This window comes from Meleagris gallopavo, chromosome 10 (assembly GCF_000146605.3).
Source record: "Meleagris gallopavo isolate NT-WF06-2002-E0010 breed Aviagen turkey brand Nicholas breeding stock chromosome 10, Turkey_5.1, whole genome shotgun sequence".
Taxonomy (NCBI): Eukaryota; Metazoa; Chordata; class Aves; order Galliformes; family Phasianidae; genus Meleagris; species Meleagris gallopavo.
The window spans coordinates 9,478,919-9,539,976 of NC_015020.2; the positions used below are offsets into that span (position 1 = coordinate 9,478,919).

Below are 61,058 nucleotides of genomic sequence, written 5' to 3' on the forward strand. Positions count from 1 at the left end.
AAACAAATATTTGATTAAATTGCCTAGCCAGACAGCAGCAAAACATTTCTAGGCGTTGCTATTCTTAAGAAGAAAAACAATCCGTCTTCAAAATCATCCCTTAGGCTAACACTGCCTCTCTCACACTCAGATTTACTAATCTTCATCATTGTTACTAGAAAATATTCTTTTGTTGAGAATGAAACAGGCACAGAAAGCTCTATATCTGTGCATAGGTCACATGCTACATGATCACTTGATGCTGCTACAATCACCTGGTGGAACATAAAGATAAAAGGAAAGAGGACCCACGTTGACATTTGTGTCATAACTTTAACATTTTTCATATTTGCACCCCAAGTTTAGTGCAGCAAAGCCCATTTACAGTCACTGAAAATCTGAACATTTGTCTCCACTTTCAGAAATGAATTGAGGTGAACTGCAAGGAATGCTTTTATGTCTTGTGCTTTGTAGAAAGCAAATCACTGATTAGCAAATTGCTGATACAGCTGTGTCATGGGACTGTTCTCTGTACCACAGCTTGTTGGCAGTCTGCAGGGTTTTTTTTTACTGTAGCCCAGTAGTCTCAGTATTCTCCTTACCATGATATCCCCATTTGCTAATTTGTTAAAGAGACTTTTCAAGAGGTCACCTCATGTAATATTCCATGCTTCCTTTCTTGAACATTGCATGCAATAAGTCCTTTTTGGCTTCCTAATATCACTTAAATAATTCCATCACATACTAAAGTAAAGATCAGCATCTTCTCTTAGGGATGGTAACAGCAATTATGATAACTTGTTGTTGTTGTGACAGTAAAGTTAAACAATTTTTTTCCAATTTTCCATCTTTTGTTTACAAATGATATACTTTCTAATGATGTACAGGAGACTTGTGGATAATTTAAACCTTTTGGAGCTGTAGCATTGCTGACTGCCACTTAGTGCATAGCTGAGATTCCCTAAGCTCTACTTGCTTCAAATTCACTAAATGTTGATGTCTTTGAAATCTATGATCAAAATCTGTCTTGCCTAGCAATTTCTGTCTTGTTATACCAAAATGATACAGGAATACCTATGGTAACAAATCATTTAGTGCAGGCTGTTTCTATTTCACATTGAATAGCTGCCTTTAGTTATCTACATCAAAATGGCTGATAGACATCATCATTAGAATAGACTCAAACTAAAGCCTTTTTTACTCTTGGTTGTTTTTTTTTTTTCTCCTCTCTAATAATATATGAACTGAAGTTGAATGTATCAGGCACATGAAAGTTTTTCCTTCTTGATCATCAGTTTTATCTTTTTCATAAATTAATTTTAAACTCTGAGACTCTAGTTTCAAAAGGATATTTCAAGAGCAAAAACTACTTCACATAAAACTATCAGGGTAGAATCTTCACACCTGTGGCCTCGTCCTCTTAAATTTTTTCTTAATCATTTTCCTCCTCCAACAAGCAGTGAAATGTGTATGAATCTGTTTTGTACATTTCATCAATACATCATTTTCCCAAGTGATTGCTGGCTTTCAGAATAGGTGGACAAATACTAAAAGCTGAATACTTGGAGAGAAACACTGCTTATTCTTTGCAACATCCTTTTTTGAGAACAGTGTAGATTTGCTCTTTATGTGACCTCGGTCCTGGGAATTTTACCACATCTAACACTTATTGATGTTAGAAAATTTTGTTTGCAGGGCTGTACTTGTTGATGAGCTTTTTAATTTTAATTTCTGGTTTTGTTGCCATTTGTTTTCTGGAAAAAATATGTAGTAGGTGTAATTTCTTTTCATTCTGAGAGCAGAAATAGATTTTTTTTTTAATGAAAGTTTCTATTTAATTATTGTGGGGTCCTTGAAAAGAAAATCTGTACATACAGCAGACCTGACCTTGTCTTTGTACTCTGATAATTAGGAAACCTTATTTAAAACTGGTCGTGATCTTTGTTCTCCAGAGATTAGAATCTTTCAGATGCATGAAGTTTATTTCAGAGTAATTAAATTCAAAAGGATTTTGGTCCAATTGCACTTGTTAATTTTTATTTTGTTCTTGTATGCGAACCTTTTCTGCTTCCTGCTTTAAAACTATTATCAAAGAAGGAGGGGAATGTTATCACTGCTTGTGGTAAAGCACCTGTTTCTGTTGTAATTTGGTTATTCACAGCTGTGTAAGTGATCAGTGTGTGAGATGAGGTTTGATTTAACAGGCAGAGAGAGAAGGGGAGAAATAAGGGAAGGGATGTGCTTAAGAATTATGCTGTATTCATGTTCAGGACTCCAATTAAGTTTTTACCTACAGAATATCAAGTTCAGAGCACACTGTTTTTCCTGGGGGTTTGGACCAGTTTCAGTCTGGAAGAGCAAGGTGTATTTGAGAATCCTCACCAGAGACCCACCCCTTCTTCACCCAGGAGATATTTTTAAGTTCTGATTCTTGCCTTTGGTCTCTGCTCGGGCTATGCTGGGATGTGTCTGTGCTCAGTCTTGTACCTTCCTGATGCTGATCCAATCCAGACCTGCCTGACACTGCAGACATCTCTGACAATCTGGATGGTTGGCAGAACTTGGTAACAATCTCTGGACCTGCCTTGCATGCTCCCACGAGGCTGAGCCTTTGGCACAGCGCACAGCTCTGCCTGTCTTCCTGTGGCTTTGGGCTCCTGGCTCACTTTTCCTTACAAAACAACCTGCCCATGATGCTTCTAAAATTGTCTTTCTCTTTGTAGATGATGTACGTAAGGTGCGAAAATGAAACAACAAAAATATCCTCCTGAATGTAACTTCAAATATATGTACTGCAACATATATTTTTTCTTAGCTTAGGTAGTAGCTTATATTGTGGCGTAAAGAAATTCAAAGTCTATGTCTTGTTTATTGGCTTCTTGCATTATTTTACTTCTCATGCTGCTGCTTCAAGGTAGATGTTGCCTTTTCACTATGCTTGTCATTATTGCCTCTTGCTAGACAATGTTTGATCCCAATCTAAGAACAATATGAGGTTTTAAAGGAAAATTGAAGGTTTGCCTTAATTTTCCTAATGCATAGACCACTTCTTGGTACTGCTATTTTAACAGCATTGTACAAGGTAACAACGATCAAATCAGATTGGATTTTGTTCACATTTTATTTTGCATGCCCATGCTGCCTAGAGATTACATGGTGACTACTGTCATTATGTAACTTGCAGAACTGGAAGTCGAAAGAAACTACATAATTCAGTATCGGATTAATATCAGAGTAGTATCAGATGCACAAAGTATCTTTATATTTAGCTGCCAAACTAAATCCTTTAAAATTCTTGTTTGCATTTATGTTTTTGTGCTGGTGAGAAAAGCAGTATCTAATTTGGAAAACAAAAGGTGGTTAAAGAGAACATTCTCTGTAAAGAAACTAGGCCACTCTAATTTGCATGCACTGTTTTTTCTACATGAAAATGTAGAAAGGATTTTCCACTCTGAACTGACAGTCAGTCCACGTTGAAGCTTTTTGGCAGTCGCTTCCTGTATGGTTTGTCATATATTTCCTTGATGATTTCTCATTGTTTGGAGGAAGGGGTGAGGGAGGAGGACCTAACAAATGTTAATTAAAAAAAAAAATCTTAGAGTTTGTCTTAGTTTGACTTAGAAATGTCACGCACACCCAGCAAAAGACTGTGTTATCTTTTAAGTATGGATCCTGCAAGGCAGTGTGGGTGGCAATGGAGATACTGCCACACAGGTGCATTTGAAAAGATGCATTTGAAAGGCAGAATCCACATTGAGTGTAATCATCCTCATGTTTTAAAAAAAAAAAAAAAAGGTTTTTCAGGCTGAGTTTTTATTATCAGGAATGCCAGTTTCTTCAGAGCAGATTGCCCTGGAGGCAAAAACTCAGTGGAAAGCTGTCTGGAAAGGACATCACTAAACGTGCTTAAGTTGGTAAAGCTCTTATGCCGTCTACATCCTCTTCTTATGCCACCTACTTCCCTCATTGGGGAAGAACTGCAGTGTGTTTGCATAGGGACTCAGTGTAAACTTACACTTTATGCTCTTGGGTAACAATTCAGTTTCTGAAAGACCAGCGGGTATCAAGTAGAAGAAACTGAAGTTTTCTACAGCATTTCATTTTTATTTCCACTTGATTAAAATCATTCCTATTTTTAGTAGAGTAATGCAGTTACCTACCAAGAAATGCTTGTGGGTTCGTCTAGAACCAGTTAAAACTTCTGGCTTCTGTTTTGTGCTTTGTTAGGATCTAGAAGAGTCCCAGATCCGTTTGAAAGGTAATATATTATTATAAGGTTTATATAAAATGATTCTCACTTGTGGTAGTTTTAAGAATTGCTGCTTTTGGGGTAGATCTTTGTCTCACTGATAATGCTTATAAATACAGCTAGTTGAAAAAACAATTCAAAAAATACTGTTATATGCAAAGCTTAATCACTTAGTTATCTCACCAGGCAAGCAGGAATAGACTAGAGTTGATTTCCCTGGGTTTCATACAGTCAGAAAGCTCAGGTTCTGATATTTATATAGCACTCTGATGACGGATTTTGACATCTGAATTCATGTTTCTAAAATTGATAACTCCTTACGTAAGAAACAATAGCAACAAAATGTTTTGAAGCAGTGAAGCCTGGAATATTGCAGTCCTTAAAAGCCTGAGACTTCTTCAAAAGTACAGTTCCTTATCATTCAAGTTAAATGAGTGTCTTTGTGGAACCATCAGGATTTGAGACATTGAGTTCCTCTGCGATAGTGTAATATTAGAAGTTTTTGTTTTATCCAAAAGGCAGTAATGCTTTTGGTTTGCTCATATTAAACTGCTTTTCAGAGATGTGCAAAATTTAACTTTATTTCCAATTAAGAGAGAGCCAAAAAGATAAACAGAAACAAAAGTCTGAGTTCAATCACAGACTTTCTCAGAACATATGTCATGTTACATAAAAGCACTGTGTGTGTTGCACCTTCTGCGCTGGCTGATCTTGTGCTGTTTTGTAAAAGGACTGTGTCTGTCCTTTTGAGGGGCTCTACAATGCCTGCGGACCAGCATTACAGTAGATTTCCAGAATATCTGTTCTTACCTCATACTGGTATTCAGCTCCATTTAACTCCAAGGAGGTTGTATAGCGTGGGAACCTTCCCACATTTTTACTGTAAAATGGCATTGACTTGCTAATCTGTGAAGAAATTTGTTTTGAGGTAACTCCACTATTGCAGGAAAAAACGCCTCATTTTCCTAGAAGTGCCTGTACTTCGTTCCCTCTCTTTAACAGTGACCGTGGGAGCTATTTATTGGAAGTGCTGTTTTTACTCTAATGAACATGTTTATATTGGAGGTAAGCAGAAAGAGTGGAAAGCCAGAATTCAATAGTAGGTTAAGACTGTAAGTAAGAGAGGTAAGAGCATCTTTAGTCTTGCTTTTGTTTAAGCAGTGGTTGGACAAAATCATAAATCTGAGCTGGAGTCTTACAATATGTCATCAGTTTAACAAATACCTCCCTTCGTCATGCATCCTGTCAAGGTAATAAAGATTTAAGCTTCAAAAATGTTCGTGCTGCGTATGAGAAACAAATTTAACAGGATTTCTATTTCCATTCTTTCAAGATATTCTGCCTAGCACTTCTGTATGGATCTTTAGGGATCATATTATTTTGAGTGTAGTTTTACTCAGCACCTCTGAGACCAACTGCTGTGAAATCAAGTACCTGCACAAGGAAATCTGTCTGCTAATCACATTTCTCTTGCCTCTGTTAACTCTGCAGTTCTTGCATTGGAGAAAAACCTTCATCCACTGTGGAACCGCAACATGCAGCTCACGTAGACTTGCCCAGCCTGTGGAGCTGTGCTATTTTAGCAATGCCAGAGTATCTCCAGAGGCCCATATCTACCCATTAAACTCTGTAATTTGGGAAGACTACAAATTTACAAGTGGAGTGGGCTTTGAAGGCTACATGAGATTGTGAGGAGCATATTCTTTCTTTCTATGCAAGCAGGTGTGCTAGACTCATTTAGAAGAGAGCAGAGTGCAATAACTTCAGACGAATTTGTGTGCAGCAGGATGTGAAGGATGACCTTTGTACAGTGTGTTTTAAAGAATGCGTTTCTCTGAAATGTAAATACAAGAGAATTCAGATATTTGCTCTCCAGCTGCAGATGTTTTGTAAGGATAAGGAAACCAACTTATGATATGGTTGCAAGTGGTAATCCTTATTATTCCCTGGAATAGTTTTTAAAGAAGGAAGCTACCAAATATGTATTGCAAGACATATTGCAACAATATCTGCTGTTAATTCTAAATTGTGTATTGCATAATACACTTAGTTATCTTTTCAAGAGTATAAGTTTTGCAGTTTCAGGGTACTTAGTCAAGGAAGTATGACAACATAAATGAAAGAGAAAATAAGGTAACGTGAAGAAATGAGCTTGCTGCTCAGTCTTTTTGAAGCATATTTCATGTTCTTGTCTTGAGAAGAATTTCATTGTTACTCAGAGAAAGTTCAGCAATGAAAAAAGAGCAGATGGTCTCTAGGAAACATCTACATGGAAGGTAAGAATTTTCAACCCGTATGTGAAGTTTTGTTTTTTTTGTTGGTCTCACTGGGATCCTGATTGCAAAATTAGCAAAATGGTTTGAAGCATGTCCTGTCATTATCATTGCTGGTGCTGTTTGTTAAGAGCACCAGATGCCAGCGGTCACAATAATTAAAGGCAGAATTAATCTTTCAACAGACACTTTGAGTTTATCTAAATGTACTAGCATGTTTTCTAAAATAAGCTGTTCTTCTACCATCAAAGAAAAGTAATCTTATTCATGCTTTGCAAATTGGGATAATTTCATTGATTTTTCTGGTGAGAACCTAGGGACCTTTTGAACCGGATTTTAAGGGACTCCAAACATTCCATTTCTTAGAAGAGTGTCTTAAAACTAATTCTTGCTTCAGCGTTATTATCTCTCTTCTTAAACAGATGTTGCAGACATGTCCATTTTGAGGCAAATTTTGGAGTAGATTTTCTTATTATGAAAATTTCATTCTGACTTTCTTGGAATTTGCACAACTTCATTGTATTTCATGGAAAAGGAGAATCTGGTTTGTTACTTGCCACGTTAATCACACTTTTTTTTCAATCCATACAGTATTATACCATCTTCATAGATGTTTAAGAATAAGGTCTATTAAAATACTTTAAAGAGTCTCCAGTCTCCCAGTGCAGTAAACAAAAAAAAATCAGTTCTAGGTGTTTATGAAATCTGTACTTCAGTGTTCATCCGTGGGCATGTTTATGAAATCTGTACCTAGCACTTTACCTGTATATTTCTACCTTACTGTTGAAGTATTGCTGTTTAAGCACTATGTAGACTCTTCTAACTCTCTTGATTCTAAATAAAATAAAATTTATAATGATGTACTGTAGTGGAAATGTTGAGTAATGGTGTGAAGCACTGATTGAGCACCTGGTGGGAAGGCAGGGCCAAGCCAGGGAAGCTCAGGTGCGTGCAATGACCCTGAGTGATGGAAGGGCTGGAGCCAGGATCCACCCATTCCCAGACCTCATTTAAGGGTTGGCAGTGGAGGTGAGGTCGTCTCTTGCTCAAGATCCCTGTGTACCTGAAGCTTTGCGAAGGTAAGTAGCTCTTTTCCTTCATTTCTGTATCTGCGGGTGCTGCTTTTGGGCTCATTCTCATTTGTTGTAGCCAGTGATTTTGCCACTGTGTTGTTATCATCCCATTATAGCATTGTATGTACCTAATGCTAATACAACAGTATGTCCTGAATATTACACATGCAACAAGCATACGGCTTGTTATAACCCTGCGAAATTTGAATAGTGGCGAGCTAGAACTTGCATGTGTTTTATTAGCAAGGTCACTTTGTGAGTAAGAAACAGTAATGGGCATGAACTTTTTAGTGTCACTTTGTCATATATGTGGAAATGTTGATTTTCCTGCTTATGTGAATTGAGGTATCGCTGGCTGAGCACTCCAGATGGTAGGAAGCAAGCTTAGGGAGCAGCTACTCGCACAGGCTGTCTGCAAGGTTGGAAGGAGCTGCTCCAACTTCCCTGGGGAGCACACAGCAATAGCAGAGCAGCACAGAGATGGGGCCTGCTCGGATGAAGGTAGTCACAGAGAACTTCTAACTATGCCTAGGAACAGGCTGTAATGCTGGCACAAGCAAAGCATATGGAAAAGCATGAAAAATTCTGTTGTTTTTATTAGAGGCACAGTTTAATGCTTCAATCTTTGATATATACAAATAGCTTTCATGTACCAGAAGAGGTTTAGATTAGACATAAGGAAAAACTTTTTCTCTCAGAGAGTGGTCAGGTGCTGGAATGGCCTGCCCAGGGCCATTCCTTTGTATACTTAATTCCTTACAAAATCAGAATATTCTTGATGTACGTTAAAGAAGCTTTTTAAGTTTGTAAAGGTCTTTTGTTGGTAGCTGATGTCTTTGGGGGAACTCAATTGCTGATGAACCAGTAGTTAAATCTATTGTGTTAATTTGAACACATGTGGCAACTAATTGGCACTAGTTGAAGCTCATGTGCCTTACGGCTTCCCAGCTGCTCCACAGAGGCTTAGGTCAGAAAACAGAACCTTGTCTTCTAAAGTTGAAACAAGTGCATCTGCCCAAGCAAGCTGCTGAGTTAAAGACAAGAGCAATGTGTTTTAGTGAAAATATTTAAAGACAGTTAAAGTAATACTGTTGCAACCCAAGCTATCAGGTGTTCTTTTGTGTTGTTATTCTGTCTTCATATTTATTTATTTTTATTAAAATTCACATTTGTTCTGTCATCTTAGTCCGGGAACTAAAGCAATGTACTTGTTATACATACATAGTCTTCAGGCTGTATATAATGCTCAGATTTCATAAAGGAACAATGTGATGTTACAGAAATGGATGGTGCTTGACAATTGGACAATGATTTTATAGGCATACTGTGGGTTTTATTTCCAAAATGGACTATTTCAATGGCTTTAATTTGGCCTAAGTGTCTTATTTTTGCTAATTTACTGTGCTGTTATTGTGGTGGCGGAAAGGAAGGCAGGTAAATCTTATTGACCTTCCCAAACTGCATTAGAATTTTACCATGTTGAATGGTAAAAAAATTGGGTGAAAAATTGAGATTCATATTGAACAAACACTTAATTTCTGGTGATAACTGCTGGAGTAATATTGTACTGCTATCAGTACAATAAGCACCTGGTCTGATATTCGCAAGACAGGTTGATTTGTTCATGCTAGTGATGAACGTAGTTGTACAGCACCTTTTTGGTAAGAATTTAATATATAAAAATGCTTGAGAGTTTCTAAAATTATAATCTGAGTGCAGCTGTCCTTACTCTTGAAAAAGAATGCTAGTGTATTGTCAAGAAAATATTTGCTCTTGTCATTACTTAACTTCTACTTATTATTTCATAATTACAATCCAGTTTACTTGTGCTATATATGTCAGGGCTTTTATTCTCTCATTTTTTAGATAGAGCTAGTATGTCTTTGAAAAGCTCCAACAGTTAAAAAGATTTATACGTTGAAATTCGCTTTGCAAGTTTGAATAAGCTTTAATAAATGCTTTAAACAAAGCAGAAGGCTTTTAAAAGACTTATGAGTTATACAAATATTTTCCCTTCCTCAGAAGGGATTGTCAGAAAGACTTAAATCAGCGAGAGTATACAGAGCGATTACAATTCGTGCTTTGTTACCCAGTTGTTCAGTGACACATTCAACTCTTGGTGTGTGCTGATGTTATTTAAATAATTGCAAGTAGGGGAAAAAAAAAAAAGAATCATTAAGAATACAAACTGGATATACAAGCAATATTAAAGACCTCATTTAAATAATAATTTTTAAACAAATTTGATCAGGACTAATTAGAGATTACTCATTACGTTCTAATTTGTCCCATTTTGAATCCTGCACTTCCTTGTGCCACCTGTTTCTGTCTGGTGATTTTTCAATTCTTGATTTTTTAGTGTTCTTGAATGTAGTAAGAAAATGCTGCTGATGCACGCGTTAGTGGAGCCAGTGTGGACTCAAAATCTTAATTTTAGTTTTCAGCCTGAGTATAACTTCACCCCTGAGCACTGAACTGTTGGCTTTCCAGGATAAATTCTATAAGCACCATGCCTATGTATAATGCACGGGTGTATTCTGTAAACTGTATGTGTATACGTTTGTGTTCTGATTTCAAACCAATGCAGAATTACATTTAATACAGCAAATCTACTTTGCGATTTTGGAAGGACTCTTCCAAGATCAGCAAGGTTGAATTAAAAGCATTTGAAGCGTAGTGTAAGGTTGTAATCTAAACTTACTAGGCAAATTAGAAGTAGATTGTGAAAGCTGGCCACTGTCCAAGACAGAAGTTATTGATTTGGTAGGAAGATAATTATTAATTTGCTCAGACATATAAGTCTAAATATTACATTAGCAATTAAAGGAACCAGAAGATGTTTTTCAACTTATATGGACTTCTACTGAGTTTATTTCTCCCCTGAAGAGGGAGAGAAAACATTTAGTATTTAAGATGCATGGTTCTTTGCAGTTGATGATGTACTAATTAGTGTGTTTAATACTTCTTATTTATGAACTCTTAATGATTTTCTATTAGTCATCTTTAGAATGTTACATTTGGTTTTTAATTATGTTGTGGAGTTTGATTTATCCCAGTTGCATACTTCGTGCCATATCATAAAAGGCATGAAATACATTAGCATATTTTTTTAATTTGTCTCTCTTTCATGTGTTGCTATTCAGTATATTCCTAACTTCCAAAGGCAGCTAATAAAAGTTTTCTCTTTGATTTTTTTTTTTAAACTTGTTGCTGTTTTTGTCACCTGGCTGGAACTGATTTGCCTTCTTTTCAAGTCTGAGGAAATCTCTTAAGTTTAAATTAAAATGTAAACGATTCCTTTAAAGAAAATACTGTGGAAAGAAATAAGGCTGCAGTGAGTTTGTTCAAATTTTCACAATCTCAGATTAGGTGACATACCAGGAACAATTCCACAAAAGCCTTACGTTTAAGTGTTTTAACCAAATCTAACACTATCCACTTTGAAACACAATCCAGAAGGAGCCTGATCAACAGTACGTATGTTTTTGATAAATTCCAAGCACTGTTTTCCATCTCTTGCCAAGTCTGCAAGTGCAGTTGTTCTTCTGTTTCCTTCGTCTGTTCTGTTTTTTTCTCCTACCCCAAAGTAGTCTGATTGCATTTTTCTCACATGGGAAGACCAAGGAAATTCTTGCTTACTTGGCTATGTAGGGCTTAACGCCTTTTTCAATTTTTGCATATAGAACTCTTGTAAAGAGTCTAAGTGGCATCAAAATCCTCTACAGATTTCTCCTTCCCAGTAGTGTGTGTGTATATATGCATGCATGGATATATTTAAATAATCTTATCAGGAAACACTTTGAGAAAATATCATTCTGGAATGTATTTGGGAGAAATACTCAAACTTTTCAGAGGTTCTGTTAATATTACCAGCCTCCTTCATAAAATTTAATAAATACCTTGCCCATGGTGATTGCATTTGTAGAATTGTTTTGCGCATTAAAAAGAATAATGGGGCCTGAAATCTCTCATGTACCATGTAAATTGATTTTGCATGAAGGAAAAAGTGTAGTACAACTTCAGTGTCACTGTGTTTTACTTGCCAAATGGCACAAGTGCATCTAATGTGTAGAACATGTGGATTTCAATTAGACTGCATGTCTGGTGCGCATGAGAGCAGAAGTTAGCAGTGCGTTATGCCTTCCCATCTGCAGTATTCCATTGTTGCTTATGCAGGTCATGCTCAAGGTACATGCAATTGACTCATGACAAACACTGCTAAAAATCACATAATGACATTAAATTTTTTGCAATTTGTGGGGCTGCATTACTGGCTGTCCAGGATTGTATGCATCCTATGAGCCAGGAGCTGGACAAGACCCACACAGTTGTTGCTCAACTTTCTTTGTCTCTGCCTAAAAGCAGCAGGAAACCCTCAGTTTTCTCAAGAGGGCTGCCAAGCATTCTCCAAGGCTTTCAAGCCTTGTCTCTAGAAGGTTCTGGAGTTCGGAGAGGAAAAAACAAATGACAAAAAAAGAAAAACAGAGTGCTGCACAAGTTGCTCTACATGTTGGCTACTTCTGTTAGCTGCATTCTGAACGTGAGAGAGAAGAGATTGGTAAAGTAGAGGTTGGAGGAGACCGAAGAGGAGAAAAGGAGGGGAAGAGAAGGTCAGAGAAAAGGTCGTCAGAGAACGTGGGTAAAAAAACAGAAGAGCAGAGGGGAGAAGACCAGTGAAGGACAGAACACAAAAGGTCAGAGAGGAGAAAAAGGTTAGGAAAAAAAGACCACGTTTGTATTTGAGAAGTAAGACCTCTGCTTCTGTTTGGGCTTTTGGTTGTTTATATATCAGTTTTCACCTTAATGGAGCTTGGGAGTGAACTGCTGGTTAGCAAGGAGTTTTTATCCATTATGTTTTAACGGATTGTTTACTCTTTATCTTGATAGAAATGGTGGGAAATAAATGATAGCAAACTTTTCAACTTAAATCAGTAACCGTAATTTTATTTGTAATCTGGTGCTATATCTTTGTGCAATAATAGTTAAGTAATGAGGATTGTGTTTTCAATAGTAATTATCAACCTTGTTTTCTAGAAATTCTGCTGTCGCTACGAGTCTTTATGTTGAGATAGTTTCTATTATTTCATATGATAAGTATTTGATAACAATTTTCAATAATATTCAAATTCAATAAAAAAATTCAATAATAAAGTATGTGAATATTGGAAGAAATTTAACTGCTTGAAATTCTGTGCATGAGCAGAGGAAATTAGACACATTGCATTTAACGTTTAGTTCTTAAGGTATCATTGATAAAACTCCATGTACCTTAAAATTACTTAGCTCTCTCCAGGGAAATAGCTCCTTTGAAGGAAAGCCTATGGGAATTTGATCATTAAGTTAGTATGACAGAGGTCAGAAAGATGTTGAATAAAATAGTTGAGTTGTACATCACTTGTCAACAGAAACTAACTTTTTAGGCAGTGACTTTTATTTTGCAGAAGTGTGAGAGTCTCCCTTGCATAGCAAAGGTAAAAGTACTCTTCATTTGATACTCATTTCCCTTTAAATAGCACTAAAAACAATTCAGAAGGAAGATACATTTAGCAAATGACTAGGGAATAGGGTAGCCAGTGCTGTGGATGCATTTTGTGGAAAGCCCCGAAGTACCCAAACAACTAGCAAATTCAGGTTGGCCTTTCTTCTTAAAAATGGTCTGAATGGCATGAAGCAATGTTTTAGCTTTTTCTATGTGATATTTATATTAATTTTAAAGGCAACTTGATTTTTTTTATAGCTGTTAACCAAAATGAAAACACTTACAAACAAAATTTTGAAGAAAATGTCTAGGGATCCCATTTATTGAGCTAGGTATTTTAACTATTATTTATTCCAAAAGTTCAACTATGCCTGTTAGCAGTGGTCAAGAAAAGAGCAAAAGCCTACCATTCACACACAATAAAACCTTAAAGATGTTTGAGGCCTGTGTGCATAGCTGGGGCTGTAGAGTAACAGACTGGACAAAACTCAAAGCACCCATCCAAATCCAGCAAGAATCGTAAATTGTCGAACTTCAAATAATGAATATTAAATGTTGGCTGTCATGGGTTTAAAAAAAACAAAAAAACAAAAAAACCCATCAATTATTTGAGGCATTTTCTTTCTTTTTATGTGTCCCTAAATGCTAGAGTTATGCTGTATGCTTGAAGTGAACATACAGAGAGGAGGTATTTATTGTATTTATTAATTTCCCAGTAGTGATTTTTCAAGAATAATTCTACTTGCCGAAAGTTTGAAATACCTAAGCTGGTTTTCAAGTATAGGAGATAATTGTTGCTTCTCTCCATCATCCTATGTATTGACTGTGATGACAGCTTCTTCAAACAAAATACAAGAATAAAATAGTGAAGCATTCCCAAGCTGTAGGAAATTCCTGTTTCCGTTAGCCATTCTTTCAAGGACCACTACTCTCAAATTAATTTTGTATTAAAGACATGAGCTCTGAAATTAGGCAAGGTCTTTCTTGTGACCATGGTGACTGCTTCTGAATCACAGCAGCTGTGTCTGCCTGAGGACTCAAGCAGTTTTCTGCTAAAATTCCCTAATCTCCTTTGAAAAGGGTAACAAATGTGGTAATAACCCTAAATTCACTTTCAGATATGAGGTTTTTATCTGTTAGTAAAGGAATGATTGATTTCTCTTGAATACTTTGTGAAGGCCAGATGGGCTAACAGACCATGCTAAACTACCTTCTCATATTCATACATCTGTTTGTTCAGGTAAGAGACGCGTATTCTTCTGGATGAACTAGAATTGTTTGCCCACTTCAAAAGTCACAGTTTTTCCTTTAACAGCTTAGTGGAAGTTCAAAAGCCATATCATCACCTCTTAGAGTAAATAATATAAGCTACTGAAGGTTCACAGATGGTTAGGAATGCTCCTTTTCTTCGAAAAATCTCTCACCTAATTTGAAATGATGTTGTCTGGGATGCTGTAGTTTTATTTGATATCGTGATGTCTCCCACTGGCACTAATTGAAAATTGCTGTTTTACCAGCACACCGTGCTTGTACAACTGCTAATGCTCCCTGTGCTGCACAACTGATTGATGTAAAATAGCAGAGAAAGGTCATTTAAACACACAGATATTTTAAAAGCCACTGGAAATTATTTAGTTACAGGAGTAAAATGGTGTGATGGATGAATAAGAGAAGACAACTGCGTAAAATATATCCTATGAAATTTAACTTGCTTAGGAAGTATTTTTTTTTTTTTGCTTAGGATTCAGTGAAACTAAGCCTTTGTAAGTGTTGTAAATCTAACACTATTTCTGAGAAAATTTTGAAATCATCTTCTGCTTTTTGTAGTCACTGATTAGCTTCAGCTTTTCATTATATTGGAGAGAATTAAGGTGGGTGGGGGAGAATTAAGGTTCTTAATGGTCAATTGTTTATAATTTATTCAAAAAAAAAAAAAAAGCTTTGCATGTTTACTAAACACAGACAAAAAAAGGACATGCCTATAGAAAGAGATAAATAATTCTGGGCACAGACTGGTCTCTGAACTGTGCTAACCCCAGGAGACTTCCAGTGGCTTCCTTTTATGAGATACTCGCTGCTCCTTTTTATCTTGTTTTTGCAAATGGTACTTTAAAGTAAGAATGAGACACGAGGTCCTCCTCGTTTCTTGTCCAGGTTCTCTCACAGGAGATAATTTAAGCACTTCTGGGGATGCAAGAAAGCAGTTCATGTCATCTATATTTAAACATCTAACTGGTATCTAAATCAGAACTGTAGTCTCGCAGGCTACACCTCACATAGTCGATGAAGAGAGAGAGCAGCACTCTGAATTACCCTCTGGAGGACATGAGGCTGAACAAGCTTGCCCTGAAGGAGCTACTTTATCACTGCAACCATAGGAGGAGGTGAAGCAGTTTCAGCTAAGGCTACCAGAACTTAGAAACTCCAAATACTTGTCTTGGTACTGGTTATACCAGTAAACATAAAGGAAGTGAGATAGCTTACAGTAACAAAAGAAACATTTGCAATTTAGTTTGTATTCTAGTTATAAAACCAGAACCCTTATAAATTATTAGAGATATCCTTTTGATAAAATTCTGGCAATTTAGTCACTAATATTTCTCGTTTGCTGTCTGTCTTTCTCACTAACCTTCCACCCCCTCCAAAAAAAAAATAAAATTCCCCTGTATAGAACATATTTGGGTTTCTTTTTCTTTTTGTTTATTATTATTTTTGACCAGGTTTTCTTGAATGCCAACTGATTTTATCTGAGACTGTCCTTTAATGAGAGCCTGGACAATAACTGATCCCTGAGAATTTTATTCCTGGTAATTTTTCTAACCAAGTAGTTGCAGTACATAATGCTTTGTTTAGTACAAGTCTAACAGGTAAACAGAATGCTGGGTTTGCTTTATACTTTAAAAAAATATATCAGAGATATTCAACATGCCAATGTTTTGTCTGAAGATAGAACAGAAAATTCTTTTACAAAAAAGAAATCTGAAATTTTCTCCAAATGCGAAGTGAGAAACCCAAGAATCTTGCCATTTCTTTTTTCCCCCAGAGGTTAATGAAAACAACTTGTAGGATACTAACTCACAAGAAAGAGAGGATGTTGTTAAACAGTTTCTAAAATTATATCAACAAAAGCATGACATGCAGGAGGCTTTCATAATGATTAATTTTGTTGGCAACAAAATTGGAGTGAAAAACAAAGAAATGCGGTTTGTATAGGAAGAACTTCCTCTTACTGTGAAAAATAACTGTTACATTGATGGTTTGTTTACATACCTCCTACTTAATTGCACTAATGTTTTCAGTCATTCTGAACAATACTCTTTAAAATTAACAGTGTTGTGGTTTCTCCCTGGTAGGCAGCAAAATATCACGCAGCCACTAACTCACTCCTCCCCAGTGGGAGGGAGAAGAGAACAGAGGGGTAAAAGTGAGAAAACTTGTGGGTTGACTGACAGATGAAGCAAAAGCTGCACATTAAGCAACGCAAAATAAAGAATTAATAAAGAATTCATTCACTACGTTCTGTCACCAGGCAAACGTTTAGCTATTTCAGGGAATGAAGGGCTTCCTGAGATGTAGCGTTTACCTGGGTAAAAAATATTCCTCATGCTCCTTCACCCCTCCTTTCCCCCAGCTTCTCATGCTGAGAATGACATACAAGGTGTGAAACATCCCTTTGTCAGTTGAAGTCAGCTATTTTCTCTCCTTAGAAATGTATATTGATACTTTATTTCTCTTATATTGCTCTTATTTTTAGTGTTAGTGCCTTTAACAGCTCTTTCAGTGTATCCTATCTGTTGTTGCTCCCAAAACATGCACCCAGTCTTATTATCCAAAAATAATTTTAAGTCTAAAGGGAGACTACACGTCATATAACCAGTGACTTCACAATGTATAGACCTTCGAGTGGTTGTTGTGTTTGATGGTGCTTTGTTAGTTGCAGTGCATATACTGTGGGTCACAGCTTGTTTTTTGTTTTAGTTCAGATTCTATTTTTAACTCCTTATTAAGTACTTGAGTGCTGCTTTTACTGTTGCCTTTTTGCCTGAAAATATGGAGATGGTATGACTAATTGATATCTGAAGAGGATGCACAGTAAACCTGGCCATTCTGTGATTCTATAAACCATTGTAGTCTGTTGAGTCATTACCTTATTTTGCTTTCAAGATGGCAACCTTTTTAAATTAGACTCCCTGTTTGAGGGCACTTATGAATCCAAGCCAGTGACAGCAGTTGAATTCAGTTTGAAGAAACCAAAAAATTAGTCTGAAAATCTGTGTTGTTTTGTTTTCCCAAATAAACACAGCAGTTATACTATTTTTTTAATGCATCCATAAATGTGAAAATCTCTGAACTCTTTTAAAGAAATAGTTTTCCCATAGTCTTCAAATAACATTGAAGATATTTTTTTAATTAAAGTAATAAATTTTCAGAAGTGAAGAGCTAACTGAAGCAATTTCCTCAAAATGAGCAATTGAAATGGTGATATTAATATCAGTTAAAAGCATATTATTCCTAACATCATTATGACTATTGATTATTTGACATACTGGTTATGGTTTTATTTTGGGGAGGGGTTGCTGATCTAAAAGCTGGCATATGTGCTTATGGTAACTAATATAATCCTACAAAAATTATGTAAAATTTATGCTTCAGCAATCCTTTATTAACATGGTTTCAAAGGAAGTTTTTCTGATGTCAGTTCAATCAGCTCAGTAATACGTGAATGGATAGCATTTGCTATTGTATTACCATTTTAGCCCAAGCAACCAAAATCCATATGCTGTATGTGGATAAGAAGTGACTCATCTTTTTATTGCAGAAAACACTAAACTTTGTTTTTCTTTTATATTTTATCTACCTATGTCCATCTTTAAAAGTAGTTGGATATTCTAAATTTAAAGCAGAAAAGTCATGGCTGAACTACAGGTTAGATTTTTCTCTCATTTCACTACTACATCTGCACATGGGTATAGAAGGCGATCTTTCCTGAAAACTTAATTGCCATTTCTGGATTTACATTAGCAACAGAATGATGAAATGGTGATTGTTTTGGTAGTTGTTTAGCTTGGTATTCCTCAGGTTATAGTGTATCTATAAAATGAAATAGTCACTGCTGTGTTTCTACACTGGAATCTCATTGTTAGTTTATTGTGGTATCCTTAGGGGTACCAGCACTTTAACAAAAAGTGACAGGTACATTTTGGTGTTTGTGATAATTTATTGATGTAGCTCAGTGAGATATGCAAATAAAGCATTCACTCGAATAATGGGAAGAGTTCTGACCTGTGACCCAACATATGGCTAGGGATTGTGCAGTTAGGCATTGTGAGGGAAAAGGGATTGGAAGTTCCTGTCAAAACGTTTCCTTCTGTTTAGAGATCTTCCAACCAACACAGAGAAAGTTGGAGTCTTTCTTTCTAGGTTGCATTGAAACAATTCCATAACTTGTCTTCATTAAGCTTCCTGTGGCCAATACCAGCCAAAGAACTGGAGAAAGGACAGTAAACAAGTTAGAGATTTCTAATTGACAGGAGTCAAAGTTATAACTTAGAGTCACCTGGTAGAAGAATGAGATTTAGGTTTTATTTGGAGCAACAATTCCACGCAAAAATATTTTGATCTCCACAGTGTCCTCTTGTGCTCATAGTATGTAAACTGTATGTGGGTGAAATGTAGGAAGCAGTGTGTGCAACAGTAAGGCTCTTACTAAGGCAAATAAAACATTTTTTCTCTAGCTATATATTAAGAGTATTTTAATTTCGTTTTGTATTACCTTAAAAGGCTTTCTGTGAACTTCAGTCTTTCCAAATCAATCCTTCTCCAGCTATTGATCAGTGTGGGAGTGCAAGATGTGCTCTTTGAATGATCTTATACTTCTGCAAATGGCCCCTCCTGAAGTGACATCTAAGAGAGCCCAGATAAAGAGAATTAGGTGTGATTCTTAAAGCATAGTCCCAGTAAGTAAATTTATTTTCTCTATAGATAATATTTCTAAAGATCTTTTGAGAATTATTTATTTATCCATAAGATTTGCTGTAGAATTTGTAACACCAAATTAAAAACAAAAGTATTTCTGAATTTTTCTGAGTACATTGAGAATCAGTCACCTGGATCCTTTGTGTCAAAATCGTGATCTCGTATGGCACCTGCTCTCAGCAAAGATTTCTAAAACCCCTGAGAATGTTTTCAATTTTAGAACGAATATGTTACTTAAAGAAGTTGAAAGTGTTTATGGCCGTGTCTAATCATGCTGTTCAAGTTAGCTACGTATAATATTTTGTAAAAGAGTGGTTTATGCTCAGGCATCTGCCTAGTTTAGGGCCTCAAAGTATCTTAAGTACTCAAGAACCGTGCTATATTTGCATGTATCTCCAGCTTTTTTCTAAATGAAACGCTTTCATTCTTTGTTGAATGCATTTAATATGAAAAGAGATAAAAATATGAATTAAAACATTTATTCATGTATTTTGAATTGATTTGCCAACCTTTCTCTTCTATCTGTTTAAAGAGTTAGATATTTCTTAGATCATCACTATTCACCTAGTGAATTTGCCCATCCTTATAAATGATGAAGTATAAATCTGTGACTATACGTGGTTTACAGTAAGAGGCTTAGAAGACTAAGAAGCCATTTCTTGTTATTTTAAAATTTCTGTGGGTCTATTTTTACTTACACAGACTAGGAGAAAATTCTTACAACTGTGAAGTGCATGTGTTGAATGAGATCAGATTACAGATAACTTTTGTTCTGAAATGTTGGACATAAGCATCTTTGAGAAACTGATGTCTTTAAATAGTAGAGGAACTCATTTTCCACCTTTATGTATTTATTGTATTTGATTATATGTTAGAATTGTGTTATTGTGCTTTTGTTGCACTTTGAACAGATATGATTTGTGTTTTAAGATACTTGAATGTACTTTAGAGTGCATTAAAAAGGGAAAGATTGTTTGGAAGGTATTGAATTTGCTGAAAATAACATGGATGGTAACTAAAATAGTGTATTCAGTGCACATACAAAGAATAAATTAGAGTTCTGTGTATGCCATTTACCCAGAGCCAAATATACTTGAAATTGACATTAGCAAAGGTCCTAAGCTATGAATACAAACATGATTTTTTTCAATCTGTGTTAATTTAACAGAAAAATTAACCATTTCTAAATTTTCAAGCAGAGAAAGCCAGAGTTTTTACACAGTTCTTCTATTTTTTTCTTTTTCATTATCATACTTAAATATGTCAAATATACATTTTTATGTATGTTCATGCTTATATTTATGACACAGATATGATAAGAGTTCATGAATCTGGTTAATATAGTATTCCAATGACACTGATGATATGCATTCAGCAAATCACCAGATGTTGAGCAGAAAATAAGAATTAATTTCTGTGTTTTTCATCTTCTTCACCTGGACAGGTCCTTGTTGCTCCAGTAGAGTTGAAAATAGCTGCATGCTTTCCCCAAAGTGGGGAAACTGAAGCTAGCTCAGAACATGCTTCTTTTTTTTTTTTGTCAATACCTTGCGTGAAGAGCGATGATGTGCTTCTCAGTTAGCCTTACTTTCATTCACCAGGCATTTTTATAGTATATAGAATATAGTTTCACTTAAAGTCATCGGTAGTCTTAGAACATATTTCTTCAGATGATTTGCATCAAGGATTTCCATACCGTTTCTACCTCTTTTGTTTTTGGAGCTCTAGTAAGTTTCCTTAAGATGCCCATAATTATTTCTCTAACTATTAATCAAGAACATCTGTATTCAGTTATTTAGGTAGATAATTTTGGTTGATGAGATCCATTCATTAAATACTATGAGAATTTTAAGAGAAATTACGCTCTTGATGTTAAAGTACTGTTCTCCAAGTAAAAATTGAACATTCATGTTGGTAGATGTTTAAATAATTTCATTATTAAGAAAAATAATAGGATTGGCATTGACAACTTCCCTAATTGCAGTGCTTGACAGAAAGCCAATGCTAATTGGAATTACATATATTTAAAAATATTGCAGTTTGTAATCAGTATAACATGCTTTAGTTGAAACAATTTGAATAACTACTAGGTTGCACTTCAAATTTTGTGTTTATAATGAAAGGGGACTTATCTGTCACTTGTAAAATTTGAGTTTGATATTGTAAATATATCATTCTGACACAGCATTTTCAGATAGGTACTCTTCTATATGAAGGAATTGTATGAGAAGAGAATTCTGTTGATAAATATTTTAATTGCTTTTTTAAGGAATTCACTATTGCTTTTACTATCTATTTCTAAATTAAAGCTAAGCAAGTGTAGCACAGACTTATAGCTGTATCTTCCCAAAATTACTTCCTAAAACTTTGGCATTATATACTTAAAGAGCTTCTTCAACATCTCTCCCAGCTATATTATTTAGTTGAATATAGAGAAGATACCACTAATCTTTAGCATGTGCTATCTAGGGAGCTATTGGAAACATTCATTATCTCTCCCTTAATGCCTCTAGTTTTAAAAAGAAATGAGAGAGGCTGAGAGTCTGAAACTTCCTCTCCTATCTCTCTACTCCTCTCTCATGAGAACCCCCACGCTGAGCTGCATCCAGCTCTGGCACCTGGACAAGGGTCTGTTGGAGTGGGTCCAGAGGAGGCCACAAGATGAACAAGGAGCTGGAGCATTGCTCCTGTGAAGTAAGGCTGAGAGAGATGGGGTTGTTCAGCTTGGAGAAGAGCATGTTCTGAGGGCAGCTTGTAGCAGCCTTCTGGTTCCTATAGTTACTATAAGAGGGGCGTATAAGAAAGATGGGGAGACATGGGGAGATCAGGGAGCGCATGGATAGTACAAGAGATAATGGTTTTAAAACAAATGAGATTAGATATTAGTAAGAAATTCTTTACTTGGAGGGTAGTGAGGAACTAGAACGAGCTGCCCATAAAAGTTGTGGATGTGGATTCCTGGGAGTGTTCAAGACTATGTTGGATGGAGCTTTGGGCAGCCTGGACTAGTGGGGTGTGTCCCCGTTCATGGTATGATGTTGGAAATTAGATGAACTCTAAGATCCCTTCCAACCCCAAATCATTTTTCAATTCTATGCTCTGAAGAGAACACCAGAAAATTCAATATCTGACAAAAAAAAAAAAAAAAGACAGTTAAGCATTCTTCCCTATAAAATGGCTGTACAATTGTACTGATTTCAGAGTGACTACTTTGATATATAAGTATTTAGAAGGTAAATCAATTTAGAAGGTAAATCAAAAACGATTGATTCCTAACAACTTCTAAAATTTGCCTGCTTATGGAGGAAGTGATAGAAAAGCCAAGAAATCCAGACTGGTTCACATATTACTATTTAAGTCAGAGTAATGGTAGCAGCATTTATTCAAGTTATACTGTTGATGTTCAAAAAACTTTGCAACTCTTGAGAAAGTTCACATCCAGATTTTGAATTTTTCATGAGCACACTTTTGCATCCAAAAACATAATTCTTCACTCTAGAGATACAGATTTAGATTCACTTCTGCTGTAAATGACTCTGGGAAGTATTTTGTGTGGCCAGATGAATGTACAGCATCTAGCAGTACAAGTCCCTGAGTTGCAAATTAGTAAACATTGATAAGTGCTATAATGTGCTCTCAGTGTTCTTGTAGACAAGTCTATTGACAGTGTCCAGATGTCAGGCTAGCTAATAGTTCAGTTTAGTTCAAAATTGTAGTGCTACTTTTACAGTAATTGTCACAGAAACAAAACACATCTTTCCAGCTACAAGTGAATTCTTTGTGTTCTTCTGCATTGAGTGGAATGACCTATGTTGACTTCCTACTTTGCATAGCTGGAAGACATGTATTATATTTTCCTTGTCTTCATTTCCTCTGCATTGCTGCTGTTATAAACAATGCAGAGATTTAGAACTCCTGCAGGGAGTTACAGAGTAGCTTTGCATCGTGTATTCACCATTCATAGTAGTAATAATGGTAGAGAACTGATTTCCTTAGCATCAGCGTGTATGTGACATACCCAGCATCATTTTAAAATTGGATTGTTATTTTGAAATGTCTTTTCTTTTTTAAATTGGTATTTAGAACTCCAAATGCAGAAAAAGAGACAATAAGAAGGGAGAAACAAATGCAAAAAGAACCACAGGGAGAGTATGGCTTGATCAAAGACTTCTGAATAGGCGTAAAAGATTTCATTATTTAGAGTAAAAAATGTGAATTCCATGCTTCACATGTGACATAAGATTTATTTTCAAAACTATACCAATGACTTTTATAGAAAGAAGAGATCTAAGATACCTGCAACATTTTCATTATTTACCCAGTGCATAATTTGAAGCGACTGCTAAGCATATATATTTTGCCTAAATCTATTGTTAATAGAGAAATTTGTTTTAGTGCTGAGTTGATGTTACCTCCTATAAGAATGTGGGCAGTAATGATATTAATTTGCTTGAAATGTCACTTAGTCACTTTAGGATCTCTTCATGTTCCACTGGGATGGTCTTTTTCAACTGGTAATTTTCTCAGAAATCCCGAACAATTTCTGCAGAGAATTTAAATCTATAGCCTAAATCTTCTAAAATGACATCATCTGAAGGGAATGTTCTAGCAGCATTTATATGCAGAATGAACTTAGTTTTATATTTCCAGCTCTTCGGATAACCTCAGGAAAAAAAATCTGCTTCTGCTGCATTTCTATAAGCCTGATACGGTTAAATTTTACCATTAGACCTTTTTACCAAATACTAACATTCTTCTATCCTTTTACAAAACAAGTGATTTATTCTTTCCTCAGCTCCATAACCTTCAGTGAAGCTGAAAATTGGTTCAGCTCCATTTATCTCAATAATATTACACCTACTTAGCCTAGCAGACTTTAATGAGCGTGTCTATGAGATACACTTTTACCCAGCATAGATTCTTCCTCTTTCTCTGTGTCAGTGATTTATTTAAAAGAAAGTAAATACATGGTCAGGAAAGGGATTTCAGTCATATGAAATAGTTAAGCTGTCTGCTTAATACTGTTTATTCACGCACTTGCACTGAAAGCACTGACAGGGGAAAAGTTTGTCAGAAGAAATAATCAGTGTACAGCAAAAGAAGTGACTTAACAACAGTGAAACCACTTTGGTAGGAAGTTCTGCATTTAGCTCCTAGAATATTTATTCACGTCAAAGGTGAGCCATCACTTTTCATTGTGTGTCTGTTTAATATAATACAGATGTTCTATAGAGTGCACCTACTGTTACATGTGTGTTTCAGACAACTATACATATGACTGCTGTACTGTCTTCTCATGTTTCTCCTTCTCAAAATGTAGGCTTTTTCCAGTTCTAAATGATTGATCTGCATTTTGCAAATTGGTAGTTCAAAAGAGCTGTTTGTAGTGATAGACAAAAGAACTGTCCATAGTGATAGACAAGTAGCCATTTTTCAAACAGGAAAAATAGTTCAAAGAGGTTTCCTAGTGATTTTTAATAATTTATTATGTTCTTACTTGCAAGTATTTTTAAAATGCAGCTAAATACTCAGAATAGGGTTTTATCTTTCATTGATAAGTAGTTTATTGTATTACAGAAAATAAGAAAGGTCTATTCTGCTATTTTGTAGATTTCCTGCTGTTAAAAGACAGCTGCACAACTGCAGAAATTGCTAGAAATGTCACTTGGAATTTTGGAACGCTAGAAAACATGGATAAATGAGCTGAAATGGTGAAAAATGTCAGTTAGAAGTCTTTGCTTTTATTATTCTATCTGATCAGATCTCTTAAAAATGCAATTATCAATGGTAGTAGATTTAAAAATTTAGATTAGGAAAATGAATTTTATTAGAGGTATAGAGTATTCAGTTAATCACAGTGAACGTGATTTACAAGCTTAAGAAGAAAATGAAGAAAGTATATACTTGAATCTGGTAAGACAGCCATTATTATTATCTTAGGTAATAACTGTTTAAAGAATATACTAGCAGAGACGATTTCAGTTTTTACAATATGTTTTTCTCTATGAGCAACAAATGAGTAATGTATAGAGAAAGGTCTAGCTCACGGGTGTGCAAAGGACTATGAGTACAGAGAAATGTCATATGACAGTATTTGAAGTTTGAACCAAATGTGCAAACCCACTAAGGACTTAATAGATCATCATTCTGTACTTGCATGCAACAGGGGGAAGGTTGGTACATGACAGGCAGCTTATATTGAAGGCAGTCGGGGAGGAGAGATTGAGATTGAGAAGAGCAGTGCTCTGAAACACATTATTCTGGATGATACTTGTGGTGTAAATACAGCCCTTTCTTTCTTGTTACTTTTAGTCATACTTTGACTCATTCGTTCATTAAATAATTTTTAATTATATGTGTTCTATCACTTCATTCGTGAGCTTTAGATATCTGCCATAGTGTGTTCCCATCTCAAGGGAAATTAACTTCTATACACTAACAAATTTCATTTTATAGACCATCAGAAATCATTTGCAAGACCTACTGCACAGAAAGAATAAATAAGAATAAAGATGCATAGATGTACAATATGTTTGACAAAAAATGAATTTGTTCTTCCAGTGCCAAGCCTCCAAAATCCTCTTTGACTTAACAGCCAGTTTTTATGGATTGCAGACAAAATTCTTATGCAAAATATAAGTAGATTTTATATTCTGTGATTTGCAATTGGTATTTGCAGGGAAAAACAGGGGAAATGATTTACACGCTTCAGCTTCTTAACTGGGAAGATTAGTTTTCTTTTTCCAACAAAAAGAATTAAGAAGTAAAAACATTTCTTCCTGTTTGTTACTATGGGGAAAAATAGTCATTTAATTCTGTTTGGAAGGAATAGGATCAAGTCTGTTGTGGGGTGAAGCACATTTACCCACTCTGAGTAAAGAGGAGACCAAATGTTCTAGTACTGATAGTCTTCAGTTATACAGATGAGGAACAGTACAAGGGGAAATAGTTTCAAACTTATAGGCCAGATTTATCTTGGACATAAGGAAAAAAAATCAAATCAAGTGAGGGTACTGAGGCTCTGACACAGACTGGCCAGAGAGGCAGTGGGTGCCCCATTCCTGGATACACTCAAGGTGAGGCTGGACTGGGTTCTGAGCAACCTGGTAAAGCTGTGGGTGTCCCTGTTTATTGCAAGGCATGGGACAAGATGATCTCTGAAGGTCCGTTCCAACTCAAAGGCTTGTGATTCCGTGGTTCTATGAGAAATAATATCTCTTGCTTAAGGAAAGCTTGTGTCTTACTTCATTGAAGGACTGATTATATTAGTATGTTTAGTTTGCACCAGAGTATGGAATAAAGTTAGCTGTTTCATGAAAGAACTTCGATCTACCCAGTGGAAGATTCGGATGACTTTCATGTGGCTGTTTTTGATGGGTTATTGGAGAATACTTAAAAATCTGTTTTGTACTGATAACAGTGCAGATCAATAAATAATACTGTAAGATGTAATTTGGGTAGGTAGTAGGAAAGAAGGAGCAGCTCTGAATGTATTTTGCAGCAGAATTATATGCTTCTATAAAATACATATTTATGTGATTTTGCTACAGCCTAGGGGCATGCACTCAAACTGTGGTTTAGTAAGTGTACGATAACCAGGTTTAGCCTTGGTCCTGGAGCGATGTACGTTTTGCAGTTGTTCATGGGCTGATGGAATCAGATAGTGTTGTAAGTGCTACAGAATTGCTCTTGGTTTGTACAGCTAGATTCAAATTAATTGTCCAAGTTCGTATTTATATTATTACCCATGTCTTCTCTTAACCAATGATTTACTTAAAATTCTGCTTGAAATCGGTGGAATTCAGAACAGCTTTGTGAATGTTTTTAATCCATGTGAGTTATTATTTAAGTGATTTTTAATCCTTGTACTGACAAGCTGAGTTAGGTTTAGGGATATTTTTCTACATTATCTAAGTGTTCTAAAAATAATACCATTAATTAGACTGAGTCAACTTGAAGTATACATGTTTCCTTGTGATGTTATATAAGTATTGAGCAGCAGAAACCAATGCTAACATTTAAGCCTGAACTTCTGAGAAGCATTCTTGAAAGCTCCACTCTTTATGGATCTGTCTTAAACACATTTAAGACTGATCTCAAGCAGCAGTGGATTAATATTTACTTTGTAAAGATAGCGCAGAAGTCTGTTTCATACTGTCTATTTTGAGAAGTGATTTTATTAAGGAGAGATTTTTGACTATCGTGGTATTTTAATTTAAAAACTAATTGTTTTTGCCCAAGGAAAATAGATAAACAATTGAACATGCTGGTTCTGCCCTTGTCACTTTGCACAAGAAATTCCTGTAATACAGTCTAGTCAAATAACAAAAAGCAGAAGATGGAAGTAGGACTGATAAGTCATTGAACTTAATCATTGAGATTAAAGAATTAATGAATTAATTTTAGGTTAAAAAAAAAAAAAAACATTGGGTACGTAAAGTCTGACCTAGATTCTGTTCAAATACTGATAGTCATATTCCTGATTTTCTGGGGGTATTACTACTTAACTGCTGAGCTTATAAAATTTTTTTCTATGTTGTTAAACACAGCTGTTCTTGATATATTCAGAATCTTGCTACTATTTGTTTCTTTTAAAATCTTGTTTCAATCAAAAAAAAAACCCCACATATAATGACAAAAGTATGTCTAGATTTTTTCTAAAATTATCTACTCTACCAACTTATTGCAAAGATGTACCTTAATTTTAATGAGGATGATTTATCTGTTCAGGAACATACGGCATGAGCAGTGCATCACAATATAGGTTACTATAGTAACACTTCTGTAGTTTTAGGCTCATATTCCACTATATCTTATTTTATTTTTCAAGGGCTCTTTGTGAACATTTTTAAATTAGCTTATCACTTGAAAACACTTGTGGGGGACTTTTTACCACAATATTATTTAATATCGTTGTTATGGCAACAATATATTTCACTTGAAATTTTACCTATGAAAAGAAAGTGGCTCTGTCTCAAGCAAATAAGAAATGAAAAAAGTTAATTTCTATTTCTACAAGCATGGAACCATGTAAAAATAATGATTTAGCATGAAGTATAAAAATCACCTACTGATGGGTTTGAGCTATTTTCCTTTTAGACTTTGTTAACTAACACAAGGAAAATCTTTGGATCAGTAACATTGATGACATGATGTTGCTCTTGGAAGATTCATGGTGAGGTGATCAGTTGATGTGAGTTACATTGAGACAAAATAGCATAATGAAGAGTAAGGTACGTTGCAAAGAATGTGTAGAAGTCTATTAGCAAATGGAGCCATGAGAAAGACTGAAGTTAGAATGAAGTAACGTCCCCATACAAAAGAATTACTAGCTTGGCTGGCACTTGGTCAAACTATAACAGGAAAAAGTCTTCCTGCGAGAGTTTTATATTCTAACTATGTAATGTGAACAAGTACACAGTGCAAGGAACTAGGAAGTATCTTAATTTTGCATACAGAAGATTCCTTATTTTGATCCTGTCTTAATAGGAAGAAGATCAAGAAAACAAGAGTCTACGAAGTATGTGGAAATCACAGTAGGGATTCGGTCTGATACTTTTTCACAGGTTGTTGGGAGCTTGTAGAAGTTCATATCAAAAGCCCTTCTGGGGGGAAATAAGAGAAATGATCCTGTCAAGACCAACTCTCATGTCCTTGTTTTATTCTATCTATCTACCTATCTATCTATCTATCTATATATATATACACTACAACAGTGTCTATACACAATCCTCCATTCAGTTGACTTAAATATAATTACAGCCTGAGATTAAGGTGAGTTTTTGTATTTGTCAACGGAAAGGTAACTATGTACAGATATATTCATGCAAATCAGGTTGGTATGGAAATTTAGCTTGTACTTTTTCAGATAACAGATGTTTTAAATAATTTCATTATTTAAAACTGTTATTTCTGTTGGTCAACTTGAAATGTATATTTCACGTTAAAGTTACCGTTACAATACAAGTATCAGTCAGTGCCCTGTCGTGGTTTAAGAAACAGTGTTACAGCCTACAGTCATATTAAGCATTATTTATATTATTTCTTTTGAGTAATGAATAAACATCCATATCCAAAAGTGGAAACATACTTTTAATTAAAATGAGCAGAACTGCAATATTAAGCACAATGTAGTATTTCTTAGTGTGAGAAATATAATAAAATAATTGTGTAATTACTCCTAGTGTATATCAGAGTATTACAAACTAACTACTCTGCGAATTAATCATTACTTGTAAATTGGATCTGTGGTCTGAAAAAATACTGTCTTCACCATTAAATGACTTCTAAACAGATACTGAAATTTTGCTAAAACTTAACTTCTTGTACAAGTAAGTGGCACAAGAGTCTACTGCTTCTACATCTGCTGAGCAAAGTGCTTATTGAAACCTGCAATAATTCAAGTTTTATAAGATTGTACAGCTAATCTTTTTATTAAAGACATGCATATAGCTGAGAGAGGACATCTTATAAAAGGTTTATAGTAGAAAGAAGCAGTAATAGAGAGCAGTGTGTAAGATCAAGAGTTAATTACTACAAAAGCTATGTTACTAGTTCATATTTTAAGGAGAGTTAAAGTTATGTATTTACATCATGAAAATAAATTCAACACTGAAGAACACAGTAAACATAACGGATAAATCATTCATGGGTAGACCTAGAGTCAGTATGCATTTGAGCAGTGCTGTGATGTCACCCGAGGAGCAGCTCCACAAATTTTTGATAGTTGGATGCGCTTGCAGGTGTTACTGAATGTATTGCTTTGGGTCTCCATAAATAGATAATTTTGTGTAAACCCTCTCCTAGTTTTGATGCTGCAAATGTAAATACTCCAATAATGGGATTAGTTTTGAAAATAAAGTAGGCTGTTGTTAGACACTTATTTTAACAATACTGTGTACTGAAAGATACGAGTCCAGTTTATAATCTTTCAAGGTTATGCTACCGTTTTTTGATAATGAGATAAATTGAAAATATTCCTGAAACATACCCAGTAGGCAAGAGAGGGGCTTTAATGCATAAAACATCCGAGGCTTAGTTCTGCATGATACCGATTTGTTTATCTATAAAACTGTGCCTTCAGTTAGTCAGGTCAAATGTGTACTAGCCTCTAGGATCAAGCAAGAAGATCTTGGAGAATTCCTGGTGTTAATTCCTGCACAACTGCTTTTTCAGGGTATGTTATCAGGATGTGAATACCTGTTCAGTTTTAATGCTAATCAACAAAGCAGATAAACACTTCATCTGTATCCGGTTAATTAGTTAATTTTATTTTGAAAGAATAAGAATAAGCAATGAAATAACTGCTTGCAATTTTTGCTGAGCAGATAGTTTTTTAGCATCACAGAGATTACATATTTTATTATTTTGTTATCTTAAGACTTCTCTTGAACTATGAATCCTACATTGGCCCTGCATCCAGCAGAATTTATTTTAGTTAGTGTTAATAAGTTAGAACCAAGAGATAATTTGTAGATCTACCTGGGGTACGCAGATGAAGAATAGTGGGGAGACACTGTGCCCATGTTGGAACTAGATGATAATTAAGGTCCCATCAAATCTAACACATTTTATCATTCTACAATCTCTGATAAATGCAAATAATTCATCTTCCCTCCTCTTTGCAGGCAAAGAAGTTAGCAGATTTTACTATGAACATTTGTTTTCTTGCAGAACTAGAGGATGTGTCTTCAGTTTGTTTGAAATCCTTCCATGGTATTGCTAAAGTGCAGTCTGAATCTGGTTGACTACTCAGTTACTGTTGGATCCGTAGGCCAGTTTTACAACCTATCCTGAACACTTCCACAGCACAGGGATGGGAACTAGATGGTCTTCAAGGTACTTTCCAACTCAAGCCATTCTATAATACAATGATTTTTCTCAAAAGCAAGGAATAATTAATGTCAGCATATCTGTGTAAGCTGTTGCGGACTCCTTGACACCCAGTGTTTGACTGAGCCAGCAAAGGCTTAATACTTTTATCCAGAGAACTTCTGCTAAGAATAATCTTCCATCATGCGTGGCCCTCATTATAAAACAGGAAATGTCTCATTTGCAATAAGCTGTGTTCTAATACATATTTGCATTTGATATTCAGTGGAAGAAAAATATTTTTTGTGGAGAGAATATAAATGTTCAAAACACAGCATAGTAAGGATTTGTATAGCAAGCCTTTTTTCATGGTGATTTGCCATATCAAATATTTAATTAAATAGAGGTGAAATAATATTATTCATTCAAACTGGTTTTGTTAGAATAATTAAACTGTGTCAAAAAGATTTTCTCTGCACTTTGTTCCGCAAATAAAGCGTAGATTTATGAGGAATTCTTTATAAAATCTTGGGTTCAATTTTTAGGGGTCACTGAGGAACTCTAGACTTTGACTTCTACACTGGAACATGGAAAAAAATAATGTAAACTGTAGGACATTCACTGTGGTCAGTGAACGGCTGTAACTGACAGCAGTATATATAAAGAAAATAAAAACAGAAAAAATAAATAGGATAACATGAGAAAACAAACTAGGCTTTCTGAAGATAATGTCAAGTCTTCTCTCTGCTAAGCAACAAGTTGTCTGCTGCTGTTACTGCTTTTCCAGTAATGTATTGCTTAAAAATTTTCACTTTCAAGCTCTGAATCTTTATCATCTCTGGGCAGTGAGACTCCATGTAAACTGAAGCTGACTGTCGTGTGAATTACTGTTATACTAGCAACAGTCTCTACTCTTTAGCAGCTGTACTGCAGCATACAGCACCACCTGTTGCCCTGCTGCCCAATGGAGACTTCATGGAGCCTCTTATTTCTCATAGTACTTCAAAATTACTCCAAACTACTATTACATTAACCTCAGCCTTCACCCCAACCATACGCTGATTTGTTGACCTCACTGGTACAACCAAAGCACCATTGTAATTTTTACTGTATGTAGAAATACTGAGCTGTGAGATATCTTTGGGCTCTTGGTGACTCAGGCATTAAATGTACGCTTTGACTGTTTGACCTGGATACTCAATGACTCTCACCATCAAATATTTGGAATTCACTAAGAACTTATTAGACTGAAAATAGATAGCTCTGAACACTGTCTGCAAAAGTTTCTCGTCCTTTTGTATTTACAGTCTTGATTATTGAAAGCTGTGGTTAGCTCAGGCTGCACTGCACCACAGAAAGCACATATATTCTTGAACTGACTATGAAAAAGCAAACCCTTTTTGTTCAAGTTCGGGCCAGTAAAAGCCATGCCACTGGCAGTGTAGTCACCAGCTATGTTTCCTCTTCACCTGCCCTGTATTTGATCATGAATTTATGTGGCCACGTGTTCATTAAATCAATCCGCTGGTCTGTCTGACATCTGGAAGGGGATTGAAACTGCCCATTAGGAATATGGGTTGCAATTAGATAAGATTAAATTTAGTGTGAAGCTGAACTCTTGGTCTATGTTGTAGCAATGTGTTCTACCTCAACAACCATAATAATTTGCTTGACTATGCAATAAATTAAATTTACAGGTGCTGCTCTGTAGGTAAGACTTATGGTCATTACTCAAGTTCTGCGTTAGCTGCAAGTTTAATCAAATTTGAGTGCATATAGCTTCTCAGAGATAAAAACAAAGTTCCCAGGGAATTAGGTACTGCCAAATTGTCACGGCACTGAATTTTGCTGTTAGAGTATGTATTTAAGTCATGAAGGAAAATGCCTCTTGTATAAAACATAGCTCTCTATTCTGTGTTCTGTTCCTTAGTGCAGAATTATTGGAAAGTGTGAGCTAAGAGGACTACATTGAAAAAGAACATTTGAAGTAACGTATTATTCAAATCTCTCTGAAATCACTATGACCCATCTTATTAACTCTTTGATTTTAAAAAAGGGTAAGACAACTTTTTTTTTTGTCAGAGAGAATTGCTCAAAATAGTTTTGTTGTGTATGCAATTATATTCCATCCAGTTTTATCATTAAAAAGTGAATTACTTGATCAGCTGTGAGAGCGACTATTATGTAACTCTTCAAGATACTGAGTTGTAAAACAAAATATTTGCATACAGTTATTTTCACACACACACACAATAACATTAAACTGTGAAGAAAATGGAAAGTTCTGGATTTAGCACTTACTGGCAGTTTATTTGAACAGATGCACATCCTAGAAGCATGGACATTTGTCTGCCTGTACAAATGGTGCTTTTCAAAATAGGTTTCAAGTCTTATTTGAACACATTTTTAGTACCTTTGCTTACAGTTAGGTAATAGATAATAGAGAAGATGATGTTTCAAGTACTGTTGTTCAGAAGTGGACAGCAATAAAGAAATCTCTGCATTGCAGGAGCATAATGTGGTGCAGAGATAAAATATGTTATGACTTGTACCTTTATTTGGTTTTCAGTCTTTTTCTCCTGACAAGTTTGTTCTCTGCCTGTACACAAACTTGTTTCTGCAGCAGAGAGGAGAGCAGTCAGGCAGCTCTTTAGTTGCTTCACCAGCTGTTTCTGAGCTCTTTTTTCAAAATCCTTGCTCAGAAGCCCATTAACTGTGGTGTCTTCTGGACATAGGTGAGGATATTGAGGCCTTTTCTATTATGGCACTCTCTTTGTGCTTGTAATTTGTTTGCTGTAATTATGATTGAATTAGTCCTCAGCAGAGGCAGAAATACCAGCGTGCATCTGCATCAGAAAGCACAGAGGTTGCCCAAAGTCTGAATAAAAAATGAATTTATGTATTTGACTTATTTACGTAACCGAGTAAGGTCAGTTGCATCATTAATTAAGAAAAGGATGTCAACCCACTAAATTCATTACTTATATTTAATCTGACCAGTCGCAAAAAAAAAGTCACGAGTAACTTGCTGGAAGGAGCTGATTTCTTAAGCTTTTCTTTTGAAATAGCTTATCAACTTTGGCTTTATTTATTGCCTTGCATTTTTAGAAATTTCTTTAGGAGTCTAATATTTTTAGGATCTTCTTTTCAGAATTTGTCACTAATTCTAGCCTGCAATTCATTTTTTCTTCAAAACAAAATCTGACATAGGCAGCTTCTCTGGCCTGTTCTATGTCCTTATGTAATCCTTAGGCTTGTTCTGTGCTGTGCACAATGAAAACTTCTTAAGTATCTTTGCTGCATCTTCAGCACTGTCTGTCCATAAGGGAACGTGTAAGCACTGTGGGCCACTGCTCTAATTCAAAACATACAGAAAATGAAAGTAAAAAAATCATACCAGAAAGGATTCAATTGTTGGATAATCTTTAAAAGAGTAGAAGTGTTTAAAGGCGCAGATGATGAGAATCTATATGGGATTCTGCCACTTTCTGTTGAATACACAGGATTCTGTGGACAGTTTTTTTCCTACTCTGTAGCAGCGTTCTGATGTCTTTGTGATGCTGATTATTGAAATGTGGGAAGGAGAAGAATGATATCACAGTGCTTTAAAAGGGCTAGAGAGATCTTTTTGCTTACAGTCACACACAATACTCATGATTGCAGAGAGATATGCTAACATTTTCAACAGTGAGATTTCTACTTATGAACCCACGTTGCCTAAAGTGCGGGACTACAACATTTTGGCTTGTCTGGGCTGCACTGAGTGAAAAAGAATTATACTGGGCTGCATATAAAATATATAATAATGTGTGTAAGTAACAAAACTTATATTTTTATGTATTTTTTTTAATGTAAGAACAGATCAACAAAAACATAAAAGTAGTGGGATATTTGACCTTGTTTTTGTGAAATTAGTGCATCAATTTCTGGTTCAGTTGAAGTGGTTCAATTCTTAGTGAGGTCTCAAGATGCTTGTCAGAGATTTTTGATTAAATATTACTCTTTTTGTGACTCATCCTTGAAAATGTACGTACTGCCAAAAAGCAATGACCTGAATGAGGTGTGATTGTGAAGCACGGGGTATTTTTCTCTGTTAAGACAGGTTTCATAAAAACCTAGTAAAGAGACATGATCAAATTTATCCTTGAGTTGAACGTCTGATTGAAACTCTACAAGTTTCATTTGAAAATGTGCAGGTAATGTATTTGTTATCTGAAAATGGAGTTGTAAATATATCATTTTTTTTTCTCCAGAAATCTTGAAACCTGTTCTCAAATTCCTTTATCAAAATTGAAAGCACAGCTACATAGTTGTTGCTATTCACAGGGCTATTTAGCCAACACATCAAAATGCATGAAATTATTTGCCATAACTTGAGCTTGCCATAATTTTTCATTTATTTTGTTTAAAACTTAGCATAGATAAAGTGATTTTCACCTTGAGGACATATGTTTAATTCATGTAAATGAGTGGTCAAATCCATCAAGATATTCTTTGAGTTCTAGCATAAATTTTCCTTTTGATTCCATAAATGATTTTATTTCATTTCTCATATGATAAAACCTTTTCAGCACCCTATCTCGCCTTAGCCTCCTTCCTTTGGAAAAGTAAATGATGTCCTTATAATTAGCATCCGTATTTTAAGGAGCTCCTGGAACTAGAGATGATTAAATTCATTGGACTTGGGTCCAGCTTTGGTATTTGTGTGAGTCTATGTATTTTTTGAAACTTACACAAATCTTGATATCCAGTGCAGGGATATTTCACTAAATATGTTTATAGTGGCAGTTGAATTGTCTTCTACTCATTTTGTAAGTCCCTATTTTTTACAAGCTGTCACTGAGGCACCATCAGTAGATATTTGGAAAAATTATACCCACCACACTTGCCAAATATTTCTTAATAGACTTCCCATCTGTAAATGGTTTTGATTTTTTTGCAGTGAGATTTGCTACCACTTAACTAGCTTTTATAACAGAGTCCGTTTGAGTTATAACTTTCAAAAAAGATTTTGTTGAGATGACAGACCTTTTTCAGTTCCACTATTTTGTCTTTGAAGTATTCCTTGATGTGCATTAAATTTGGCAGCATGTTTTTGCAGGCAATGTCTTTTCAAATTGTAATCTTTGAAAAGTGACACAGTTTCCTTTCAAAACAAGCATAGTGCTGTATTATTTGGGCGAAAAAGTACTCGTGTCTTTTGTTGTTCTTGTGCATATTCTTCCTTCATGCATGATTTTTCTTTTTCTGGGTTCTGTGTTCTTCTGAGTTGCCCTGATGTAGATTGAAATACCAGTATCAGCAATCAGCAGGCAGCACAAGCGCATGCCACGTGTAATATACACGAGGTTCAATGCGACTGTGTGTGTGTGACAGGAGTGAGAGGAAGAGTTGGCACTGCACTGTGACCCCCCTCTTCCCCTGATTCCAGCCCAGACAGTGCCGAACACACGCTGATGGGTTGGCTGTCGATGAGCAATGGGTATGCACCTAGGGCAAAGCTGCCCCATCTATGCTAGGCCGCATGTGGCTGTGCGCTGTGGGTTGGATATGACTAGCATAAGGAATGGGGTAACGTGGGAGGTATATCTGTTCTGGTCTGCTTGGCTTTCATTTGAATCTAAGTCATGTTTATTATATTCTTATCCTGTGCCTTGAGTACTGAGGCATAAATTGAGCTGACTATATTATCCTTCAAAATCCTGTGAGAGGAGATGCAAAATAAATGCAGGTGTCATTTGCACAGCAAGAGATAGTAGAGATGAAAAGCTGGCATGCTTTGTACAATGCTGAATGCCATGGAAATAATCAGTTTGCCTGATAAAGTTTATAAACAAGAGAGGAAATTAAACACCAAGCAATTTGACATGATGGAGCTTTCTTGACAGGAGATATCTGGCAAAATAAAACAGTAAACAAGTAGTGGAGAAGTCTAAAGGCTGTTGAGGTGTGTAGGTTTAATTTCAAGGTGCAAGAGGATGAGAAGAAACTGACAAACTGATAGAATACTATGTTATATGTCGTCTTGAAGAGTTTAAATGTGTTCTGCTGTAGCATTGAGTGTGCTTTGCTTTTATTAGCATATTTGCCAGTTATTTCATTAACTGACTTTGTTAAGTGCCTTGAGACACATTGTATCACTTAATGAAGTTAAATATGGCAAACCATTCCTATAGCTCTATAAAGCAAGTGTAGTTAAGAAAAATATTTGCATACTGTAATTGTTTGAGAACATTGGGAAAGAGAGCATTTGGAAGAACAGACCTTGCTGGATATCAGTCCTGAATTGCAACTCTGAAGCAGAAATACTGCATAGCTTTATGAGAAGCGAAGAAAAATAGAAATATGATTGGTTTTACAGTTTTCTGCATATATAACATTCGGCTTTGTTTAATGCTAATATTTTTCTGCTGCCATTTGTGGATTTGGTTGAGTAAGTTCTATGAATATTAGTGACTCATGCACCTAAATCTACTTAAAATATCTAAGCTTTTATTTGCTATTCAGCTATTTAGAATAATGTTCAGAAATCATATCCAATCAATAAAGTCCAGGGTCATATCCTGGTTGGCTGGTTCAACCTCTTGTCCTTCTAATACAGCTGAAAGAAAACTTTCCAAGGTTTACCTAGGAACAAGCTAATTGACATGCTTGCATTCTTAACGTGAGTTGCATGTATAATATAAGCAGAACAGAAGCAAAGCGCTTGCATGTAAAACTTAATGACTGTGTGCTCCCTGTAGATGAACTCTAAGCAGCTTTTTATTTTCTATGTATGAATATAAAATGTTCTGGAAGAGAAGAATACAAGCATATCGTATAGAACTAGGCATTCTCGGGGCACATGGAAAACTATTTAGAGAATATACAAACCTATCTTGAGACTAGCTAATAGACTAGCTAATCTTACTTGGATAGTGTTTTTGGCCATAGGACTTTTTACACCCAGAATTCTTGAGAACTGATATGGCATAGGTTGTACTTACTGTAAGAAAAACTGTGCATAATAGAACTGCCAGATCTGAGAGAGAATAGGAAATCTGTGCAACCAGAACTGCAAAATATTACCATTTTATTAAGAGATTTGTTGTCACAGCTTAATTAATGCAAAAAGGGATACTTGAGAGGATAATGCATGAATTTTAATATTTCTTCCTTACAGTCACAGTTATGACTGAAAAAAATGAATGCAGTGTTACATTAATAGCCCTCCAAATAGAATCTAATGGAACGGCAACTTAGAAAGATGAATTGTTTTATGACAAGTTATCTAATTTTATTCCATTCTTCAGATTGTCACAGTTGAAAGAGTGAGGTTTGGCCTCCAGAAAGAAAATTCTGAAAAACTCATTAACTGTGTAAATCCTCCCCTCTCTAAGGCTCCTTAGTTAGCTCACTTCAGTGAATTCACCCCAATGAAGAAGAGTAATCATTTCCTCATTCAGTCTTTCTTTAACTGTCATTAATTACTTAAGTGTTGAACACAGACCCTGATGGCCTTCTATACAGGTACATTTCTCCCAAGGAGCAGTGATTAAGCTGTAGCAAAAGTGGAAGGGTTGGGAGCTACATAGAATATACAACTTTGGTTTTTTAAAAACAAACAAACAAACAAACAAAACCGCAACAATTTGATGCAAGAAAATCATTGTTCTGGGGATATATCTTTCCTAAGTGGCTTTCTGTGCAAGCTTAATTTGTACATCTAAATCTGTATTTGAAAGGGAATGGCTCTTTTCAAGAAAGCTGTGAAGAAACTAAATTTCTGGGTTGATGATATTGGGGAGGGGGAGAGGTGGAGAGATACTGAGGACTCTGTGTATTGTTAATTTTGGAGGATTTTGCCTCAGACAAGTTCCTTTTGCTGTTGAGACAACTATACCCAGTAGAGCTGTTAGATAACATACAGGAATAATGCTTTCCTTTTTTTGAGCTTTCTCTAACTTCTTGCCCTTGCAGAAAGTGATGTCACAAAAGTATTCTTGTAGGAAAGTTAATATTTAGCATACAATTCAGTATATATCCTAATTAACATAAAAATTGATATTCACAGAGTCTACACAGTTGTCTTGAACTTCATAGAGAATATTGTATTGGGAGATATATTTCCACAATCAAGGATAATCTCTGCATCTCAATTTTACAGCCTTACAGCTACTCTTCTGTAATGTTTTGCAATTTGAGATGGAATTCAATTCTTCACATTTCCACGTTCCATTTGGTAAATTTGAACAGTGCATATGCATCTTTTCCTGAAATTTTTGAACATCTCTTAAGTAATTTCAATGTCAGGCCAACTCCTAATTCACTTTTTACTGCCAGCTATCCCCTGGTATAGTGGTTTGTTTTAATTTACATTACTGTTTGCAGTGTATTTGTATGCACGATTCCTTTACATTAGCTGCTTTTCTGCTATGTATCGTTCCTCAGTTCTCTTCTGGGGTCTCCAGACAAAGTTTAGAACAGTGTGAACAGTGAATAGTATGAAGTCACCTAAAGTGATGTTCATTTGTTCTTCGATGTTACTTTTTTTTTACATTTGTCCTCTGACCTAGTATTGATCGCTGTTACAGGACCTGTTTAGGTAACTAATACTTTTTCTTGTGGTACTTTTTTTTTTTCTCTTCAAAGATCCTTTTATGATTTACTGATGTATTTTCTAAAGCAGAGAATTCTGAAAGAAATCCAACTTAAACTAGTCAATTGGTCTTCCACAAACTTATTCTTGTTTTCTTACTTCTTGGTTTCTGTTCTTCTCATTTATATTTTACCTGCTCGTCCTGCCTATATTCACAAATCTACATTGTAAAGGTATCTTAGAGCTGCACTGGGATACTGCCCTTTTGTACACAATGTTTCACAATGTACTTTTTTTCCCCCAGTACTGCTAAATATTTCTGTTTAAGTTGTTTTCTTTTGTGTAAACCTTGTAACCATCTTTCTCTGATAATTGAGTTTGATATTCTTCAATCACAAGAAGTAAATCCCTCTTTCAGATTTGTCACCTGACCATGTTTGCTCTCATATATATTACTCTGTGTGTTTTTATCTTTTTTTCTGTCAGAATTTCATCTATTCTCATATATCAGCGCAGTCCTGCAGCTTATTTGTGCCTCCAGCTGTAATGCACTTACTGAACTCAATCATGAAGTCATTGTCATTGCTGACCTCAACTGTGTAGCATAGCTGTTGGTACCTTAAAAGGCCTTCCAATTCTTATGTGTCATCTACAGCAAAATTTAAAGTAAACTTGTCCTCATGCTTAGTGTTTTCTCAATGTTATTTTCTGCTAGCCCTTTTTCAGGAGTTATATAGTAAAGAGGCTACATTTGCCAAATGTCTCTTCTGACCGGTATATTGGAACCCTAGTAAATATTTGTCCAATTTACAGCTTTGCTGCTGCCATAGCTAATACCATTTTCTGGTGCAGAGATGAAACTTCGGAAATATTCACGTGATCTCCAGCAAGTTGCAAGTCATCAGCTGAGGCACATTAACCCTAACTTACATGTATATTCCTTGCTTATTGCCAGTACAAAGTAAATTAGATTTACTTAAATCATTGGGAACTAGATGTGGTAATGATCACAAGAACTTTCAACAGCAGCAGCAGCACATTAATATTTAATCAGCTTTCAAGTTAACTCTGCTTCGGGAAGAGACTGCACTAGATGATCTCCATATGCTCCTTCTAATTTAAATTCTTCTGTGACTCCAAATAACACGTTTTCCATTTAGAAATTCAGGAAATACAACCATTGATGAGAACAAATAGAAACCCTTTTAAAAATTGTAGTATGGATGAAATACTGTTACCATGCTTAAATATGTTTATTTAAATAGATTTGTTCATTTATTTGCTAGTCGTTGTTCGCACAAGATTCTTCTGTGCAGATTCACAAGCAGGCCACAGTCTTCTCTGCTGAGGTACAGGCTGTGGTCTCAACTTTTGACTCACTTCCTCTTCTCAGGATCTTGAATTCTGCTTCATAGTCACTTTGTTAGGATCTGCTCTAACCAAACGCTACTAAGTGTGTCCCGCTACTCTCCTGCAGTAAGATGGTTAAACTCAAGGGGATATTTTCTAGTCACATCAACAGGCTTTTTTTCTTGTGAGTCACTAATATTGAGGCTTGCTTTTTTAGTCATTATACCTATGAGGATATGTATGCTGCCTGTAAACTTTACTAACTGTCTGAATATTTTGTTTGTTTAAAATTGTTCATAACATAATGCTTTCAGCAAATAGTGCTTTTCTGATGCCCTCAATATGTAGAATTTTAGAAATAATATCTGTAGCCTAGTGCATTATTTTTGGCGCAAATTTGTGAAGGCAGTTCCCTGGACTCAATGGGCTTATACAAATGGAAAACAAAAATGTGCATTGCAATTGATTTAAAGACTACACTTCTACTGATCTTGAACAAAAGTATACACCTAATCAGCCTGTGGTAGTAAAACTTCAGTTATTGAGATGTGGTAGCGTGAAAGATGAAACAAGCTTTTTCCCAAATGTACAAATATAAAATGAGTGCAGAGGTCATCAAAGTACAACCACAGCATGATAGTAAGGGCCCCTGACCTGTAAAAGAATTCTCTAGTTTTGGAAGCAGCCATGTGTGATAAAGGCATCAGTTGCCACAGTGGTTCTTGAGCCCAGAATCTTGAAAGGATTTTAAACAACTACTGTCCAAAACATCTTTGAGAACTGGATGTTTTTCAGAATACTCACTTTTTTCCCCCAGGATGAACAAAGAAAGAAATGAATAATTTCTCTTCTATCTTTTGCAAAGAAAGATGGGTTCTTGTTGTTGGCAGTTCCTCACTGGGTGTATCCTGTTTGATTGTCATGAGAAAATAAAAGATTTGGCATTTATCAGTTTGTCCCCATTAAGAAAAAGTGACCAGTTCTGTTATGATGCTCTATCCTTAGCAGAATTTGAAGTGGATTGAATTATGTCTTGACAGAGATGCACTGATATGATAGGGTTTTGAAATGGATTCCATCCACGGTAAATAAAATAATTCCTGTTAGGCTACTGTAGTGGAAGCTACTATTTTCACAAGCTTAGCATTAGTGACTAAAAAGCTATAGACAGATCTATACAAACTGCAGTTTCAGGGGGACTCTGTGTTATTGACTGACATTTGGGATTTTGCCCCAGAATATTATTTTAAATAATGATGCTCAAAACTGAAATGAGAAGTATTGAATTAGGATTACCTGAAATCCTTTCAGTGATTATTCTGTCACTCAAGTGGATATTGCCTGATCTACGATTCAGTGCATAGGTGAGGTAAGCAAGAAATTTGTGGGTAAAAAATATTTTAAAGTTTGTGCAGGAGGACACGTATTTCTAAAATCACATCCATATTACTATATGAAATAATTAAACCAGAGATTAAAAAGAATTTTAAAAAGTCTTTCTAATTTCTTTTTACCTTATTTTTGCAATCCACTACATACTGCTGTGTAGTGGAGAAGCACTTGAAAATAGGATGATGTTCTTGATTTACAGAATGTGATGCAGCAGAGATGAAATTGCATTAAATTCAATGTTTTATGAGTGACGGTCTGGGCTACAAGCAAACACCTATTCTGATGAATCTCATTTGAAGACTGAGCAAATTATTTGATTGGTGGTACCATGTCTTTTTTTAGAATAGGATAACAATATAGTAGTTTGAGATGAAGAGCTAATTTAACCATAACATAAGTTGTTCAGAATAATTCTTGCAAATATCAATATTATTTAAAATAGAAAGCCAAGATTATATTTATTGCTTCTACATTTAAAGCAACCTTCTGCGTTAGTTGTAAAGATTCTGTGATTTCACCTGTGGCTTTAGCAGCATTTAATTTTTGACATGTTTAAGGAGGAGATATAATAGTAGGTTTATAAGCGGTAGAAGATTACACATTTTTTCTAGCAGTAATTGGGAAAACTTCTATAAATTCAATTGTTTAATTTATATTTCATAGAAAGGGCTTGTCTGAAATGATGCTTTTCCTGTCCCTTTTGTAAGCTAGTGCCTAGGGTTTCATTTAGGAGGCAGAAAACTTGTCTTGTGAAGCTTGGGCTGTATATTTCCCATCCCAAATTTTCTCCGTGTAGAACAACTGAGCATGAAAAATATTCTCCAAGAACTTATGTGATTAAATTTGTACCAGTCCAGAAAGCCATAAACTGTATATGAAGTCTCTGCTTTACATCTTCCACAGTTAATCCCATTATGTGCATAACAAATATCTAAATAAGTAGCAGCTGGTAATGCTCAATAGATTCTGTTGTAGCATCAATCTATGTATGCTGTTTTTGTCGTCTGCAGAAGATATGTATTTGAATTCAGTCTCATGCTGGCAAAAAAATTCTGAGTCAGATGGAATACTTTAGGGTAGTGGAACTTGGTGTTTGCATAACCAAAGAAAAACAGAAGATAACTTACAGGGAGCAAAACAAGGAGAAATATTTTCAGAAGTCTCCACAAACTTACAAGTCTGAAAAGAAAGGTAAAAATAAATATATTTCTTTTCTCAGGCATTATATTTTTCTATTGTTGTAATTATAACAAATAATCTTATGTGGAATACTTGGAGATTATCTTGCCCTTGGTCATTCTTCCAGAGACTTTGTTATTGGAATAAGAGCCCCATGGTAACTGGTCATTAAAGCAAAGCTGCAAAAGGCCATGTACAGTTTCCCTCTTAGGAGAACTGTAATGATAAATCAGAAAAGGATAAAATAAGCATGAGTAGCAAAGCAGTCCTGAGAAAACATATAGTAACATAGAAATTTTATTTTAATTTCTTTAGTCTTTCAAAATTCTTAAATGACATCTGTAAGACACTGCGCTAATATTCAAGACCATTTCTGAAACTTTTTTTTTTTTTTCATTTTGAGGAGTAATTTGTGTGACAGCTTCATGGAAAATCAAGGTAAGGATCAGCATAAGTCAGACCAATGCAGAAGTCATAGAATATATGTATATTTTTTTTTCTGGAATGAATGTTTGACTTTCTGGGAGAGATTGGCACTGTTTTTCAAGAGAATAGTAAATGAAATCTGTGAGGACAAATTGTTCTGAGAGTTGATAGATGCAGTACCACTAGGAAAGACAGAACATGTTTCTGCCAGGCATGTTTGGGAATAGGGACTTGAATATTTTCATTAATCTTGTCATAGCTTGTTGCTGCTAACTTCCACAACAAAGACAGATTTTCATTTGTAGCAGTGAATGATTATGAAGTCAAAGACTTCCCAAGCCTTTGACAATCTACCTTTTCCATATTCAGTTACTTAATATAGCTTTTGTTCTTACTAGAACTAAGTAATTCATTTCTTAATGGAATTGAAGTAACTTCAAAAAAAAAAAATAATTAAAAAAGCTGTACATGCTACTTCCAAATCAATTAAATTTTGTCAGATTGTTTTCTATTTCTGAGGTTGAGAAGTAACCCTGGTTAATACTTGGGTTATTCAGTAATGAGGTCCACAGGCACTGTGGTGACTTGTGCTGGATTACAAAGGTCAAAATGCTAGTTCTTCAAAACTAATAAATCCCTACTGAAGTTTCCTTATTATTTCAGATTTCAACGAATATATCTCACCTTATGCACTTCACATTTACACTGGAAGAATTTGTTATCTGCTGGCATCATCCTGGAGAAAAAGTAAAAGCAAGACAAGACCTAGGTACAGATATTGATCGGGATCTATTGACAATCATTTTGAAAACGTGGGATAGGAGAGCAATTCAGAAGCAGTGCTTGCTAGCTTCAGAACACTGCGGGAATGGCGGTAAGAGAGAAGTGACTTCACAGACATGCCATGTGTTGTATGGATGTTCGTGGTTCCAGAAAGCATTTGCTTGGAGAGTGGTCTCAGAAATAACTCTTTCTTTTGTATGACTGGTTTTGTGTCACGTCTACTTCAGACTGAGCAGCGTAAAATGACACTGAAGAAAACTGTTTTGAGTTCTATCTTATTTTTGAGTGTAACATCCATTTATTTATCTGTGGCCAACTGTTCATTGCAGCGAACAAATTCTGTTCATAAGCGAGGGAAAAAAGACACTCAAGACTCTTTTTCTTCAGCATCAGGAAGAGAAATGTTTTCAAAATAGCTTTAAACATTAGAAGTTAAAAGTGTCTTCAGCTGTTGGCTCCCTGTTGCTTTGCAGGCAGCTTTTTCTCACTGTTTGGAACTTGAGCTGCATATGTTGCTCTGGGGACTCCCTTTTCCTCATTGGTTCTCAGCAGCCCAGGATTAAACGTATCTGATTGCCTAATACGTATCCATTAAGCTAGTCATGAATAATTGCTGAAATGGTTTCCTTTAGTGAGTGAGTATCTGACACTTTTCTGATGTCTTTTATTTTAAGAGCTTAAATTGATTGTTAAGCTCTTAATTTAAGACTTCATCCTGAATCACCAAACAAATCACAGTGACATTTTTGTTATGACCTCAAGGGGAAAGGCATGGAACAGCAAAGGCACAATTCCTTATCAGCGTGTCTGGTACTTCTGAGGTACCAGTCAGAATTCAATTAAAAAGCAGGACAGAATTGTGGCACGAGAATCTCACGCTGGGCCCTCTTCAGCTGGGAACTGGAGTTGTTTGGCACTATGGGACGGTTTAGGATCTCTGCATGAAGTGGAATGAGCAATAACTGCTGGAGAAAAATAGGCCCAGGTTTGTACAAATCCTACAAGCTCAGTTTTCAAAAAGGCACTTAATTATGCTTGCAAGTGTACATATTTAGATGCATGCATTTATATAGTAAAATTAATGAGAACACTTAAAACCTTAAGTAGTAGCAGATGGCTAGGTAGTACAGAACAGAACTGATGGGAAGAAAAGATACAAGGGAAGAGCAAGCAGACCCAGTTTTTTTATTATAGGTATATTCTCTAACTGAAGGTGAGCAGCATTTTAAATGGACTGGTCATAGAGTAGGTGAAGCACAAATAGGAATAGGCTTAGTCTAGAAATGTTGAAGAGGTATGCAAATAAGGATTGCTCTTGTTCCCAGGACTAATTAAGTAAAAAACAATTTGAATTAAATAAAAAGAGTTTTTTTGCTATATCTTCCTTTTTAAGGTGAATAAAACACATGCCATTGGGCTTCTAAGTATTAAGATTTGTTCCTAATGACTTATTTGACAAGCATAAAAAACTGAAATGCAAATAAAGATGATTGATTTGGTAATTTCATTTGGATTATTTGTTTTAGCAAGCAGTAGTACTGGAGAAGCAATCTCTTACAAGCACACAGATGATGGATCTGAAAGGGCTCATTACAAAAGATCCTAAAGAAGCATCGGAGAGGATTTTGATGTCTGTCAGTGAACAGATCAATAAAAAGGAGAAATGGAGCAGTAGTTCTGTAGTTCTGCTCATGAAAGATGCGATTATTTGCCTTATGACTTTGTTTTAACTGCTGTGGTCTCCCTTGGGGTCACAACTGCTAGTTTGGTAACCACTGAAGTAGAGTGAAGAGTTAGCCAGGAGGTGTGGAAATGAAGCTTGACAGCAGGCAGAGATGCCTTCCAGCAGAGACAATTCCCTCTACTGCTTTGAACTGCTGGGTCTCTGTAGCAAGGAAGGTGTTTTCTGTTGGTCTTCTTCGATGCATGTGCGGAGGTACACTACCAATCTGTTGTTAGCCTGTATTTGAGATTATGTAAGGTAAAAGAATGTATTACAATAGCTCTTCCACCACCCACATGCTACGTTCTGCCTGGAGTCATAAGAAAACTTAGTTTCTTATGTTTGTCCACATTTGATTCTTATTGTCTGACTAGAATTGTAACTACTTATCACTCAGTCCAGGTTTTCTCCTAATAAGAATAAGCTTATTGGAGTCCAAGTAAGATTTCAGATGTTAAACTACCCTGTAGTAATGATTTCTGTTATTACACAGCAGTAAGCCATAAGCCTTTGATGTATGATGCCTAATGAGTTACTGGTACAACAGCTGAAGACCATACTTGTGCTGAGGAGGAAAATAAAGCTTCATTTGCAGGAGTTTAAGTAGTGATGAGGATTCTCTGCTAGTTCTCTATAGAAGGAAGGATAAGTATACAGTCTTCTCAGTTATTTTAGGAAGTTATTTATCTCTGTGGGTGTCAGGCAGACTCGTGGTAACAAAAATATGCAGTGATTGACTGGAGTGCTGCATCCCCTGCTGACACTATTGCAGAGAGCATAGCTGGCATCAGAGCCACCCTCAGCTCTGCCTCTGCTTCCACTACAGAGCAACTGAATCTTTATTTTTAATTACTTGTTTATGATGTGTATGAACTGCATGGAGCTTCGTTATGGATGAATACACAAGAAGACAGTATTTTATTTTTTCGGTTGCTTGCAAATTAAAATAATTTTGAGTTATTAATGGATGATAACTGATGGGTAAGTGTGCTTGCATCTCTAACAAGATGACAAATGTCCATACTTTCAGAACTAGCTGTTTTAACAGGAGATAATGGAGATTCATGACCGTTTGGGATGTGTATTTTGAAACAGCTAGATCTGAATGAATGTGAAAAATCCTATTTTGTGAATTTAGTATCTTATACCTAAATCTTGAGCATAAAACTTATTTGTATGTTTGGCTCCCCAGGCTTGTGTAAAAAGGGGTATCTGGAAGTTTGTTTTAACAATAAAATAAAGGAATCTAGGATGGAAATTTAGGAAGGTGGAATGATAATAAGTTACATGTGAAAGAAAATGAAGTTTGAGAACTAAGAGGGAGGCTGTTCGAGAGCAGAGAAAGCGTGTTAGAAGATTGTATGAAGAGCAGTGTAAGAATGAAGTAACGTGGAGTTAATAGTAGGTTACTTTATTCCATTCATCTGAAAAATCGGAATTAACTTCATTTCACAGTATTCAGTTGTTCAGAAGTTTGTGTATGTTTGTTAGTGACATAGTAATTCCGTTTTTAGGAAGTACTTTCCTATATATCAATTTGCTATAATTTTTAACAAATTTCAACTACTGTCTAGTGAGTATTGTCTTGTTATTCCCTCTATCTCTTTGAAGGCTGGACTACAACTGATTTCCATAGAAAATACTATGCCACAGATGAGTGCTTAATTATTATATAGAATTGTTTAGAATTCTAGATGAAAGACACACAAAGAATGGCAACCTGTAGAATGCTATTAATTTGCAGTAATTGATATATTCAATGCAATCGCTGAATTTTATGAAAGTCAATGAGAAGCAAATAGTACATATTTGCAGTCGCAAAGCTTAGCCTATCTTTCTTATTACAGCAGCTGTGATTCATTTCCTCCACACAGGGAGAGGGAAATGGTTTCATGAGGCAGCAAAAGGGTCAGGAGATGTCAAAGTAGCTTTCTCACATAGGCTTACGTGCAGAGCATCAGCATACAAAACATTACCATGAGACTCCTTTTTGATTGCTTCATATTTCCTTGCATTTATTTAAGTAGACAAATTTAATCCAATGGGATAAAATAAAATGTTAGAAGAGGAGGGATATGACTAGATCGTAGTAAACTTGTCTTTCCGTCTTTGAACATGAAGCCGCCCATATGCACGATATTGTGAGAGGCAAACAGCCCTTACCTGAAGTGGAACTTAAAAGAGAAGACATTTAGTCCTTTTGTAAACCTACAATGATAAAATATTTTGGAATTAGAAAATGTACCATTTACTTTAATGAATTGGCATAGGAAATTGCTTATCTTTGTAGAGCTCCAGATCCTAGATTTAGTTGTTCGTTCAATTTCTCTATTTTCATTTGGAAGGCCTTCATGTATTTTACTCTCTGATCATAACAAAGCGGATGCATAAGTTCTTTTTAATTATGAAATAAATCCAAGATAGCAATACAGTCTAATAGTTTGGTACTCTGAGCTGATAAATTGCTATCTACAATCTTTATATCAACTATTTACTATTGCAGTCTAGGATTTTATGAGTAGAGCTATGCACACGATAAGATTTCTAGCATGGTTTATTTAAATCAAGAAAATGCTAATGATAAAAACACACCCAAATGCTAGATTAGTCAATTTGTCATAGCTGAACAGTGTATCACCATTAAGGCTCCTAATGGGTTTTGTGAACTGAGTAGCTTCTCATCTAAATGAGGTTTTCCAGGATTTATGTGTCTTTAACGCTAACTGTTAAAGATTTGTAGATGTTGAAATCAAATTTAGGTACCAAGCTGAAATGTATTCAAATGTTATGGTGTTCTTATTGGCTTTTCCCAAATGTTATCAAAATAGATTCACAAAGTAATAAATAGTTACCATTTCAAAATATGCTAATAGTTAGAAAGAGGAGATTTTTCACCTTTTCCTTTTTTTTTTAAATTAGTAGATGACTGAGGCTATCATGAGTGCAGAAAAACAGTAATGTACAGAATTTAGCAAAACAAGATGAGAGTAAATACTAAATAGGAGAAGAATGTACTGTTATCTCATCTGAAATACTGTATTCATGGAGTAGTTAATTGCTATGCTAAATACTTTTGAATTATATGTGTTTGATTAAATTAGCTGATAAATTTAAAAATATACAACAAAAGATCAATTTCTAGGCAATGGAGTAGCAAGCCCTCCATTATCCCCCTCAACCAAACCAAACAGTCTTCAGCATAACAGGCAAACCAGGCCTTTAACTACCCTCCTGGCACAGGTCTGCTAAGAGTACAAAGCAGCTTAGAAATCATAGAATGATAAATGGCTTGGGTTAGGAGGGACCTTAAAGGTCATCCAGGTCCAACCTTTGTGTTGTGGTCACAGTTGCCCCCAGGAATGGGGCATCCATATCTTCTTTGGGCTGTCCGTGCCAGTGCTTCACCACTCATTGAGTGAAAACCTTCTATCTAGCATCTAATCTAAATCTCCCCTCTTTTACTTTTAATCCATTTCCCCTTGTCCTATCATTATCTTCCTGTCTAAAAAGTCAGTCTCTGTCCCCTTGAAGGCTTTTAGAGTGGCTTGAAGAATTGGTTTGGGGATTATTATTTGCTTTTTTAATCCTAAACAGACTGTTTTCATCATAAAATTATAATAGCTGATATGTTTACAATTTTTACTCGCCCCAGACACAATGTGATGCTGGATTTTGCCCCCAAAATAGCCAATTTACACCAGTGATGAATTGATATTCATGAATGGCTCTGCTGACTGCAGGGCCCGAATCATAACACAAAGATGAAAATTTGATGTGCTGTCAATTTTTTTGAAATACATCTTCAAATGAAATGCTTTGGATGAAACTTTCATTAGTATATATTGGTGGTGAGGCATGCTGCTGCATAATGAGGATTAAATACCAAGTAAGAAAGTGCTAAGCCTATACAGTGAATATTCTTCAAGGAAATTTTCCCCAAATCAGTCAAGTCAATCAGTTTTCACCCGTGACTTGAATACAGTCTGATCCAACCACAGAACTGTTTGCTTGTAAGAAATAAACTTCTGACTTGTACCAAGGTTTAATGTTTGAGACTCCAGTCAGTATTGGCTAGCTGAATCAGAAATGTAAGCTAAAGCCACTCTCTGTCATGGGTCAGAGCCTTTTCTCTCCTAATACCATTAAAATGATAACTCAAGGGTGCTTTCAGTTAATGAGGTTATTATGCTATCCTGGATTTGACCTTGGAGTTTATTACTCACTTAACAAGAAATGAGAAGCTGAGATATGTCTTTGTTGCTGGACACATCTTGAAAATTTTAAGTATAAGAGCCAATCAAAGCAAAAAGATTATGGTGGTGAATTGAAGCATATAAATTTGCATATTAATAGTATTGCTGAGAAAAAACTGTGCAGTGGTCATGCAAATCTTTTAACTTTGGCTAATAATGACTGTCTATCAACTGCAGTGCAGGGATCCACGGGCCGTGTTCTTTCTGAGAAGCACTGGTATAGCAAATTTGCAAAGTGCAAAGAAATACATAAGAAAACTTCCCTGCATAACTGAGCTCTCATTTGCTGAATATGTCCTTTAATGTTATATTTTAAACCCCCTTACCTCCTTTTAATGATAGCAACTTTGACTAAATGAAAAAAAAAAATACAATAAAAACCATCAAAACCCAGCATTGCTTATGAAATGAAAAAAAACAACACATTGGTTTTCTTTTCTTTAGAAAAATAGAGAAGAATGTTTTGAATACATGAAGACTTTGCTGTTGTGAAACTGAGGAAAAATTAAAACATGATCTCAAAAGATAAAAAGAAATGAAGCCTTTATCATTAGGTGTAAGGGGTCAAAAGTTTCTTTTAGGTGGCACATGGAGGCTCAGTTGCCCTGGCTATGCAGTTTTTCTGCGGAAAATATAGAAGTCTGTATTTTCTAAAACTCCAAGGAGAGTAAGGAGCAGGTGTAGCTAACAGGCAAATTTAGCTTTGGGAAAAGAAGACATAATCAGATGCTTTTTATTACTTCTGTTTGCGGTACGGTATAAATGATTCTGATATATTTTTACTTAGAGAAAACATAGTTTTTGTGCTTAAAATGCCTTCTACTTAATGAATTGGATTGGTTTGCAGTACTACTCAATAGAGAACTTTTACTTAATTGATACTATGACTTGTATTACTGCATTATGGTGTTATAATCTGGTCAAATATATTTTTATAGATATTGTGAATTAGGAAATGTAGTCTTTGTAAAAGCCTCTTTTTTTTTTTTGGAGTGTACTTCCGTTATAAGCGTATATGTCCTTTTCTTTGAAGGAAGTTGTAGGTTTGTGGAGAGGAAAAATATATGGCATAGCACACTCATTAACACAGCTTACCTTGTTCTGTTAATTCATGTTATACTAAACTTCTCTTATCCCTCCTAGCTGAATACGTCTTTGTTAAACTTGTGTACTCCTTCCACAGTCTGTAACACGTCTGCTAATTATTCTCCTCTGCCAACAGCCTTAGTTTCCTGTTGAGTTTCTCTGAATGCATTGAAAATGTTAGTTATAGGCATTAAACTCCACTCCATCGTTTTGTCCTGACCCTTAAATCACCTGATAAGGGGCTGCCTTACCCAAAGATGTTGCTGATATTATATATGGGAGGAACTCTGAGAAGCCAAATAGGAAAGAGAGCAGAGCCTGAAAAAAGTGCTGCTGTTACTTGCTAGGGTTGCCATTTGTCCAAGCAGGAGGCTGAACTTCTCATCTTCAGGAATGCTCTTCATATTTGAAGAAGTTTTAGGTCAAAATCAACACGCGGCTGGTTTATCTGCCATTTTTTCCTCTTAATTCTCACCTTTGAGTACCTTAGGTTCAGTGCCCTTGTCTTTCATATATTCATAACTATCCTGGGAACATTAGTTTTCTTTGTCTTTCTGTAATGTAACCAGCACCAATAAAATCTAATCTGTGAGAAAGGGACTTTTCCTTTCTCACAACTGTGCCTATTTTAATCTACATTCAAATCTAGCTTTTAGCAGTATTTCTTAGTGATGTACATGAGCAAAAGAGTTCCATTACAGTATATAAAAATGTAAACTGCAAAAAGGAAATCCAGTTGGAAATCACCTGTGTGCTCTACTATTTTAATTTCTATATTTAAAGAAGATAAAATGAGTGTTAGTCATTCATGTGGGATTTTAGTCATCCATTATTCAGTTAAACCATTTTGTCAGACTGTAATTAAGCTTCAGTTTTGCTTTAGTATTGTTTTTCTAGCATTTTGAAAAGTTATTTAATATTATGATTGTGTCCAACAATTTTGAGAGTAAATAAATATTTCAGATATTCCAATAAAATTATATATATTTGTGAGACTCAGGCAAAGATATAAACAAGTGTTATTTTTCATTTTGATCATGAAAAAAGGGTTCCAAGTGAGTATATAGGTAAAATTAAAAAGGCACAGAAATTTCCTGCTCTTGTACTTTGACTAGATTAGGTGTATAAGTTTGTAATTGAACAATTGCAAACAAAAAATAATTACAATTGAACAATTTTTAATTTTCATGTACTATAGACTTTTTTCTGGAGATCTGTAAAAAATAATCTTTGAGAGCAGTGAATAATAGTATTTCCTAAAATATAAAAAATAAGTAAGTAAAAATAGGAAAAGAAACATTTTCTAATTACCTGAAAAGTATGTAGGTCGCCGTGAAAGTATTGCCTCCTATTTATTTCAATGGAAACTGTGACAGAAACAAAGAGCACAATGACAATAACAGAATAACAGATGAAATTCTGAGCTAAAAAATCTAATTTTTCAGTATGGTCATAACCATTAGCTGTTTTGTCTGCAATGAACAATAGCCTATCTGCTATGCTCATAAAAATCTGAATCGGTTTTATTACACAATTTTTATTCTCATTTTCATTTGATAATAATATTTTAGATGTTTCTGAATTATTTTATGAGATTAGACAAAAAGCAGAATTAATTTCAATCCAACCAGAAGAAAAATACTCTGTAAATTAAAGTTAAAGTTTAAGGAACTTTTCAGATTCATAGATCTTTCCATTCACTAGAGGCTCAGGTAGCCAAGACCATATCATCTTTTGAGTTTTTGAATGTCTTTATCTATACTTCCCAGAAACTAAATCACTGTGCTTTTGCAGTGCCTGTATTGAGTAACTGTTCTCAGAAGAATACTCAAATATGCAAGTCTGCCTAGTATGAAAATAAGGTTTCTGGAATATTTTATCAAATTTGGTAGAATCAATGGGTCTGTATGATCAAAATGTCTTATATCAGCCTCCCACTGAGTAAATTCTCAGCTTAAAAGATTCGTTCTCTCAGATGGCAAGTCTTAGCTGTCTGTCTCTTGTATCAAAATGTTATCAGGTTGTTCTCTTGAGCGTTAGGTAATTTTCTTTTAATTTAAAAATAATATCGAAGTATAAACATTTGAAAAAAACAAAACAACATCATCTGAGATATTGGACATTTCTTAAAGTCAAAATTTCACTTTATTCCTTACATCATTTCTGCTAAGTTGTAAAGTATTTTGGGAATCACTTGAAAATTTTTGAAGTTGAGTATGAATGTATTTCCATGGATCATACACAACTAGAAAAAGACTAGTGCACTGTTGACACTACAACTGTGTTACAACATTTATTGTAAGACAACACGAGTTTGAAAACATGCAAAGGATTCTTGTAAGAGTAAAAATCTTGTTTCAGTTTTTGATATTGATTCTTATCTGCAGTTTGGCAGCAAAGGAACAAATATAGTCCAAGCCTACATTAGCAACCCTACAAATGACTAACTTGGACAGCAATAAATGCTCTCTGAACAATTGATTTTCATGTCGTCTTAGGTGTTAGACAGGATTATGGAAAACTCCATGTTAGCTGCTGAAAATAGATTTTTCTTGAAGAAGAACTGAAAGAGATAAAACTAATGAATGGAAAGACAAGCCCTTAAAGAAAGAAGACAGAATGCAACTCTTAACATCTTAGCCAAACCTGGGGAAAGTAGTTGTGGTGGTGTGATGTTCATCAAATTTTAGCATATTGGCCAGATTTATGCTACTGAAATATCTGTAATGAATTTGGAAGCTAAAGAAACAGTAGAAGGAGCAGAAAGGCTGCAATACGCTTGCTTCAGTCTATTCTCATCCATTCTACATCATAATTTATTACTGAAGCTCCTTTTTTAAGGTGTTTTAATGATAGGGTGAGAATAGTACATTCCCTCATTACTTTCTACATCTAAGCCTTATTTTCAGCATTCTGATTTCAGTCCGTCAACTTCTAGTGCTCTCATTAGCAGATCCAAGGCAGATACAGCCAAGTTGCTTTCTTTTCCCAGTTGTTTCAATTTCAAACTTTTGCGGACTACAGAAAAGAATTTTATTTAACCAGATTATTACAGCTCGTGGCAATGCAGATATCAGACTTGTATGTGAAATATTTACTGCTGTCGTACTGAGGGCTGCTGAGAACATATGATGTTTCCTTTTCAGTACTGCTTATTTCTTGGGATGTTTCTGTTATTTATCTTAACTACTCAGTAAGTTAAACAGGTACGATTCAACGTGGTAAATAGGTACTATATTACAGTATTCCTGTCTATCTCTGTAGTACAATAAAATCAAAGTAAAGAACCAACGGACAATTGGAGATATCTATTATCCTCTAATGATTGGCATCTTGAATTACAGTGTGTCATTTTGGAATGACAAATTTTTTATCAGCGCAATCTTCTGACACACTCGAAGTCTTCAATTATATCAAATATATTTTTGATACATGGCATGTTTTAGAAGTAAATCATAATTTTATATGTATTTATGATCTAAGAATTCTTAATATATATTGTAAAATTAATACATAAAATCAGATTTCATATGTCTTTGTTCTTCTGTACTATGCTTGTAAGACGTTTGGTTTTGGTGTACAGTACAGAAAGCCATATAGAAAAAGAAAGCTAATCTAAAGAATAGAAAAGCAAAATGCAATATTTTCTCTATATTCTTCAGATGACGTTTCTGGAAGTTCAAGTACTTGCTACCTGCTATTTTTCCAATTTTTCCCCTGAAACTAAGTATTTGTAAGCTAAAAATGTGCTAGAGATTCTGGCTAGTAAGATGAAAAAGAATGTTTAAATTGATTTCTCCATTTACTTTGTGGTTTTGTTTTTTAAGAAACCCATGCATTTTTATCAGTCTGCCAGAAATTTCTAGCAGCTACGTACATGAAGTACGCTTATCTATAACACTTATCTCTAACTGACAGTGGTGTCCAGTTAATTATAAGATCAAGTCTCAGCTGTGAATATAGAAGATACATGCTTCTGAAACCGTAATGTACTTTTCATTAATTTATGCTAACAAAAAATAAGATTATTTTTCCAGGTGTAACTTTCAATCTGTGATTTCATATTTGCTTCTGTCCTAAGTCAATGAAAGGTCAGCGGTTATCGGCTCAGTGAGAAAATTCCACTTAGCAAAAAAGAATACATTGGAGGCAATGGAAGTTCTGTTACCAGATATCATAGAATGGCTTGCGTTGGAAGAGACCTTAAGAATCACCAAGGTCCAGTCCCCCTGCTGCATGCAGAGCTGCTAACCTCCATATTAAATACTAAACCTGTCATATTCCAGTTATCAAATCACCTGCTCTGTTATTTCATCAGAACTATCTTTTTTTAAAATGTTGTTATATTTTTACTGGCTAAATTATAGAAATATATATCTGATCTTTCAAAAAGTTTCTTCTTATCCCGGCTCTTGTGGTAAAAAAAAATATTTACTCTTTCACAAATGCTGCTGGTAATGCGAAGTCAATAATTGTTAAGCTTTATAATTAGATGGGTGCTCTGGTTTTAGATAAAGTATCCAGCTTCCCACTTAGTATAAGGACTGCGCAAAAAAACCCCAAACAAACACCAAAACAGGTCACCAGTGTGACTGTTTAATAAATAAATTATAAAGTATAAGTTTAAGCACCTCTTGTTAGAGAAGTACTTGGAAAATGCCACTTTATCCAATGAATAATTTCATTAGCAGCTCAGCATTTTTTTTTTTTTTTGGTAGGAAGGCTCAAAATATGGGTAGATCATGTGAGAGAAAGGAATAGAAAATGACCTGAGATACACTGTTAAAATGACTTTTCTTCTTGCAGAGGGAAAAATAACCTCTGACCTTCCATTGACCTGGGAGGGAAGCTAATATAAAGTTGCAGCTTGAAACCACAGCAATTATTTTGAGAGAACAGCTAAGTAAAAGAAGGGGAGAGGATTCATGGTACTTTCTCTGACTCAAAGACTGTATTATCAAATAGTAATGAGACCAAACAGACAGGAAAGGGCGCATTTGTAGTGAGATTAAATGTAGTTGCTAAAGGATAATGGACTGTATGCAAAACTCATACTTAAAGCTCATATATTAAACACATTTTTCAGTTGGAGGATGAGAGGTCTCCTCATAGGTGAGGAGAACATTTGCAAGTGACAGGTGGAAAGGCAATGTTACAGAACGAACAGGTTAGGGAGGAGTCTGTAGCAGGAATGGATTTAGGATTGCGAGGTGTTTAGGAGCTGACAAAGAAGTGTAATCATGCTAAGCAAAACAAAAAGAATCTGTGAGGGCTGGGCTTTAGTGGATTTCATCAAGGTCTGAATCAGAATCAGAGTTCTCTGAAAAATTACCTTGAAAATGGGGAAAATATTTTCTCTGACCCTATGCTAAAGGCAAGTTTGGTAGACACAATTATTCTCTAAATTTGTACTAGCTCATAGCAGGGTTTATATTATTATTATTATTATTATTATTATTTTGCAAATGTGTTTCTGCTTGTTAAACTTGAGAATTGTTTTTCCCTTAGATACATAATAGCTTTCCCAAGGGCTAAAGTCAAATCTAAATTGGATGCGCACGCTCTACTCATCAAGAAATTTTGGCAAGAGGCCACTGGGGAATTGTCCAGAGTTAGTGGAATTGCTGCATTTTAGATTCCACATTAATGCTTTCTGGGTATATCTTCTATTTGGAAGTCTGCACTGCTTGAGAAACCACATAATTTTGACAGAAATACATTCTGCTTTCGTTCTCAATGAATAATCAGAAGACTTTTCCTGTCTCTTGTGTGACATCTCTTAGTATAATGATGATTTTCTTTGAATGTTTTTCCTGGAATTGTAGAGGGAAAATAAAAGGAAAAAAAAAGAAAGAAAGAAGTCTAATTAAGAAAAATGTGTCATGGAGAAAATATTGATGTATACTTAAAATTTCTGGTTTTATGTGAGATAATTTGACTTTTCTTTTTTAAGATGAAATCATTTTTATTTCATAACTTGAATATAATCCAGTGATATAACGTAGTTGTAGAATGATTTGCTACAAAGAATTCATGTATAGTAACTATTTCTTTTAATTATTTGTATGTGGGCTTTTTTCTTTTTTTTGCTCTTGCAAGATTATACTTCATTTTATACTGTGTTCAAATAAAATCTGACATCTGATATCTATTGACTGTAAAGAGGTTTAACTTGCAGCTTATTTATTCTGTAATGTGCTACGAACCCAAACAAAGGCCTATAAAACAATAACTGAGTACAGTATTTGGAAGAGATATTCTATGTTGTTAGTAGCGGTTGGCATTTGTTGTAGACCAATTTTAAGGGAAAGAATGTATTCATAAAAATTGAGATAAGCAAACGATTCAAAAGAAGGAATTGCACTAGATGCCTCAGATTTAAAAGGGTTTTATACTTTATTAAAAACTGATAAAATAGGGAAACAACAAGGAGGCTGGAAATCAAACTAGCTTTCATCTTGTTAAACTTGTATCTGAAAGGCACAAGGTGCTCATTGCTCTGAGAATGGTGATGTGAAAGGTGGGTGGTGATCTGTGTTCCCAGCAAACAAAGGTGCTCTGCTCTGAGAAGCAATTAAGGAAAAGCACTGTGCCAAAAAAAAACAGACTCTGGTTTAAAAAAAAAAAAGTACAAGGTGAAAAACCCAAGGCTCCATATATCTCATGGGAATTTTGATGACAACTGAAATGCAATTATCTTTACAAAGTCTACACGCTAAGTCATTTGACAGCGTCATTCATACCATCACTACAGTTTTGTTTATGAATTCTGCCTCTTTTTGTTCAGTTAGTTTGCTGTGGTGGGTTTAGATAACGTTATTATGAACTACTTCTGGAATTTGAGTTGCCAATAGTTTCATTTTACATTTACATTTCATATTTCATATTTACCCAAATATAGCATCACTGTTGTTTCCTGTACCTGTATCTGATGTGAAGTTCTCATGTCAGATTTATTTGCAAATGCAAACTTGCTGCTATGTTATCAGTTTTGCTACCAGGCTGGCCAACTGATGCTGCAGGTGCATTTGGTAGGTGAGTCAGGCTAATGGGTCTCTGCATCTAAAGAAGCACAAATCTTGCTATTGCCCATATGGTTCCCCCTTTGCTGTTACTGGTGTTTACTTGGCCCATTTGTGTGCTTATCAAATCACTAACCACCACCAAACTTCTTTCCCTTTATTAGCCTATGTGCTGATTCAATACAGTGACTTGGCTCACTAAGAGGGGGAGTGAGTCTCAGAGACAGCTGAAGGAAGAAAGAGTTAAAGCTCTCAGTGATTTTAGGACATCGTGCTTGCATGTGTATAGTAGCAGTTAGAATGCTTTTTTGTTTCCAGCAGGTAAGATGGGCTTATTCTGATTCCATTTCTGCCTGTTAAAGGCCATTTCCTTCTTTTTTTTTCCTACAAGAACATTTCTAGAAAAAGTTCTGAAACCTGTATTTTCTGATGGGAGGAAGGCCCACTTGGAACATTCTCAGATTCGCTGCTGGTTAGATTGCCATTCATTTTTGGCTCAATGTTTAGGTACTTTTCATCTCATATATAACAATAGTCTCAGGTTATGACATAGGATATAAGAGAGAATTTACATATTCTTACTGTGCTCTTTGTATCTGTTGTAGTTTCCAGGGAGATAAATAGAAGGCACTGTGTATGGAGCAACCTACATAATTAACACTGGGTAAATGGTTATTGCTTATGTGCTGTAGCACATAGACAGTAACTGCGTCTGACAAATAGAAAAAGTATAATTTCTAATCTCATATACATCTAGCCTTACATAAGATATATATCACACAGAACTTCTCAAGGTTTGCTATACTAGTAACAGAGATTTGCAATGCCTTTTATTCTCTTTCTTTAAAAAAAAAATAAAAATCTTGAGAATTATAGTTGGCCTGCTTTTTACTGCAGTGTGAACTCAAAAAGATCTTGTTCCCTCTGCAGACTGCGAGCAGTTACATATCATTGCAGGTGGGAATTGTTTTCACTAAGCTGTCTCTTAGTTATGATATATAATACACCATTTTACCTAAATCCTGGAGTTGCTGTTACTTTTTGTGTGGCAACAACTAAGAATCATGTGTCAGTAATTTATAACCACATCAGTGAATCACTGGACCACAGCTGTAGTTTGCAATATCACTTTTCAGGGATTAACAGGTTTTATAGCGTGCTTTTCCATTGCATCTTACAAAATCTGTGGGTTGCTGTAGAAATTATTGCATGTTGAGACATCACAAATATTTGTGCATTACAGGAGGTGTGAAGAATATCTGCTGCAAGACATTTACTTCATTTCAGCATTCTGAATGTGAACCTCACTTTTTCATCAGTGTACTATGTCGAGGGATCCTATCACATTAAATAAACAGCATTAAAGATTGTACTGGCTGTGTAACAGGCCTGTTTGACAGTGAAAGATTTCAACATGCCTTCTTTACCTAGGAAAAAAAAATGAATACAGGCACATTTTATGGACCAAATGACAAACTGTAATGATTAATAGACCTATTTAAATGAATAATTGTCCTGTGTACTGTACAAGTTTATGTTGTACAATGGCTATACATGCAGCAGCTGACAAACTTCTTCTATGGAGATGTAAAAGACAAGAATTGGTAAAAAATAACAGAACACAGCTGAGCCAGGCCAAACTAAGAGTAAGCCTGCAGCCATATTTCAAATGACCTCAATGAAGTGGAGAGGATTTATTGTCATCTGAAGGCTTCCAACACCCTCCCCCAACTTTATTTCAAAGTCTTTCTTGATTTACTGTAGAATGTCATGTTTTAAAGATCTAAGTTAATCCTAGTGAAACAAATCAAGGCAAATTTTCTTTGTTCAATCAAGATCTTGATTGATAGATTTCTATTTTTGCTTGCTTAAGAAGGAATTAGTGTGGCTATTGTAGGTATAAGGGAATTGGAATTTATGCGATAAACACTTTGATTTCTGTCTTACTTTTCATTTCCTGAGCACTGTCATGAGAATTACTCACTCATTGCATAGGCAACTGTCACAGTGCAGGTGGGGGTCATCAATTAGTGCTGGCATAGCAAATTGATCTGTGTTTAACCAGATTTGATCAGATTTATTTCTAACCCTAGCATAGATGTGGACAGGTGTATGTGAGTCTTTGCTTTCATGTTACAACATTCTCTGTTGCAATACATGATCTACTTGATACACTTTATAGTATGGTTATGCTTCTTTTTAAAGGTTCTTTATGCTTTTTTTTTGTTGTTGGATATTTGTCACTTTTGCTGTTTTTCCTTCATGACTGTAGTCTGCCAAAAACCTGTCAATCCTTGTTCCTGCCAATTTACTCATTTGACAGTAGTAGAGAAATTCTGATACCTGTGGTTGAAAGATCCAAAATTGCCTTTCTATATTTGTAGTTAAAAGTTAAAATAATTTTAGAATAAAGGAGATCTCACTGT

At 35.3% G+C, this 61,058-nt stretch overlaps 1 long non-coding RNA gene across 2 annotated transcripts; it reads left to right on the forward strand.

Annotated features, from left to right (window-relative positions):
• The first annotated feature begins 7,524 nt into the window (after positions 1-7,524).
• Positions 7,525-48,719, forward strand: LOC109369237. 2 transcript variants are annotated; one of them, XR_002118039.1, is made up of 3 exons: positions 7,525-7,580; positions 43,743-43,777; positions 44,429-48,719. It is a non-coding gene; the product is annotated as an uncharacterized LOC109369237 (long non-coding RNA). The 2 variants fall into 2 exon arrangements; XR_004160757.1 differs by lacking the exon at positions 7,525-7,580 and adding an exon at positions 43,174-43,351.
• The last annotated feature ends 12,339 nt before the right edge of the window (positions 48,720-61,058 follow it).